This window comes from Lampetra fluviatilis, chromosome 39 (assembly GCF_964198595.1).
Source record: "Lampetra fluviatilis chromosome 39, kcLamFluv1.1, whole genome shotgun sequence".
Classification (NCBI taxonomy): domain Eukaryota; kingdom Metazoa; phylum Chordata; class Hyperoartia; order Petromyzontiformes; family Petromyzontidae; genus Lampetra; species Lampetra fluviatilis.
In genome coordinates, this window is record NC_136313.1 from 11,588,844 (window position 1) to 11,660,932 (window position 72,089).

General features: G+C 48.1%; 1 long non-coding RNA gene across 1 annotated transcript; it reads right to left on the bottom strand.

The window, feature by feature from the left end:
- Window positions 1-18,618: 18,618 nt before the first annotated feature.
- LOC144946056 (uncharacterized) lies at window positions 18,619-37,758 on the bottom strand. Its single transcript, XR_013639750.1, has 3 exons — window positions 37,732-37,758; window positions 37,406-37,473; window positions 18,619-18,668 (listed from the first exon to the last, which is right to left on the bottom strand). It is a non-coding gene; the product is annotated as an uncharacterized LOC144946056 (long non-coding RNA).
- Window positions 37,759-72,089: the final 34,331 nt, after the last annotated feature.

Here is a 72,089-nt window from a genome sequence, read left to right on the forward strand (position 1 = left end):
AGGGTCTCACATATTTTGAGGAGCAAAGGGTCTCACATATTTTGAGGAGCAGAGGGTCTCACATATTTTGAGGAGCAAAGGGTCTCACATATTTTGAGGAGCAGAGGGTCTCACTTATTTTGAGGAGCAGAGGGCCTCCCTGATTTTTTGGAAGAGGGACTCACTGATTTTGTGGAACAGAGGGCCTCACTGATTTTGTCAAGCAGATGTCCTTACTGATTTTGTGGAACAGAGGGCCTCACTGGTTTTGTGGAACAGAGGGACTCACTGGTTTTGTGGAACAGAGGGACTCACAAATTTTGTGGAAGATTGCATCGCTGATTTTGTGGAACAGATAGTCTCACAGATTTTGTGGAGCAGATGGCTTCATTGATTTTGTGGAACAGAGGACATCACTTTTTTTTTGGAACAGAGGGCCTCGCATATGTTGTGGAACAAAGGGCTTCACTTATGTTGTGGAATGGAGGGGCTCACAGATTTTGTGGAGCAGAGGGCCAGGCAAATTTTGTGGAACAGAGGGCCTCACTGATTTTGTGGAACAGAGGGTCTCACTGATTTTATGGAGCAGACGGCCTCAGATTTTGTGCAACAGAGGGCCTCACTGATTTTGTGGAGCAAAGGGCTTCACAGATTTTGTCGCGCAAAGGGCCTTACTGATTTTGTAGATCAGATGTCCTCACTGATTTTGTGGAACAGAGGGCTTCGCTGGTTTTGTGGAACAGAGGGCCGCACTGATTGCGCGGAGCAGAGGGTCTCACATATTTTGAGGAGAAAAGGGTCTCACATATTTTGAGGATCAGAGGGTCTCACTTATTTTGAGGAGCAGAGGGCCTTACTGATTTTGTAGAGCAAAGGGCCTCACAGATTTTGTGGAACAGATGGCCTCACTGATTTTGTGGAACAGAGGGTCCCACTAATTATGTGTGAGGAGAGGGTCGCACATTTTGTGGAGCAGAGGGCCTTCCTGATTTTTTGGAAGAGTGACTCACTAATTTTGTGGAACAGAGGGCCTCGCTGGTTTTGTGAAACAGAGGGCCGCACTGATTGCGAGGAGCAGAGGGTCTCACATGTTTTGAGGAGCAGAGGGTCTCACATATTTTGAGGAGCAGAGGGTCTCACTGATTTTGTGGAACAGAGGGCCCCACTAATTATGTGTGAGGAGAGGGTCGAAGATTTTGTGGAGCAGAGGGCCTTCCTGATTTTTTGGAAGAGTGACTCACTAATTTTGCGAAACAGACGGCCTCTCTGATTTTGTCAAACAGATGTCCTTACTGATTTTGTGGATCAGATGGCCTCACTAATTTTGTGGAACAGAGGGCCTCACTGGTTTTGTGGAACAGAAGGCCTCACAAATTTTGTGGAAGAGGGCCTCGCTGATTTTGTGGAACAGATGGTCTCACAGATTTTGTGGAGCAGATGGCTTCATTGATTTTGTGGAACAGAGGACATCACTTATTTTGTGGAACAGAGGTCCTTGCATATGTTGTGGAACAAAGGGCTTCACTTATGTTGTGGAATGGAGGGGCTCACAGATTTTTTGGAGCAGAGGTCCAGGCAAATTGTTTGGAACAGAGGGCCTCATTAGATAATGTGGAACAGAGGGCCTGACTGATTTTGTGGAACAGAGGGTCTCATTGATTTTATGGAGCAGACGGCCTCAGATTTTGTGCAACAGATGGTCTCACTGATTTTGTGGAGCAGAGGGCTTCACAGATTTTGTCGCGCAAAGGGCCTTACTGATTTTTTGGAAGAGGGACTCACTATTTTTGTGGAACAGAGGGCCTCGCTGGTTTTGTGGAACAGAGGGCCGCACTGATTGCGCGGAGTAGAGGGTCTCACATATTTTGAGGAGCAGAGGGTCTCACATATTTTGACGAGCAGAGGGTCTCACATATTTTGAGGAGCAGAGGGCCTTACTGATTTTGTGGAGCAAAGGGCCTCCCAGATTTTGTGGAACAGATGGCCTCACTGATTTTGTGGAACAGAGGGCCTCACTGGTTTTGTGGAACAGAGGGCATCACAAATTTTGTGGAAGAGGGCCTCGCTGATTTTGTGGAACAGATGGCCTCACAGATATTGTGAAACAGATGGCTTCATTGATTTTGTGGAACAGAGGACATCACTTATTTTGTGAAACAGAGGTCCTCGCATATTTTGTGGAACAAATGGCTTTACTTTTGTTGTGGAATGGAGGGACTCACAGATTTTGTGGAGCAGAGGGCCAGGCAAATTGTGTGGAACAGAGGGCCTCATTAGATAATGTGTAACAGAGGGCCTGACTGATTTTGTGGAACAGAGGGTCTCACTGATTTTATGGAGCAGACGGCCTCAGATTGTGTGCAACAGAGGGTCTCACTAATTTTGTGGAGCAGAGGGCTTCACAGATTTTGTCGCGCAAAGGGCCTTACTGATTTTGTAGATCAAATGTCCTCACTGATTTTGTGGAACAGAGGGCCTCACTGGTTTTGTGGAACTGAGAGCCTCACAAATTTTGTGGAAGAGGGCCTCGCATATTTTGTGGAACAAAGGGCTTCACTTATGTTGTGGAATGGAGGGGCTCACAGATTTTTTGGAGCAGAGGGCCAGACAAATTTTGTAGAACAGAGGGCCTCATTAGATTATGTGGAACAGAGGGCCTCACTGATTTTGTGGAACAGAGGGTCTCACTGATTTTATGGAGCAGACGGCCTCAGATTGTGTGCAACAGAGGACCACACTGATTTTGTGGAGCAGAGGGCTTCACAGATTTTGTCGCGCAAAGGGCCTTACTGATTTTGTAGATCAAATGTCCTCACTGATTTTGTGGAACAAAGGGCCTCGCTGGTTTTGTGGAACAGAGGGCCGCACTGATTGCGCGGAGCAGAGGGTCTCACATTTTTTGAGGAGCAGAGGGTCTCACATATTTTGAGGAGCAGAGGGTCTCACACATTTTGAGGAGCAGAGGGCCTTACTGATTTTGTGGAGCAAAGGGCCTCGCTGATTTTGTGGAACAGAGGGCCTCACTGATTTTGTGGAACAGAGGGCCTCGCTGGTTTTGTGAAACAAAGGGCCGCACTGATTGCGCGGAGCAGAGGGTCTCACATATTTTGAGGAGCAGAGGGTCGCACATATTTTGAGGAGCAGAGGGTCTCACATATTTTGAGGAGCAGAGGGCCTTACTGATTTTGTGGAGCAAAGAGCCTCACATATTTTGTGGAACAGATGGCCTCACTGATTTTGTGGAACAGAGGGCCCCACTAATTATGTGTGAGGAGAGCGTCGCACATTTTGTGGAGCAGAGGGCCTTCCTGATTTTTTGGAAGAGGGACTCACTGATTTTGTGGAACAGAGGGCCTCACTGATTTTGTCAAGCAGATGTCCTTACTGATTTTGTGGATCAGATGGCCTCACTGATTTTGTGGATCAGATGGCCTCACTGATTTTGTGGAACAAAGGGCTTAACTTATGTTGTGGAATGGAGGGGCTCACAGATTTTGTGGAGCAGAGGGCCAGACACATTTTGTAGAACAGAGGGCCTCATTAGATTATGTGGAACAGAGGGCCTCACTGATTTTGTGGAACAGAGGGTCTCACTGATTTTATGGAGCAGACGGCCTCAGATTGTGTGCAAAAGAGGGCCACACTGATTTTGTGGAGCAGAGGGCTTCACAGATTTTGTCGCGCAAAGGGCCTTACTGATTTTGTAGATCAAATGTCCTCACTGATTTTGTGGAACAAAGGGCCTCGCTGGTTTTGTGGAACAAAGGGCCTCACTGATTTTGTGGATCAGATGGCCTCACTGATTTTGTGGAACAGAGGGCCTCGCTGGTTTTGTGGAACAGAGGGCCGCACTGATTGCGCGAAGCAGAGGGTCTCACATATTTTGAGGAGCAGAGGGTCTCACATATTTTGAGGAGCAGAGGGTCTCACACATTTTGAGGAGCAGAGGGCCTTACTGATTTTGTGGAGCAAAGGGCCTCGCTGATTTTGTGGAACAGAGGGCCTCACTGATTTTGTGGAACAGAGGGCCTCGCTGGTTTTGTGAAACAAAGGGCCGCACTGATTGCGCGGAGCAGAGGGTCTCACATATTTTGAGGAGCAGAGGGTCGCACATATTTTGAGGAGCAGAGGGTCTCACATATTTTGAGGAGCAGAGGGCCTTACTGATTTTGTGGAGCAAAGAGCCTCACATATTTTGTGGAACAGATGGCCTCACTGATTTTGTGGAACCGAGGGCCCCACTAATTATGTGTGAGGAGAGGGTCGCACATTTTGTGGAGCAGAGGGCCTTCCTGATTTTTTGGAAGAGGGACTCACTGATTTTGTGGAACAGAGGGCCTCACTGATTTTGTCAAGCAGATGTCCTTACTGATTTTGTGGATCAGATGGCCTCACTGATTTTGTGGATCAGATGGCCTCACTGATTTTGTGGAACAAAGGGCTTAACTTATGTTGTGGAATGGAGGGGCTCACAGATTTTGTGGAGCAGAGGGCCAGACAAATTTTGTAGAACAGAGGGCCTCATTAGATTATGTGGAACAGAGGGCCTCACTGATTTTGTGGAACAGAGGGTCTCACTGATTTTATGGAGCAGACGGCCTCAGATTGTGTGCAACAGAGGGCCACACTGATTTTGTGGAGCAGAGGGCTTCACAGATTTTGTCGCGCAAAGGGCCTTACTGATTTTGTAGATCAAATGTCCTCACTGATTTTGTGGAACAAAGGGCCTCGCTGGTTTTGTGGAACAGAGGGCCTCACTGATTTTGTGGATCAGATGGCCTCACTGATTTTGTGGAACAGAGGGCCTCGCTGGTTTTGTGGAACAGAGGGCCGCACTGATTGTGGGGAGCAGAGGGTTTCACATATTTTGAGGAGCAGAGGGCCAGGCAAATTTTGAGGAGCAGAGGGTCTCACATATTTTGATGAGCAGAGGGCCTTACTGATTTTGTGGATCAGATGGCCTCACTGATTTTGTGGAACAGAGGGCCTCACTGGTTTTGTGCAACAGAGGGCCTCACAAATTTTGTGGAAGAAGGCCTCGCTGATTTTGTGGAACAGATGGCCTCACAGATATTGTGGAGCAGATGGCTTCATTGATTTTGTGGAACAGAGGACATCACTTATTTTGTGGAACAGAGGTCCTCGCATATTTTGTGGAACAAAGGGCTTCACTTATGTTGTGGAATTGAGGGGCTCACAGATTTTGTGGAGCAGATGGCCTCACTGATTTTGTGGAGCAGAGGGCCCCACTAATTATGTGTGAGGAGAGGGTCGCACATTTTGTGGAGCAGAGGGCCTTCCTGATTTTTTGGAAGAGGGACTCACTGATTTTGTGGAACAGAGGGCCTCACTGATTTTGTTAAGCAGATGTCCTTACTGATTTTGTGGATCAGATGGCCTCACTGATTTTGTGGAACAGAGGGCCTCACTGGTTTTGTGGAACAGAGGGACTCACAAATTTTGTGGAAGATTGCCTCGCTGATTTTGTGGAACAGATAGTCTCACAGATTTTGTGGAGCAGATGGCTTCATTGATTTTGTGGAACAGAGGACATCACTTGTTTTGTGGAACAGAGGGCCTCGCATATTTTGTGGAACAAAGGGCTTCACTTATGTTGTGGAAAGGAGGGGCTCACAGATTTTGTGGAGCAGAGGGCCAGGCAAATTTTGTGGAACAGAGGGCCTCATTAGATTATGTGGAACAGAGGGCCTCACTGATTTTGTGGAGCAGACGGCCTCAGATTTTGTGCAACAGAGGGCCTCACTGATTTTGTGGAGCAGAGGGCTTCACAGATTTTGTCGCGCAAAGGGCCTTACTGATTTTGTAGATCAAATGTCCTCACTGATTTTGTGGAACAAAGGGCCTCGCTGGTTTTGTGGAACAGAGGGCCTCACTGATTTTGTGGATCAGATGGCCTCACTGATTTTGTGGAACAGAGGGCCTCGCTGGTTTTGTGGAACAGAGGGCCGCACTGATTGTGGGGAGCAGAGGGTTTCACATATTTTGAGGAGCAGAGGGCCAGGCAAATTTTGAGGAGCAGAGGGTCTCACATATTTTGATGAGCAAAGGGCCTTACTGATTTTGTGGATCAGATGGCCTCACTGATTTTGTGGAACAGAGGGCCTCACTGGTTTTGTGCAACAGAGGGCCTCACAAATTTTGTGGAAGAAGGCCTCGCTGATTTTGTGGAACAGATGGCCTCACAGATATTGTGGAGCAGATGGCTTCATTGATTTTGTGGAACAGAGGACATCACTTATTTTGTGGAACAGAGGTCCTCGCATATTTTGTGGAACAAAGGGCTTCACTTATGTTGTGGAATGGAGGGGCTCACAGATTTTGTGGAGCAGAGGGCCAGGCAAATTTTGTGGAACAGAGGGCCTCATTAGATTATGTGGAACAGAGGGCCTGACTGATTTTGTGGAACAGAGGGTGTCACTGATTTTATGGAGCAGACGGCCTCAGATTTTGTGCAACAGAGGGCCTCATTGATTTTGTGGAGCAGAGGGCCTCACTGATTTTGTGGAACAGAGGGCCTCGCTGGTTTTTTGAAACAGAGGGCCGCACTGATTGCGCGGAGCAGAGGGTCTCACATATTTTGAGGAGCAGAGGGTCTCACATATTTTGAGGAGCAGAGGGTCTCACATATTTTGAGGAGCAGAGGGCCTTACTGATTTTGTGGAGCAAAGGGCCTCACAGATTTTGTGGAACAGATGGCCTCACTGATTTTGTGGAGCAGAGGGCCCCACTAATTACGTGTGAGGAGAGGGTCGCACATTTTGTGGAGCAGAGGGCCTTCCTGATTTTTTGGAAGAGGGACTCACTGATTTTGTGGAACAGAGGGCCTCACTGATTTTGTTAAGCAGATGTCCTTACTGATTTTGTGGATCAGATGGCCTCACTGATTTTGTGGAACAGAGGGCCTCACTGGTTTTGTGGAACAGAGGGACTCACAAATTTTGTGGAAGATTGCCTCGCTGATTTTGTGGAACAGATAGTCTCACAGATTTTGTGGAGCAGATGGCTTCATTGATTTTGTGGAACAGAGGACATCACTTGTTTTGTGGAACAGAGGGCCTCGCATATTTTGTGGAACAAAGGGCTTCACTTATGTTGTGGAAAGGAGGGGCTCACAGATTTTGTGGAGCAGAGGGCCAGGCAAATTTTGTGGAACAGAGGGCCTCATTAGATTATGTGGAACAGAGGGCCTCACTGATTTTGTGGAGCAGACGGCCTCAGATTTTCTGCAACAGAGGGCCTCACTGATTTTGTGGAGCAGAGGGCTTCACAGATTTTGTCGCGCAAAGGGCCTTACTGATTTTGTAGATCAGATGTCCTCACTAATTTTGTGAAACAAAGGGCTTCGCTGGTTTTGTGGAACAGAGGGCCGCACTGGTTTTGTGGAACAGAAGGCCTCACAAATTTTGTGGAAGAGGGCCTCGCTGATTTTGTGGAACAGATGGTCTCACAGATTTTGTGGAGCAGATGGCTTCATTGATTTTGTGGAACAGAGGACATCACTTATTTTGTGGAACAGAGGTCCTCGCATAATTTGTGGAACAAAGGGCTTCACTTATGTTGTGGAATGGATGGGCTCACAGATTTTTTGGAGCAGAGGTTCAGGCAAATTGTGTGGAACAGAGGGCCTCATTAGATAATGTGGAACAGAGGGCCTCACTGATTTTGTGGAACAGAGGGTCTCATTGATTTTATGGAGCAGACGGCCTCAGATTTTGTGCAACAGAGGTTCTCACAGATTTTGTGGAGCAGAGGGCTTCACAGATTTTGTCGCGCAAAGGGCCTGACTGATTTTTTGGAAGAGGGACTCACTATTTTTGTGGAACAGAGGGCTTCGCTGGTTTTGTGGAACAGAGGGCCGCACTGATTGCGCGGAGCAGAGGGTCTCACATATTTTGAGGAGCAAAGGGTCTCACATATTTTGAGGAGCAGAGGGTCTCACTTATTTTGAGGAGCAGAGGGCCTTACTGATTTTGTGGAGCAAAGGGCCTCACAGATTTTGTGGAACAGATGGCCTCACTTATTTTGTGGAACAGAGGGCTCCACTAATTATGTGTGAGGAGAGAGTCGCACATTTTGTGGAGCAGAGGGCCTTCCTGAATTTTTTGGAAGAGGGACTCACTGATTTTGTGGAACAGAGGGCCTCGCTGATTTTGTCAAGCAGATGTCCTTACTGATTTTGTTGATCAGATGGCCTCACTGATTTTGTGGAACAAAGGGCCTCACTGGTTTTGTGGAACAGAGGGCCTCACAAATTTTGTGGAAGAGTGCCTCGCTAATTTTGTGGAACAGATGGCCTCACAGATATTGTGAAACAGATGGCTTCATTGATTTTGTGGAACAGAGGACGTAACTTATTTTGTGGAACAGAGGTCCTCGCATATTTTGTGGAACAAATGGCTTTACTTTTGTTGTAGAATGGAGGGACTCACAGATTTTGTGGAGCAAAGGGCCAGGCAAATTGTGTGGAACAGAGGGCCTCATTAGATAATGTGTAACAGAGGGCCTGACTGATTTTGTGGAACAGAGGGTCTCACTGATTTTATGGAGCAGACGGCCTCAGATTTTGTGCAACAGAGGTCCTCACTAATTTTGTGGAACAGAGGGCTTCGCTGGTTTTGAGGAACAGAGGGCCGCACTGATTGCGCGGAGCAGAGGGTCTCACATATTTTGAGGAGCAAAGGGTCTCACATATTTTGAGGAGCAGAGGGTCTCACTTATTTTGAGGAGCAGAGGGCCTTACTGATTTTGTAGAGCAAAGGGCCTCACAGATTTTGTGGAACAGATGGTCTCACTGATTTTGTGGAACAGAGGGTCCCACTAATTATGTGTGAGGAGAGGGTCGCACATTTTGTGGAGCAGAGGGCCTTCCTGATTTTTTGGAAGAGTGACTCACTAATTTTGTGGAACAGAGGGCCTCACTGATTTTGTCAAACAGATGTCCTTACTGATTTTGTGGATCAGATGGCCTCATTGATTTTGTGGAACAGAGGGCCTCACTGATTTTGTGGAACAGAGGGCCTCGCTGGTTTTGTGAAACAGAGGGCCGCACTGATTGCGCAGAGCAGAGGGTCTCACATATTTTGAGGAGCAGAGGGTCTCACATATTTTGAGGAGCAGAGGGTCTCACATATATTGAGGAGCAGAGGGCCTTACTGATTTTGTGGAGCAAAGGGACTCACAGATTTTGTGGAACAGATGGCCTCACTAATTTTGTGGAACAAAGAGTCCCACTAATTATGTGTGAGGAGAGAGTCGCACATTTTGTGGAGCAGAGGTCCTTCCTGATTTTTTGGAAGAGGGACTCACTGATTTTGTGGAACAGAGGGCCTCACTGATTTTGTCAAGCAGATGTCCTTACGGATTTTGTGGATCAGATGGCCTCACTGATTTTGTGGAACAGAGGGCTTCACTGGTTTTGTGGAACAGAGGGACTCACAAATTTCGTGGAAGATTGCCTCGCTGATTTTGTGGAACAGATAGTCTCACAGATTTTGTGGTGCAGATGGCTTCATTGATTTTGTGGAACAGAGGACATCACTTATTTTGTGGAACAGAGGGCCTCGCATATTTTGTGGAACAAAGGTCTTCACTTATGTTGTGGAATGGAGGGGCTCACAGATTTTGTGGAGCAGAGGGCCAGGCAAATTGTGTGGAACAGAGGGCCTCATTAGATAATGTGGAACAGAGGGCCTGACTGATTTTGTGGAACAGAGGGTCTCACTGATTTTATGGAGCAGACGGCCTCAGATTTTGTGCAACAGAGGGCCTCACTGATTTTGTGGAGCAGAGGGCTTCACAGATTTTGTCGCGCAAAGGGCCCTACTGATTTTGTAGATCAGATGGCCTCACAGATTTTGTGGAACAGAGGGCCTCGCTGGTTTTGTGGAACAGAGGGCCGCACTGATTGTGGGGAGCAGAGGGTCTCACATATTTTGAGGAGCAGAGGGCCAGGCAAATTTTGAGGAGCAGAGGGTCTCACATATTTTGATGAGCAGAGGGCCTTACTGATTTTGTGGATCAGATGGCCTCACTGATTTTGTGGAACAGAGGGCCTCACTGGTTTTGTGGAACAGAGGGCCTCACAAATTTTGTGGAAGAAGGCCTCGCTGATTTTGTGGAACAGATGGCCTCACATATATTGTGGAGCAGATGGCTTCATTGATTTTGTGGAACAGAGGACATCACTTATTTTGTGGAACAGAGGTCCTCGCATATTTTGTGGAACAAAGGGCGTCACTTATGTTGTGGAATGGAGGGGCTCACAGATTTTGTGGAGCAGAGGGCCAGGCAAATTTTGTGGAACAGAGGGCCTCATTAGATTATGTGGAACAGAGGGCCTGACTGATTTTGTGGAACAGAGGGTCTCACTGATTTTATGGAGCAGACGGCCTCAGATTTTGTGCAACAGAGGGCCTCACTGATTTTGTGGAGCAGAGGGCCTCACTGATTTTGTGGAACAGAGGGCCTCGCTGGTTTTGTGAAACAGAGGGCCGCACTGATTGCGCGGAGCAAAGGGTCTCACATATTTTGAGGAGTAGAGGGTCTCACATATTTTGAGGAGCAGAGGGCCTTACTGATTTTGTGGAGCAAAGGGCCTCACAGATTTTGTGGAACAGAGGGCCCCACTAATTATGTGTGAGGAGAGGGTCGCACATTTTGTGGAGCATAGGGCCTTCCTGATTTTTTGGAAGAGGGACTCACTGATTTTGTGGAAGATTGCCTCGCTGATTTTGTGGAACAGATAGTCTCACAGATTTTGTGGAGCAGATGGCTTCATTGATTTTGTGGAACAGAGGACATCACTTGTTTTGTGGAACAGAGGGCCTCGCATATTTTGTGGAACAAAGGGCTTCACTTATGTTGTGGAATGGAGGGGCTCACAGATTTTGTGGAGCAGAGGGCCAGGCAAATTTTGTGGAACAGAGGGCCTCATTAGATTATGTGGAACAGAGGGCCTCACTGATTTTATGGAGCAGACGGCCTCAGATTTTGTGCAACAGAGGGCCTCACTGATTTTGTGGAGCAGAGGGCTTCACAGATTTTGTCGCGCAAAGGGCCTTACTGATTTTGTAGATCAGATGTCCTCACTAATTTTGTGAAACAAAGGGCTTCGCTGGTTTTCTGGAACAGAGGGCCGCACTGATTGCGCGGAGCAGAGGGTCTCACATATTTTGAGGAGCAGAGGGTCTCACATATTTTGAGGAGCAGAGGGTCTCACATATTTTGAAGAGCAAAGGGCCTCAGATTTTGTGCAACAGAGGGCCTCACTGATTTTGTGGAGCAGAGGGCTTCACAGATTTTGTCGCGCAAAGGGCCTTACTGATTTTGTAGATCAGATGGCCTCACTGATTTGTGGAAAAGAGGGCCTCGTTGGTTTTGTGGAACAGAGGGCCGCACTGATTGCGCGGAGCAGAGGGTATCACATATTTTGAGGAGCAGAGGGTCTCACATATTTTGAGCAGCAGAGGGCCTTACTGATTTTGTGGAGCAAAGGGCCTTACAGATTTTGTGGAACAGATGGCCTCACTGATTTTGTGGAACAGAGGGCCCCACTAATTATGTGTGAGGAGAGGGTCGCACATTTTGTGGAGCAGAGGGCCTTCCTGATGTTTTGGAAGAGGGACTCACTGATATTGTGGAACAGAGAGCCTCGCTGATTTTGTCAAGCAGATGTCCTTACTGATTTTGTGGATCAGATGGCCTCACTGATTTTGTGGAACAGAGGGACTCACTGGTTTTGTGGAACAGAGGGCCTCACAAATTTTGTGGAAGAGGGCCTCGCTGATTTTGTGGAACAGATGGCCTCACAGATTTTGTGGAGCAGATGGCTTCATTGATTTTGTGGAACAGAGGACATCACTTATTTCGTGGAACATAGGGCCTCGCATATTTTGTGGAACAAAGGGCTTCACTTATGTTGTGGAATGGAGGGGCTCACAGATTTTGTGGAGCAGAGTGCCAGGCAAATTTTGTGGAACAGAGGGCCTAATTAGATTATGTGGAACAGAGGGCCTCACTGATTTTGTGGAACAGAGGGACTCACAGATTTTGTGGAACAGAGAACATCACTGATTTTATGGAGCAGAGGGCCTTCCTGAGTTTTTGGAACGGAGGGACTCACAGATTTTGTGGAACAAAGTGCCTTGCTGCACAGGGTTTCACTAATTCAGTGGAACAGATGGCCTCACTGATTTTGTGCAATAGAGGGCCCCACTAATTATGTGGAGGAGAGGGTCGCACATATTTTGTGGAGCAAAGGGCCTTCCTGATTTTTTAAAACGGGGCCTCGCTGATTTTGTGGAACAGATGGCCTCACAGATTTTGTGGAACAGAGGGCCTCACAGATTTTGTGGAGCAGAGGGCTTCATTGATTTTGTGAAACAGAGCACATCACTGATTTTGTGGAACAGAAGGTCTCACTGATTTTATGGAGCAGAGGGCCTTCCTGAGTTTTTGGAACAGAGAGACTCACAGATTTTGTGGAACAGAGTGCCTTGCTGCGTAGGGCTTCACTAATTCAGTGGAACAGATGGCCTCACTGATTTTGTGCAATAGAGGGCCCCACTAACTATGTGGAGGAGAGGGTCGCACATATTTTGTGGAGCAAAGGCCCTTCCTGATTTTTTAAAACAGGGCCTCGCTGATTTTGTGGAACAGATGGCCTCACAGATTTTGTGGAACAGAGGGCCTCACAGATCTTGTGGAGCAGAGGGCTTCATTGATTTTGTGAAACAGAGAACATCACTGATTTTGTGAAACAGAGGGCCTCACATATTTTGTGTAACAAAGGGCTTCACTTATGTTATTGAATGGAGGGGCTCACTCATTTTGTTGAGCAGAGGGACTCACCGATTTTTTTGGAACAGAGTGCCTCCCTGATTCTGTGGAGCAGAGGGCTTCACTAATTCAGTGGAACAGATGGCCTCACAGAGTTTGTGGAACAGAGGGCCTCACTGATTTTGTGGAGCAGAGGGCTTCATTGATTTTGTGGAACAGAGGACATCACTGATTTTGTGGAACAGAGGGACTCACAGATTTTGTGGAACAGAGTGCCTCACTGATTTTGTGGAACAGATGGCCTCACTGATTTTGTGGAGCAGAGGGCTTCATTGATTTTGTGGAACAGAGGACATCACTGCTTTTGTGGAACAGAGGGACTCACAGACTTTGTGGAACAGAGGGCTTCACAAATGTTTTGGAGCGCAGGGCTTCACTAATTCAGTGGAACAGATGGCCTCACTGATTTTGTGGAACAGAGGGCGTCACTAATTATGTGGAGGAGAGGGTCGCACATATTTTGTGGAGCAGAGGGCCTTCCTGATTGTTTAGAAGAGGTCCTCGCTGATTTTGTGGAACAGAAGGCCTCAGAGATTTTGTGGAACAGTGGACCTCACTGATTTTGTGGAGCAGTGGTCCTTCCTGATTTTTTGGAACAGAGGGACTCACAGACTTTGTGGAACAGAGGGACTCACAGACTTTGTGGAACAGAGGGCCTCACATATTTTGTGGAACAAAGAGCTTCACTTGTGTTATTGAATGGAGGGGCTCACTCATTTTGTTGAGCAGAGGGACTCACAGATTTTTTGGAACAGTGCCTCCTTGATTCTGTGGAGCAGTGGGCTTCACAGATTTTGTCGCGCAAAGGTCCTTACTGATTTTGTGGATCAGATGGCCTCACTGATTTTGTGGAACAGAGGGCCTCACTAATTTTGCGGAGCAAAGGGCCTCACTGATGTTGTGGAGCAGAGGGCTTCATTGATTTTGTGGAACATAGGACATCACTGATTTTTCTTCTTGGTTCTTTCGGTAAAGTCACGTAGAAGGGAAGTAATAAAATAATAAAAATAAAACATAATAAAATAATTCTCAAGACGTTTCGGCCACAACACAAGCAGCCGTCTTCAGGTGGAGAACAGGTCTGTCAAGTAGACAGAGTCTGAATGGCACGCTCCAGGCTTGGAGCGACTATTTATGCTGGGATGGAGGGGTGAAGAGCGTCTTGACAAATAATTTGCATATCAAGAGGAATCTTCTTGGTTCTTTCGGTAAAGTCACGTAGAAGGGAAGTAATAAAATAATAAAAATAAAACACAATTAAATAATTCTCACGACGTTTCGGCTACAACGCAAGCAGCCGTCTTCAGGTGAAGAATGAGACACTGCCAAGCTAGGAGCTTATATATAAGCTGGGTTGGGGGTGGAAGAAGAGCACCTTAACAAAAGAATGTGCATATCAAGAGGAATTTAGCATATTCATGGGAAATGCGTAGGAGGTGGGCGGGGGGGTTTCAAAGTCATATTATGCCCATGCATTATGCAGGATCAGCAGCACCAAAGGGAGGGGGCAGGGGGTAGCATTAACAAAGGGAGGGAATGTTAACAGTATGTAGAAGCAATGAAACATGTGAATGGGAGAGCGGTGGGAGGAGACCCGCAGCGGAGAAAATAATGCATTCCCTGTGGAGAACACAAGATACAGTTAAGGCCAGTGAGTGGACTGTGGTCTGAAAGTCACCGTAAACGTGAACAACAATCAGTTAAGATCCGAAATGGTTTATTACGTCCTTCCAATGATTGCAGAGCCAGAATCCAATGGATTCTTTGCTCCGCTGCAAGCTTCCTACCACCACTCTCCCATTGACATATTTCGTTGCTTCCTCTTAGTACCTTTCACGCCACGGTTTATGGTATAGTGTATAGCATATTTTATAATAATAAATAGTATTAAAGTGTAATGTTTAATACAATGTATAAGGTAATATATAGTATTGTAATTTTATAGTGAATAAATAGCAGTGTGCTATACAGTTGAGTGGGTATAATGAAACATAGTGTAATATGACAAGGTATAGTCAATCAGCATATTAGTTGCTGCGGCGCCATATTATTAACATTCCTTCCCTTTATTAATTCTAACCTTACTCCCTCCCTTTGATACTGCTAATCCTGCATAATGCATGGGCATAATGACTTTAAACCCCTCGCCAAACCTCCTACGCATTTCACAAGTAGTACTAATCGCATATCTGCATTTCCCATAAATATGCTAAATTCCTCTTGATATGCAAATTATTTTGTCAAGACGCTCTTCACCCCTCCATTCCAGCATAAATAGTCGCTCCAAGCCTGGAGCGTGCCATTCAGACTCTGTCTACTTGACAGACCTGTTCTCCACCTAAAGACGGCTGCTTGCGTTGTGGGCGAAACGTCGTGAGAATTATTTTATTGTGTTTTATTTTTATTATTTTATTACTTCCCTTCTACGTGACTTTACCGAAAGAACCAAGAAGATGAATCCCTGCAGTCACGAAAGCTTTAAATCGAAATCCATTCCCTGTGGAGAATACAAGATATATAGTCAATGCCAGTGAGTGGACTGCGGTCTGAAAGTCACCGTAAACGTGAACACAATCAGTTGAGATCCGAAATGGTTTATTACGTCCTTCCAATGATTGCTGAGCCAAAATCCATCTTCTCAGTTGAAATTGTCTCTGTGTTTGTATATGTGGATCGCCTCATGAACGAATCTCCCATGGTAGCCAGATGGCTTGCAGAGAACCTCTGTCTTGGAGAAGTCAATGTCATGTGAGCCCACGGAATTGTAACAGTGATCTGCCACGGCTGAGGTGTTTGTCCTACCGTGTTTCAGGTCTGCTTTATGTTCACGGATGCGGTCCAAGACATGTCGTTTGGTTTCTCCAATGTAACTGCTACCACAGAGGCAACTTAGTTTGTAGACGCCAGGGTACTGTATGTCTGGAACCACATCTTTTACAGACGGGACCAGATCACGGATTTTATGTACTGTGTTGAATCGGACCTGGATCTTGTGTTTAATCAGGATTTTGGAGATATTTTTGTGACCCCAGCAATGTAGGGTAAGGTGATGGTTTTGAAAGGCTCCTCAACAGGATCCTTCTTGATGGTTAGAGTGATGGCTTTGCGGATTGTGTATTCGGAATAACCATTAGCCTTAAGATCTTGGCGTACGTGTTTGAGTTCACTGGCAATGTGTTCCTAGTCGGAGATGCATTGGGCTCTATGATATAGAGTCTTGATGAGAGAGTTCTTCTGGGATGGATGGTGGTGGGAATCCGGTTTTAGGTAAGCATCCGTATGGGTGGCTTTCCTGTAGACAGAATGGCTCATTGAACCATCAGGTCTCCTTTCAATTAGGACATCCAAAAAGGGTAGCTTTCCATCTTTTTCGACTTCCATGGTGAATCTGATGGTTGGGTGTATGGAATTGATGTGGTCGAGGAATTGGTCTAGAGCAGGCCGGCCATGTGGCCAGATGACAAAAGTGTCATCTACGTACCTCTTCCATAAGGTCGGGCGTAGAGTGGCAGTCTGGATGGCGTCAGTCTCAAATTTCTCCATGAAAACGTTGGCTACAACCGGAGATAGGGGGGGAGCCCATTGGGGTGCCCTCAGTTTGTTTGTAGAAAGATCCATTCCAGGTGAAGTATGTATTTGTTAAGCAGTGTCTCCCCAGGAGGGATACCCCAGTATTCAGTCCTTGATGAACCAAGTCTTCAATGATTGCGATGGTGTCAGGTACAGGAACTTTGGTGAATAAGAAAACCACGTGAAAACTGACAAGCAGGTCGTCTGGGGACAGGGAAATTCCCTTGATTGTCTATACCAGGTCAGTATAGTTTAGTACCACAGAGGTGGTTTTTCCAGTGAAAGGCCGCAGGATTTCAGACAAAAAACGTGCCAGTCTGTAGGTGAGGGAGTTGATAGTAGAGACAATGGGACGAAGAGGTGTATCTTATTTATGTATCTTTGGAAGGCCATATAACCTTGGTGGCCTGGCTGCAGAAGATTTTAAGACAGAGGTTCTCTGCAAGTCATTTGGCGTACCATGAGAGATTCGTTCATGAGGTGATCCACATATACAAACACCGATACAATTTCAACCGAGAAGATGGATTCTGGCTCAGCAATCATTGGAAGGACGTAACAAACCATTTAGGATCTTAACTGATTGTGTTCACTTTTACGGTGACTTTCAGACTGCAGTCCACTCACTGGCATTGACTATATATCTTGTATTCTCCACAGGGAATGGATTCTTTGCTCCGCTGCATGTCTCCTTCACCACTCTCCCATTGACATATTTCGTTGCTTCCTCTTAGTATCTATCACGCGACGCTCAATGGTATAGTGTATAGCAGATTGTATAAATAGTATAAAATTGTAATGTTTAATACAATGTATAAGGTAATATACAGTATCGTAATTGTATAGTGAATATACAGCAGTGTGGTATACAGTAGGGTGGGTAGAATAATACTTAGGGTAATATTATAGACGAAGGTATAGAGTGGTGTATAGTAATACAATATATAATTTAATGTTGGGTTTGTCTATGGTAGTATACCGTACGGGGTAGACCCGTGTGATGTAAGAGAAAAAAGTTTAGCTGGAAGCATATTAGATTTTGTTGCGACGTAGAATTGTAATGTATTACTTACTGTTAGTAGATCAGCTTATTGGACAGTATATTTAGTATACTGATGATACTATGTAGTTTATACTTTAGTTTGTACGTGGTTGTTTAGTAACTGCAGCTACATACTATTAACATTCCTTCCCTTTGTTAATGCTACCCCCATCCCCTACCTTTGATGCTGCTAGTCCTGCATAATGCACGGGCATAATATGACTTTGAAACCCCCCGCACACCTCCTACGCATTTTCCATAAATATGCTAAATTCCTCTTGATATGCAAATTATTTTGTCAAGGGGCTCTTCTTCCCCCCTCCAACCCAGCTTAAATATACGCTCCAAGCCTGGTGGTGTTTCATTCTTCACCTGAGGACGGCTGCTTGCGTTGTGGCCGAAACGTCGTGAGAATTATTTTATTATGTTTTCTTTTTATTATTTTATTACTTCCCTTCTACGTGACTTTACCGAAAGAACCAAGAAGATGAATCCCTGCAGTCACGAAAGCTTTAAATCGAAAAATCATTGATTTTGTGGAACAGAGGGACTCACAGATTTTGTGGAACAGAGTGCCTCACTAATTTTGTGGAACAGAAGGTCTCACTGATTTCATGGAGCAGAGGGCCTTCCTGATTTTGTCGAACAAAGGGCCTCGCTGATTTTTTGGAGCAGAAGGTTTCACACATTTTGTGGAAAAGAGTGCACCACTGATGTTGTGGAACAGATGGCCTCACTGGTTTTGTGGAACAGATGACCTCACTGATTTTGTGGAGCAAAGGGGCTCACTGACTTTGAACAGAGTGCCTCACTAATGTTGTGGAATGGAGGGCCTCGCTGATTTTGGCAAGCAGATATCCTCACAGATTTTGTGTAACAGAGGGCCTAATTGATTTTGTGGAACAGAGAGCCTCACTTATTTTGTGGAACAGATGGCCTCACCGAGTTTGAGGAGCAGAGGGCCTCACTGATTTTGTGGAACAGAGGGTCTCGCTGATTTTGTGGAACAGAGGGCCTCACATATTTTATGGAACAGATAGCCTTACTGATTTTTCGGAACGGAGGGCCTCACTGATTTTGTGGAGCATGCCGTCACCAGTGAAGCTGTAGGAGATGTGCGACATGAAGGCGCAGAAGCACCAATAGGCATCCACCTCCGAGTCAAACACCTCCAGGAAGCGGCTCAGCAGGTCGTTCATGCCTTGTGCGTAGCTCACGTCTGTCAGGGCGGCACGGTCAGGCGTCCACGTTGAGCAGCAAAAAACTAAACACGGCGACACGTCTGGAGGACTAACTCTCATGGGACGTCACGCTTCCCCTGTCCCCCCACCCTGCCACACCCTCCCAGCACTCCTCCGTGAACTTCACGCAAATTTGAAGGAACTGCGTTGTCGGTGGTGTGAAAGCAGGAATTTTATTTGAAATAATTACAACTGTAACACAGTTGTCTTTGGTCTGATTTCCATTTGCTTCATCATTTTACTTGTTATTTAGTATGTTTTTCCTTTTGAATTTTGGCGATCTGGTTCACTCTTACAAATAAGACGATCCTCGTCTCTTGACTCAAACAAAATTAACTTGAAACTTGTACGGGTGCGATCCGTCTATCAGTACACCAGCAGGTTTGTGAAGGTCACAGTCCTTTATGATCCACCAACCCTTGGCTCCAAAGCACTGGATCACAATTACGTACCTACCTACCCTCATCAACACGCACCACCTATTCAGTGGAAATACCTGACAGCTGTAAAGTGGCATTTCAAGCCCTGGTCCTCATTCACTCCACTCACAAAAGGCCGTTACCTAACCCAACGTGTGATTTGTTTTCGCTGTCGTGCAGTTTCGTTGGGAAAGGCGGCAGTAAAAGCACTTAACCCCTGCCCCACGCACTCGGTAAAAGTCTTGAGAAAAGCGTCACAGACACGCGTGTTTTGTCCAATGCCTCAACTCCAGGGCTAAAACGACGATCGGCCACTGTGCACCCCCCCCCCCGCTGCCGCCCTGTGGCAGCACGTCGTTGACGGCGTGGTGAATCACAAGGGTTTAATTTAGCACTGGATGGGGTGAAGGGTAGCATGGAGGATGGGGTAGCGGTATTCTAGCGGTTCGCACACTGCGCTACGAACCCTAGGACTTGAATTCGATACTTGCTCAGGGCCAACTCCAGTGACAATTATGTGAACTGGTTCTGGGCCTCCCCTTGGTCGACTCATCCCCAAATGAGCACCTGGTGTGGTGTGTAAACATCGCCACGAGGGAGAAAAAGGCGGCAGGGTGTGGTGCTGGCCACCCACCTACTCGTGTGCCGTGCCAGTCTTCATAGGTGCTCGCTAACAGCACTTGCCACAACAGTCTGTGAAAGCTATATGGAGGGTTTTGTCTTTGGAGGATGGGATGGAGAGTGGATGGAGTTGGTGGAGTGGTGGTGGGAAATGATTTGTGTTGTTTGGCCGCCAAGAGTTGTAGAAGATAGAGTGGGTGCGTGCGTCACAATAGCCCTGCGCTGTTGTTTTTACACATTTGTATTGAACTTGCCGTGTTGTCTGTTTATATTCTTTAAAATATTTGACGCTTAATATCGTCGGATCTATGGAGCCTAACGAGCTGACATTTTCTACAAAAACTCGTCTCGCGTGACAATTCAAGATTGCATTATAAAACCAGTCCAGGTCCCGCCAATCATGGGCCTATTCGTGTTTTGACTTCATTTTAATATCTAATACGCCTACATTCTACTCCCCATTTTTGAAATCACGAATGGTCTTGGCCAGTTACGCGGGGAAACGACTTGGCCAATCAGAGCGGCTTTTATTGGTGAGTCTCTGACCAATGAAAGGCGTGCTTACATCACCACTCGTCATGGCGCCGGAGCAGCCGCTGTGCTTCCCTCTTCCTTAGTGCGAAACCAACAATTACAATTATAACAATTACTACTATTCCTATTGTTAAAATAATTACAGTTATAAGTCATAAATAATGTGTTTGTTTGCTTTGTCACTCCCGTTCCGACGTGCGGAGGGCAACATTTGTTATGCTCAAGTTGAGTGAGCAGGTGAAACCCGTGATCATGTTTTCCAATGAAATGCCGTAATGTTATCCATATTTTCATTGCCACAATGTTCTAATTATGGTTGTTGATATAAATGGTTTACATTAAAGTGCAAAATCTGTGCACGTTGAGTACGGTGTCGCGATATGCACTACTATGCATGTGTGCATTGTTATAGCATTGCAGCCTATATGTGTCTTACCGGCTGTCATACAGTACATTACTTAATGATCGCAAATACGGCAATTAACCGCGTTATACGTATCGTGTTCTATATGTAATTTCACTACTTTTCAATCGAGGTGATCGTTATTCTACTTGTAATAGCTGTGTTGCATGCTATTAACCTTTCATAACGTTGACTGTTGTCGAGGAATGCACATGCTTTCATTTATTGTAGGGTCAAGGATTGACATAGGCAAACCATCACTGTCATCTCTACAGGGTCATAAAATAGCTACCACTTTGTGCGAAGTCGTCAGTGCTTATTAAATATGGTCCCTGCCACGGGATTCTGGAATTTCCACTGGTGGGGATGAGCGCTGCACAATGTTAATCCACTGCTGGATGAGGGCCTCCTGACGCCGTGCTGGTTGTGGAGGCCGTTTGACCATACTTCACCCTGACTGGTCAATGCGGATTGATAAAGGCAAGCAGCATAATCTTAGGTTTTTTCGGTAAAGTCACGTAGGTAAAAAATAAAATTAAAATTAATAAAAGTAATGATAGTAATAGAATAAAATAATAAATCACGACGTTTCGGAGGCAACACAAGTCTCCGTCATCAGGTGGGACCGTCACAGCTAGATTTACTGTATCAAGTGAGGCAAAAATTCCAAGATACAAGTTCTTAAATACAAGTTAAGGGGGGAGGAGGGGGGGAGGAGCTTATCTGAGTATGGTAGCCAATGAATGGAACGTATGGCGAGGGCGGGCTTAAAGAGAACAACAGGTGCACATGCTAGAAGAGAACGACACTGCGCATGTTGTTTAACCCAGTGTTGGTGACAACCCAAATACAAAAAAGGAGAGTACTGTTAAACGCGGGGGATGTTAACACTCGGTAAAGTATAATAGTACCTGTCAAATAAGATGGTCCAAAAATGTGTAGTTAAATATTTTTTGCATGGTTAATAACATCTTTCCAATGATTACTCAGTTTGTACCCATCATCACGGTTGAAATTATGTCCGTGTTTGTATATCTGGATGGCTTCGTGTACAAACCTTTGATGGTAGCCAGAGGGTTTGCAGAGCACCTTGGTCTCGGAAAAAACAATATCATGAGAGCCCACAGTGTTGTAACAATGATTGGCTTACAGAGTCGCCTGCAGGAAAACTAACAAACTGATCCTAGTCTCACGTTCCTCCTACATTGAGGAACGCATCAAAAAAGCAACCGGAAAACCGCGCATTCTATGGAAAACCCTCAAAGATCTTCTACATCCTGGTAGCACCATGGTCCCTCACCTTAGTGATTCCCTTTCCTCACTGAAACTTGCCACCTCTTTTAATACTTACTTCACCAACAAGCTAATCACCATCGCAAACTCGTGCACGTCTACCGACACATCGCACCATTGTACCCTGCTCATGGTACCTAAAATTGTAAGCACTAACCCAGACACTCTTCTAATTACGCTAAAGCCGGTGTCTACAAAAGACGTTTTCTCTTTAATTGAATCACTTCATTTGAAGTAATTTCCACTCGACGTGCTCCCAGGTTCCGTGTTCAAGCAATGTGCTCCGGAACTCGCCATCATGATCAGGAACATCGCAAATGCCTCCTTCTCTTCGGGGCGTTTTCTGTCCAACCTCAAACCTGGCCTGGTTTCTCCCTTGTTAAAGAAACCAAGTCTAGACCCGGATGACCCATCTAGTTATCGTCCCATCACTAACCTCTCGAACCTCTCTAAACTCCTTGAACGACTAGCCCTCGCCCAGCTAAAACCACACATCACCTCCTCCGCAAACTACTGCTGCTTCCAGTCAGCTTACCGTCAAAACTATTCCACAGAAACAGCACTCCCTAGAGTGCTCGATTACATTTTGACGATCATTGATTCCGGCTCAACTGTTGCACTTGTAAGTCTGGACATTTCGTCAGCCTTCGACACCATCATCCAACTTCGACTTCAAGTGGATAGTTTCGTACTTTTCTGACCGGCAATCTTCAGTCAGGGTGGGCATGTCCACATCGCCTGAAACAACAGCATTATGCGGGGTTCCCCAGGGCTCTGTACTAGGTCCCCTGCTCTTCACAGCCTACACTTCCCCGATCGGCCGGCTCATCGCTAGCTTCGGTGTTAAGCATCACTCATACGCGGATGACACGATTCTATTCACCGCCATCGATTCTAGCAATGTATCTGGATTCGAGAGGCTCTCGGAATGTACCACCGCCGTGCAACAGTGGTTCACTGCACACAACCTAGCTCTTAATCCGAAAAAGTCAGTGGCCATCATGGTAGGTACCAAGCAACATCTCAATTCAGCAGCACTCCCCACACACATACACATCTTCGGTCACAGCATCAAGTTCACCGACCACTTCAGCTACCTCGGTGTCATCCTAGATTAAACTTTATCCTTCGACCGTCAAACCATCCATATCATCAGCTCATGTAACTTTCACCTGCAAGTGTCTCAGACACATACGTCCTCTCATCTCTACTGAAATTGCCAACACATTGGCATGTTGCATAGTTGGGTCTCGCCTTGACTATTGCAACTCCGTCCTAGTCCGGACCTCCGCTGGCAACCTAAAGAAACTTCAAAGACTACAAAATAACCTAGCACGCGTCGTCATTGCCCACACTCATCCCCATCTCGACTCACTAGCTTGTCTCCATGCTCTGAACTGGCTACCCGTCGCCAGTAGGGTCACATACAAGACCGCCTGCTTCTGCCACAATGCCTTCATATCCGCCTGCCCGCCGGACCTTTCTTCATTATTGACAACTTGCAGCTCAGCACACGGCAGATGCCTGCACAGCGCGACTCACGACCTCCTCTTGATACCAAGATTCAGGATGGTCATGTCTATGCGCCGCTTCTCGGTGGCAGCCCCAACAGTCTGGAACGATATCCCTCTGCACATTCGCAGCATCACCTCAATCGACTCCTTCAAGAGAGACTTAAAAACTCACCTCTACAATCATGCTTTTGAACGACTCTGAGCTTGGCTCCGCGCCTGTGAGTTGCGGCCACTACGTCTGCAAATTTGCGCGCGTTACAAATTTTACTATTATTATTATTAAGACTCAATTTTGCCGTGTTTCAGATCTGACTTGTGCTCGCGGACACGATCAGAGACATGACGTTTCGTTTCCCCAATCTAACAATCACCACAGCTGCAACTCGGTTTATAGACTCCAGGGTATTGGAAGTCAGGGATGACATCCTTCACAGATGGAATTAGATCACGGATTTTATGTACTGTACTGAATCGGACTTGGATCGGACTCAGTACAGTACGTAAAATCCGTGATCTAATTCCATCTGTGAAGGATGTCATCTGTGACTTGCAATACTCTGGAGTCTATAAACTGAGTTGCAGCTGTGGTGATTGTTACATTGGGGAAACGAAACGTCATGTCTCTGATCGTGTCCGCGAGCACAAGTGAGATCTGAAACACGGCAAAATTGAGTCTTCCGCCATTGCCGATCATTGCTACAACGCTGTGGGCTCTCATGATATTGTTTTTTCCGAGACCAAGGTGCTCTGCAAACCCTCTGGTTACCAGCAAAGGTTTGTACATGAAGCCATCCAGATATACAAACACAGACATAATTTCAACCGTGATGATGGGTACAAACTGAGTAATCATTGGAAAGATGTTATTAACCATGCAAAAAAGATTTAACTACGCATTTTTGGACCATCTTATTTGACAGGTACTATTCTACTTCACCGAGTGTTAACATCCCCAGCGTTTAACAGTACTCTCCTTTTTTGTATTTGGGTTGTCACCAACACTGGGTTAAACAACATGCGCAGTGTCGTTCTCTTCTAGCATGTGCACCTTTAGCATGTGCACCTGTTGTTCTTTTAGCCCCCCCCCCCCCCCCCAATACGTTCCATTCATTGGCTACCACACTCAGATAAGCTCCTCCCCCCCTCCTCCCCCCCTTAACTTGTATTTAAGAACTTGTATCTTGGAATTTTTTGCCTCACTTGATACAGTAAATCTAGCTGTGATGGTCCCACCTGATGACGGAGACTTGTGTTGCCTCCGAAACGTCGTGATTTATTATTTTATTTTATTTCAATTATTACTTTTATTAATTTTACGTGACTTTACCGAAAAAAACTAAGATTATGAATCCTTGCAGTCACGAAAGCTTAAAATCTAGAAGCAAGCAGCATAGACGTACAGTACAACTCGATATACATACGTCGCCTCGCAGCTCTATGACAACCTGTTTGTGCATGGTGGCAACCCATTCCAGCCATCCATTCCAGCCACCCATTCCAGCCACTGTCCAAGCTGAGATCTGCTTGGCTTTCGAGGTTTGACCAGATTGGGCACATTCTAAGTCCGGGTGTTTTATTCATAGTCGTAGAGCAGGGGTGTCCAAACTTTTTGCAAAGAGGGCCAAATTTGATAAAGTGAAGATGCCCGGGGGCCAATAGTTCCTTCTGACATTTTTTTAACCACAAAAGTTACATGAAAATACACACTGTTATAAACAATTGTCATTGTCACAATTACCTTTATTTTTCAAATGACAATGTAACTAAATATAAGCCACTCAGGCAGATGTGAACAACTGTAAAAACACAATTCTGCCTTTCATTCAGTCAGATAACATTGAACAAACTGTATAGAATACCTTAAATTTCCATGAGTTAAATATATTTGCCTCATGAACATTTTAAACAGGAGTTAGAAGTAATGCAAAGTGGTCTGTTATCATTAAACTTTAAAACAAGTGAATTTTGCCCTTGTCTTTTACAAGATCTTTAAGAAAGCAATAGTTTGTGTCACATCTACAGGTACATAACATCAACAGTTATAACCAAATCTTATTCAAGAGTTTAATAAAAACAAGTGCCATAAGTTCAAGTGCATTAGTGTGCTTTAGGCTTTTCACTGTTAATAGTGACATATGTTACCGTTCAGAACACTCAATTTCAGATTGATCAAGGAACAGATAACTTTCTGACACTAATGAGAAGGGTGATACTGAGATCTAGATTTCAGTAAAGAGACCAGGTCTGGCTTGAGGGCAGTGGTTGAGATGCGTAAAATGTCACGCAAGTGGGAGTCACTCATCCTTGACCTCAAACGGTTCTTGTTTAAGTTCATGACTGAGAATGTTTGCTCAGACAAATATGTGGAGCCGAATAAGCTCAGTATTTTCTTAGTGAATGATCGCATTTCTGGAAACCTGCTTTTGTCCAGCTGCCAGTAAAAGTCAACAAGAGAACTAATCGTCACACTGCAGTTCAATGAGCTCCAGCTGCAGCTGTGAAGGAGCATCATCAGGGTCCACGGAAAAGGAAGAAGAGAAAAGCAACATGTCCTTTTCAATAACTGTAAAGTCCGGAAAGCGTTTTTTAAATTCCACAGAAAGAGATGCGATAGCTGTTACATAACTCTTCATTTGCGCACCGATGTCCTGTGGGAAACTGTCAATGACCTCTTTCAAAGCTGGGAAGTGCGCGGTGCAGGGCTCTGTTTGGGACAAGTGTCTTTGGAAAAGTTGCAGTTTGGTTCCAAAGGCCTTGATGTGAGCGTATAGCTGGCTCACCATTGCATCTTTTCCTTGAAGATTAACATTCAGCGCATTCAGATGCTTTGTTATGTCAACCAAAAAATCCAGATTTGCCAGCCATACAGGATCGGACAGTTCTTCCATTGGTTGTCCCTTCTCACCCAAAAAATGTCCAATTTCCTCTTTGAGAGAGAAAAATCGCTGCAGTGCGGACCCCCGACTTAGCCACCGCACATCGTTGTGATATATTACGTCACCGTATTCAGCCTGGATGTCACGCAAGAACTGCTGAAACTGTCGGTGGTTTAGAGCTTTAGAGCGAATATAATTGATTGCCTTTGCCACTGGTTTCATAACATCGTCAAATTTGAGATGTTTGGTGCAGAGAGCCTGCTGGTGATTGATAAAGTGAAGTTTAATAGCGTTACCTGCTTCTTCGCTGACTTTATTGCAGATCAGTGTGGACAATCCACTTCGCTCACCAGACATGGCAGGCGCACCATCGGTAATGATCCCAGAAACTTTACTCCATATCATCAACAGCTTCACAAACAGAAACGAATAAATCTGTTCCTCTGGTTTGCCCTTTAAGGCTTTTGAGGTCAAGCAGCTCCTCTGTCACGTTCATGTTGTCATCAACTCCTCTTAAAAAACAAGTAGTTGTGCAGTGTCAGATGCATCGGTGCTTTCATCGCAGGCTAATGAGAAATAATCAAAAGCCACTCCCTGTCCCCCAGTTGTCTCTGAATATCTGACGATATGTTCGCGGCACGGATGCAGAGCCAGATAGCATTAGAATGGTGCTGCCACCATGTGGAGAAAGGAGGAATTACATATTTAAAGTTTTATGATTTATTTATTCTGACAGAGCTAGCGAGCCATAAATAACACATAAGACCGAAGCTGCGGGCCGTATGAAATCTGACCGCGGGCCGTGATTGGCCCGCGGGCCGGACTTTTGACATGCCTGGCATAGAGGGTTATAGTGATGCTGATGTTAACTACCTCGCCTGGTATACAGGAGGTCGTGGGTTCGATTTGGGTTGTGTGGATTTCTCTCCGGATCCGCCTGTTTTTCCCTCCACATTTAGAAACATGTCCTTTGAGTATTTGGCTGCTATACATTTTTGCTATCATTTGTGGCCAGGTCACTTCTAAAAAAGAGATATATAGCTTCAGTGGACCTTACTTGGTAAAATTAATAGTTAAAAGTTTTCACGGTAAAACAATGGGGTAAAAAAACAATTTTTTCAATGCACACACTAGAGGCTGACCGAAACTGAATTTCTGGTTTCGACCGAAACCGAAACCAGACCGAAAGTTAAATATTGACTTTCGGCCGAAACCAAAGACGAAACCGAAAGTTTAATTACACTTTCGGCCGAGACCGAAACAGAAAGGTATATAACCGAAGTTACCCAACACAAGATTTATTAAATATGTCATGATGCAATTCTACTTTAATAAAAAATAAATCTAGAACTAATCATTCAGAGTCTGCAGTAAGAGTAGCTAAATATCAAATCTTTAGGTGTTACTTACTTAGTAATTATATTCAAACAAACGAGTGTTGTAGTTAAGAAATACCAGTTTTTCCGCATTCTCGCCCAGCAGGTTGCTGCGCCTTGCTTTGATCAGAATTGACTTTAGTGAAGTAATCCCGCACCGCATGTTTCGACATTCTTCACGGTGATTAACGCCTCCGTTTATTAACTTTAATTTTCTACTTCACTCAAATTCGTAATTTCGTTATCACTAATTCGCTACAGAACTATTAAATAACTGAATATCAATATTGTCAGACTTCGAATCTCGGTATTAACACGCGTGTAGACTTAAGCGAGCGCAACACATAAGCCAAGGCGGGCAGGCGGCTGGGAACAGACAACAGAGGCACTTTGTTGTCGTCCCGCCAAAGAGACTCCACCCACGGATGGAGATGCAGGCTGCCGTCTGTTGACATTAGCATACCATCGATGCAGCTGTAACCTCGCTCCCAAGCTGCTGACGTGTGTGTTTGCAGCCTATCACATAGGATTGCCTAGCGCCGACTGACCGGCCGATAGGCAGAGAGATGGACGTAGCACTAGCGTTATATTCTAAAAATAGATCTTCGGTTGACGACCGAAAGTCATTATCAGTATCGGCCGAAAACGAAAGTAAACCGAAAGTAAAACATTTACTTGCGGCCGTGAAACCGAAAGTATGCCGAAAGTGGCCATTTGCCAACTTTCGGCACCGAAACCGAATTTCGTTCGGCCTTTATCACACACAAATTTGCACTCAAAATGAAAAATATGTAATTCGAGTGTAAATGGGGTTGTTGCTGGGCTCTGGTCCAATCACACGGCCCGGGGTATTGGGGGGCGGAGCCTGGTCTGCGGGGCGTGTGGGAGGGGCCACCGTTCACCTCGGCTCCAATGGGAGGCGAGGTGAATGGGGGCGGAGCCAGCGGGGTAGTATGGGAAGGCCGGATCTGAGATCCGGAAGGGGAGGAGTCAGGGTCACGTGGGGGGAATGTATATAAGTGGGAGCCCGGAAGAGATCGGGGCAGTCGGGGAAGTTAAGAGGCTGAGCCACGTTGGGTGGTGAGGAAAGATCCGCGCCATCGGCCACGTGGCCGAAGGATCTCTGCACGCCACAGCCAGCGGAGTGCTGGAATAGAGGAGCTAACGGAGGAGCGTGCGGGGCACGCGAGAGAGAGCATGCGTGGCACGCGAGAGAGAGAGAGCGTGCGTGGCACGCGAGAGGGAGTGTGCGCGGGGCGCACGTGAGACGACACTGGTCCGAGAGGAGGCCAGTGGGGGGTGCGGAGAAGAACCTGAATAAAAGACAAACGGAGACCAGCATCGCCTGACGGAGTCTTTTATTACACTGGGGTCAGAAGTGGAACGAGATGTCGAAACATCTCAAGAAAAAAAATATACCTGCACCATCTTCAGAAGAGGAAGAGGACCTTCCTCTGGCGGTCCCGACCATGGAAGGCGTGGGCGAAGTGGCGGAAAGCGACACGACAGGAGTACAAGATGTCGTCGGGGCGGCCAGGCCGTCTGTGTCGACGGGCGCCGAGGATGGCTGGCGACACGTGGCAGTCCAGCTTGATTCGCTGTGGGCCGTTCTGCTGGATTTAGTCACCCTGGTCACGCCAGCGACGATGCCGGATCGGCCACGCGGCGGGCCTTCAAGCGGGGAGCCTTCGGGTGGGGCCGAGCCGTCCGCCATTGGGGCCTCTGCGACGCTTCCCGCCCTCTCCGACACGCGGCAGGACGCCGCCATCTTGGGTGTGGTCACGGACGAACGGCGGGAAGCCGCCATCTTGTCGCCGCCACGGCGGGAAGCCGCCATCTTGTCGCTGCCACGGTGGGAAGACGCCATCTTGTCGCCGCCGCAGGAGACGCCTGCATCAGAAGACAGCAGCTCGGGGACTCGCAGCCATCGCCTGACGACGATTAAATAATTCTCAATTGGAGGAGATTGGAGTGCATTTGCGTGGCGTTTTGAGTCGGCCGTCCAATCCGCCAAGTGGACGGATGCGGAGGCCTTGGAAGTTCTGCCGACGCTTCTGGACGACAAGTCTTTGAAATTCTTCCGCTCCATCAAGGCCGCGAAGAAAGCAACGCTGAAAGGGGCGTTCGAAGAGATGGCGGAAGCGTACGAGCCTCCGGACGACGCACACCGCAGATTCGTCCAGAGGCAACGGGCACCCGAGGAATCTTCTGTGGCTTTCCGGAGAGCTGTGCTTGAGCTGGCCATGGCCGTGTATCCAGTGACGGAGCCCGACTTGTTGGAGCCCTTGATACTGGGTAAGATGTTGGAGCTGTCCAAGGACTTGGGCATTCCGATGCCGATATGCAGCCATGAGCAGCTGACCTCCCGGATGGCAGCCAAGTGCCTCGACGTGCAGTTCAACTTGCGCCGTTGGGCACAGGTGACCGCCTGGACGGGGAGCCCGACCGTGGAGGGAGGTGCCGCCGGGTGGACTCCGTCAAAGGCCGTCTTTGTGCCGGACGAGAGGGGGCCTGGCGATCTCTCTGCAGCGGCGGCCCAGTGGGTTCCTCAAGGGGGAGCGGAGTCGCGCTCCGGCCCGCCGCTGAGGGATCGTCGAGACGGGGGGGGGGGGGGGGGGGGGGGAGTCGGGCGGCGGGCCGACTCGTCGTGTTACCGCTGCGGGCGTCTTGGACACTTCGCGCTGGACTGTCGGAGTCGCCCTCACCCGCCTCTTCAGCCGGAGTCCCCGGCCAAGGACACGACGTCAACGCCAGAGAGTCAACCGTGTCAGGCAAGTCGGAACGCATCAGACACCCGGCAAGGCCTGTCATCTCATGCATCACTGTCGGTATGCGTTCCGGGGGCCTGTTCTAATGGGGGGGACTCTAAGGGATCCGCATCGCTCGCTGACACAGTGGCGGAAATTGGCACGGAGGGTGGTTGCAGCCGTTACTGGGTCGTCGACCGTGCCGGGTTCGATACAGGGGGTCGACGTGCAAATTTTGGTAGATTCGGGCGCGTCCGCAACTATCATCTCGGACATGATATTCCATCTCCTGTCCATTCCACCGTCGCGGGTACGACCGGTTTACGATTCATGTGTTGCGGCGAACGGAGGGAGTATGGGCATCGTTGGTCAGGTGGAGGCACGTATTTCGGTTGTGGGTGTGTCAGCTTCGGGGACGGTGTTAATCTCCAGGTCCCTCGCTGTACCGTGTTTGTTGGGGACCAATTTTCTGGCAAAGATGCTCATTCAGATAAGGGTTGATCAGAATTGTATTGAGTTACCGGCGGGCCAGAAGATTTTCTTTTTGCCGTCGCCGTGGGGACAGTCCGCTCCGGACCGTCAGGTGCAGGCGCTATCCGATGTTTCGGTCGACATTCCACCTGGCTAGCAGATGCTTATCCCACTGCATTATCGGAAGCCCATGCCTGGGGTCGAGGGGGCGGCGGGGGTGTTGTTGTCGCCGTCCAACGCGGTTTCGGATGGCCTGGCGCTGGTCGCGGCACGAACGATTGTTCGGCCGGGTCAGCCTCCATTTTTGCAAGTGTTGAATGGAGGCGCGGACAATGTCGTCGTGCCGGCCGGAACGGTTTTGGCACATGCTACGACCGCCTTCACGGCCCATGACGATCCGGCCCACCGGGGCCTCGTTGGGGGGGTTTCGTCCTCGATGGCGCAGGACGATCGATGGATCGCCGAGTTGTGCCAAGAAATGCGTCCTTGACTATGGACCAGCGGTCCGCGCTTCGCGCGCTGTTGGAGAAATATTCTGATGTCTTTACTAAAGACGATTTCGATCTGGGACACACCTCGTTGCTCTCCCACCATATTGATACTGGGGATGCTGCTCCCATTCGGATGAATTCACATCGGTTGAGTCCGGCGGAGAGGGATCATGTACGCGGCGCGGTGGATGATATGCTAGCCGCTGACATTATGTCTCCGTCCAACAGCCCGTGGGGCGCTCTGGTGGTCCTGGTAAAGAAAAAGGATGGTAAATTACGGTTTTGTGTCGATTTTCGGAAGTTGAACAAGGTGTCGGTTGCGGATGCTTACCCCCTGCTGCGTATGGATGATTCCCTCAATGCCTTGTCTGGGGCGAATTTTTTTTCCGCTCTTGACCTCTCTTCGGGGTTCTGGCAGCTCCCCCTGGACGAGTCCTCGAGGGAAAAGACAGCTTTCCGTACGCCGCAGGACCTGTTTCAGTTCCAGAGGTTGATGGAACTCGTGTTGACCGGTCTGCAGTGGGACACGTGCTTGATATATTTGGATGATGTTATTGTGTTCAGCCGTACGTTTGAGGAGCATCTTCAGAGATTGGATGCTGTTTTTGCTAGGGTGCGTTCCGCCAATTTGAAATTTAAGCCCAAGAAGTGTCACTTTTTGCAATGATCCGTGCGCTGTTTGGGCCACATAGTCAGCTCTGACGGTGTGGCCACGGACCCGGAGAAAACGGCGTGCGTCCGGGACTGGCCGATTCCGGCCACGGTGGGTGACGTGCGTCGTTTTGTCGGGTTCGCTTCCTATTATCGCAGGTTCGTTACAAATTTTGCCACTATCGCTAGGCCATTGCACCTCCTTACGGCAAAGAACCGGAGGTTCGGCAGAGGAGGCGGCGTTTCATGGCCTACGCAATCGCTTGGCGTCAGCGCCGACGCTGGACTACCCTGATTTCACTCTGCCTTTTATTCTGGAAACTGACGCTAGTGACACGGGGATTGGGGCCATCCTATCGCAATTTAAGGGTGGCGTCGAGCGCGTGGTGGCTTATGGGAGCCGTGTTTTATCTCCGGCGGAGACCCGCTACTGCGTTACCCGCCGGGAACTGTTGGCTATAGTGCATTTTGTCCGTCAATACCGGCCGTATTTATATGGCCGCAAATTTATTGGACCACACGGCTCTAAAATATTCCCTGAAAGTTGACCAATCGTCTGGCCAATTGGCGCGATGGTTGGAAACTTTGCAGGAATTTTCGTTTGAGATTCAATATCGTAAGGGGTCGCGTCACGCAAATGCGGACGCGCTCTCCCGATTGCCGCAGGGATCCCCTTGCGCCTGTGCCTCTGGCACGAATAGGTGCACGCGGGTTCCACAGCCCCCGCGTCCTGTCGTGTCCGCTGTGGAGATGCCCGGGGCTTGCACGTGTCCGGAACCGGGCCGACGGGGTTTTGAATTTTCCGCGTTCCGTGTGGATTCGAGAGCAATTGCTCGATGATTCGCTGGGGGCCTTACGGAGTCAGGCTGCAAAGCAAAGAAGAGGGGATATCCGTCGTCCGATGGGACGCCGGGAGCGGCTCTTCGTGATGGCTTGTTGATGTGGAGGGAAGGCTTGCACGATCGCTGGCGTCTTGTTGTGCCATCGTCGTTGCGATATGAGTTGATTCGGATTCTGCACGCTGAGAAGTTGTTACATCTCGGGGTGCAGAAAACATTGTTGATGTTACAGCGGGATTATTTTTGGCACGGCATGATGACTGATGTCGTCGGGCATGTTCGGGCGTGCTCCGACTGTGCCCAGCGGAAGCCGCCTAAACAACCGTATGTTCCCCCAGTGCAGTCGATACAAGTGTCGCGGGTTAACGAGTTGGTGGCGTTGGATATTCTGGGGCCCTTTCCCCCGTCCGCTCGGGGGAATGAATTTTTGTTGGTCGGGGTTGAATATCTTTCCCGTTGGCCGATGGCCTGGCCCCTGCCCGACCAGTCAGCGGCGTCTATCACGGAGGCATTTCTGTTCGGATATGTGATGGACAAGGGGGGCGCCGGAAAGGTTTCTTACAGACCAAGGGCGAAATTTTTCTTCCAACCTATTGCGGGATGTGTGCGACGCACTGGGGACTAAGAAGGTTCGGACGTCTCCCTACCATCCACAAACTGATCGCATGGTTGAACGGTTGAACCGGACCCTGTCGGCCATGCTCTGTCATACGGTTAGCGAGAAGCAGGCCGATTGGGATTTGCATATCCCTGGGGTGCTCTCCGCTTACCGGATGGTGCTGCATGCGTCAACAGGGTACTCACCCTTCTTTTTAATGTACAGCCGCAAGAATGTGCCGCCGGTGGAAGTGCAACTTGGCACGCAGGCGAGGGGTCCTGTTAAGCCCCTCACCGAGTATATTCGTGATGCCGCTCGATGCGTGGCGGAGGCACGGGAGGCAGCCCGATTGGCTATGGCCAGGACCCAGGCCCGGAATGAACGTTGCGCCCGGCGCTCTCATTATGGGTCCCCCTGGCGAGTGGGGGACATGGCCTGGCTCCACTGCCCATAGGTACTGGTGGGGACCTCCCCTAAGTTGCACAAACCCTGGCAGGGGCCAGTTGTGCTTATTGAGGTCCCTAGCCCGCAGTCCGCACACGTTCGGGTCGGATCGTGGCATTGGTACGTTCACACGTCCCGATTGAAACCCTACGTGGCCCCGCGAGTGGATGCGTCATCTCCTAACGTTGCCTTGCCGGTGTCTGTCGCGTCCGGTGCGCCACTGACTTTGCCTGTTCACCCTGCAAGCGCGCCTGTCATACCTCCTGTAGACGGGCCGGCTGTGATCCTGCCGGACACAGGGATTCCTGCACCAAGTGGGCCTACCACAGCGACGGGGACACTTGGCCCCGCTGCCCCTCCAACCCCGCCGCGGTTGCAGTTGCAGGGGGCCCCGACTACGGACCTTTCTGGGAAACGGGGTGCTGGGATGGACAGGCCTCCACCAGCGGCGGATGGTTCAGGTTCCGCCGCTCCTAAAACCCTGTCGGGACTGCGACCTTTGAGGGCGCCGCCTCTCGTGAAGGACGGGCCGGCGACCCGCACTCATTCAAGATCCCTTCCCTTTCGTTAATTGTGTTGTTGTTATACTCTCCGTTGTGTCTGGTGATTCCTGATTGTGATGCTGTCGCTCGGATTATGTTGTCCTATTGCAGCCGGGACGGCTGGCTTTTCATCAGGTGGGGGGGGGTCATGTAATGCGAGCGTAAATGGGGTTGTTGCTGGGCTCTGGTCCAATCACATGGCCCGGGGTATTGGGGGGCAGAGCCTGGTCTGCGGGGCGTGTGGGAGGGGCCACCGTTCACCTCGGCTCCAATGGGAGGCGAGGTGAATGGGGGCGGAGCCAGCGGGGTAGTATGGGAAGGCCGGATCTGAGATCCGGAAGGGGAGGAGTCAGGGTCACGTGGGGGGAATGTATATAAGTGGGAGCCCGGAAGAGATCGGGGCAGTCGGGGAAGTTAAGAGGCTGAGCCACGTTGGGTGGTGAGGAAAGATCCGCGCCATTGGCCACGTGGCCGAAGGACCTCTGCACGCCACGGGCAGCGGAGTGCGGGAATAGAGGAGCTAACGGAGGAGCATGCGGGGCATGCGAGAGCTAGCATGCGTGGTACGTGAGAGAGAGAGAGAGCGTGCGTGGCACGCGAGAGGGAGCGTGCGCGGGTCGCGCGCGAGACGACACTGGTCCGAGAGGAGGCCAGTGGGGAGTGCGGAGAAGAACCTGAATAAAAGACAAACGGAGACCAGCATCGCCTGACGGAGTCTTTTATTACAAATACATCATTTTCCCCCCAGAATCAATCCATTTGATGTGTTGAATGAAAGTGGATGGCTTCCTTTCGATGTTTAATTATTTTAATGCAAGCCACCCACTTTTATTCAGCACATTAAATGATTCATTCCGGGGGCAAAAATAATTTATTTTCTACTTTTGAGTGCAAATAAAAATGTGTGCATTTAAAAACTAGTTTTTTCACCTAAATATTTTACTTTGTGTGTGAGAGGAAAACGTAATACATTTTTAAATGTAAAGTTGCATCTCCAGTGAATTGATGGAATCGTAGGAGGTTAATTAAATATAACAATATTTTTGTTTTGAAATTAAGTATTTAGAAGAATCTAATAAAATAATGAAAGAACAGCAAATTACTCATCCAGGAAAACCTGGACTGGTTTCGACATTCAGTTTCTCATCAGCAGAGTAGGGTATCTGATGATGCAATCTGTAAATGTGTTTTTTAACGTGGAGAGACACATATGGGAACGTGTATTGTGCTCATTTATTGTATTATTGATACTCTTGTAGTAACGCTCACGACTCGTTCACACCGGATAGTTGGAGGCACACTGGTTTATTAACACCATACGTTGTGACATACACACTTGAGGGGGTATCGGCCCCCTCACCCGTCTATCTGAGGACACACCTCCTAGCTAACCCTAGCCTGCCTCAGAGTCCTCCTCTCGTGGACTAGGGGAGGCTATCTTGGCCCGACACTGGTCAGTCGGGCCCGGTAATCAGAGTCCAGACCAGCACTGGCTCTGGCTCTGGTACCACGCCACTGGCTCGAGCCTGCGCGGTCCTGACAAGGACGGCGTACCAGGGGGAGACCAGGGCTCTATCTAGGACGTCTTCCGTCTTCTCTTCTTAGCTCACACATCACTCCCGAGCCCCCCGATACATTCCCCTTTTATACACCCCCCTCCCTGAGGGGTGGGGCCCCGGGGGATCGTAACGTCCGAAGCGCGGACGTCGTAGAGGCCACCTGCCCGTGCACTGATGTAACCCCGCCCACTGTGCTTGTTTACCATAGGCTGCCATGCATAACGGGCTCTCTGTAACACCCCTACACTCTCAACAAAGACGCGCACTAAATGTGAACAGGTCTATTGAAATCGCAAAATACAATAGGGCCACGTATTAGGTGTTACCTGCATTCCTGCACGGGTAGGCGAGGCTCAATGGGTTAGTTACCTGCTTCGCTGAAACTATGCTCACAATTGACTTCCGCTCAAAATAACTGAATGTGTGGCCGTTTTGTGTTTAGACTACCAACTTAAGAGAGTCGATAAAATGTGGCCATCCCAACAGGCAGCCAGTGAAGCAAAGATACAACTGTTGACTACTTCCGTCCGCATTATGACTCATATCAGTAAAGTAAAATCATCGACGTTTACTGCTGCCACGTGCCTCTGGGAGAGGGTTGTAAACTTCACAAGGAGAGGGCTGTAACCTTCACACGATGGAGACCCATTATCACTGCCTAAAGGCAACGGTCATTCAGGAGCACTGCCTAAAGGCAACGGTCATTCAGGAGCACTGCCTAAAGGGAACGGTCATTTACATCTGTAAATTTACATCTGTAAATGACCAGAAAACCCGCCACGAGGGAAACAGTGCAGGCTGGGAAAAAAATGATTTAACCACACGCACAAAGGTTGCATTGTGTGTGTAGAAGCTCTCAGCTTTATTCAAACCACTAGCTCCAAAAGAACTGAATATGTGGCCATTTATTAAATATACACCACAAACTCAAAGAGTTGAGAAAATGTTCCATCCCAATGGCCTGAAACACAACTAATAAAAAAACACATTTGTCAATAACGCTGGTGATCTTCTCAAAAGCGTCGCCTATTATATGTTCATAATTGAGGCTCAAAATTACTCAATTGGGACGACGCATAGCAATCATCTCCCCCTACTGGCAAGAATAATGCCCCCGTTCAAACTTGCATAACTCCATACTAGACTCTTGTTGTTCTCGCCCTGTTAAACAAAATCAACTTGACACTTTCATTTATTTAGTTTCATTTCAAGGCGGTGTTTTTGACGAATGCGTTGAGTTTTCTCCATCTAAAAAATTAGGACAATCAGAATCAGAATCATTATTTAGATTGGAGGAATCCAATCATGCACGAATGCGTATGCATACCTGCACTCACCTGGGTGAAAGGCTGCGAAGGTGATGAGTACATCACGCAGGACCAGCAGATTTGAAATACCCTCCTTCCTGGAGAATGGCAGAACAAGTTGAGGGAGTAAGAATTAGCGGGGCATCTAACTGCTTGTTAAAAAAGACGGGGAAGAAAAACTGATTGGCCTACAACTAAAGATAGCTTCTTTTATGGTTTTGTCTCACCAGTGCGATAGATCTATGAACACCAAAAAGGTGAATGGTACAAGGACAATGCAAACTCCTAAGCCGTTGAAAATTATGAAACAAAAAAATAAGGGAGACAGCGTGGATTAGCCGTCTGGCGGGACTCACTGGAAGTAAGCGAGGTCCCGGTTTGTGCGTGGGACGTCTTTATCGATGATGCGGATCGCTTTCTGCAGCTCCTCCAGATGGAAGGGCTGGCGGTCGGCAAACACCTGGCACATGGGGCACAGAGGTCACCCTCATTGGTTGAACGTCATCGCCTCTGCAGGAGGTGCCGGTGTCCTGTCGCTTGACACGGTCTCACCATCATCGCTTGCCCTGCTCATCCTTCTCTCCTTGTACGCAAAGGTGGGGTGTGTCTTTTTTTTCTCAAGGTTTAGATACTTTCTTTCACAAATTTACTAGAATTTTTTTACCGGCAACGTGTCAAGAGATGGAGAAACATGGGAATGTGTACGTGTGTGTGTGTGAATGTGGGAAGCGGTGGCGCAGAAGTCAGCACACTGCGCTACGAACCCAGTGACCTGAGCTCGATTCCCACTCACGGCCAACACCAGTGACAATTATCTGAACCGGTTCTGGGCCTCCTCGAGATCGACTCAGCCTTAAATGAGTGCCTGTGAAAACATCGCCACTGGGGAGCCAAAGGTGGCTGGACTTGGTGCTGGCCACCTACCCCTTTGTGTGACGTGCCGGCCTTCGTAGGTGCTTGCTAACATCACTTGTCCCTACAGTCTGTTGAGGCCATATAGGGGATCTTTGTATTTGTCTTTGTATGGAATTAACAACACTGTGCCCAGCCAGCATGGTTAATTCACACTGTGGAACAGCTATACCCAGATGAATAGGAATTCTGCCAAACTTGGTGGGGTTATTTTTTGCAGTTATTCGTGAGTGGGTTCAGACAATCAATTTGCTGCACTTGAGAACCCAGTCTAATCACTGATGACTGAAGCACAGAGTTGACCAAGGATTGTAAATGATCACAGCTCAGCGCTCTTGACACGGTAAACGCTCTGTGTGTGGCCATGTCTAGGAGGGGAATGGGGCCCGACGGGATGGGCGCGTTACCCGGGCCTGGATGTCAAGGAACGTGAGCTGCTGCTTCTGCGTTTGCTCGGAGGCAAGCGACGCCGGGCCTGGCGTGTGGGCTTGGGCCTGCCTCTCGCCTGCCTGTTGAGCGGCCACCACCGCCACCAGCCTCTCTGTGGAGGTGACACCCAATGTGACCATTTAGGAGAAGGAATGCATTTCACGTGGGATAAACGTTACGCCGCAGTTCAAGTGACTCGGAGATCATAAAATATAAATGTTAGTCGCAGGTTTAAAGGTCGTCAACACAATTTTAAACATCTTTAACAAACTATTAAAATACATGTGATACTACTGTATTACTGTTCACCAAATGTTAAGAAGTTTAGAGGGTCTCAAAACAGATTCTTCAGATGTCATCGAGGTTCAAGATGCTGATTGTTATTCACATCTTGGCTTAAAAGGAAATGTCTGCTGATATTACTTCATATCCATCATCACCAATGTGCAATTATCAGCTATGTGCAATCCACTGCTAGATGGTCTCCCCAAGACGCCACCATCACCTCTCACAATCCCGCGATGTAATTATCCGCCCGTCACATGGACGTAATCTGATGTTTAGCAAAAATACTGTCATTACTTTCCCATCACTATTTTCTTTTCAACTAAAAATTATGGCTGGGTGGCGGTGGTGGCTACGTACGTGGCTGCCTGCAATCCAGCACCATGGAGGCAGCAGCGAGGGTTGGTGAAACTCCATTCCCGTGGATATCAAGGAGGAGCAATACCCTGGCTCACTAGGAGAAGGCAGTACAGCAGAGTGTGGACTAATTTACATCTGTTTCCAACTGTATGGGGATAGAGTGTTGCCCCCCCCATGTGCCTGGATTTTTTTACGAGTCCTGTGGTTTCCTCCCACATGCATCAACACTCACTGATTGGTTAAAAACGTCTAAAGAGAAAACCCCAATGCAGTAGGACCCTCGTCAAAAAGAGGTCTTGGACTCAAGTGTGGCTCTCGTCACTAAATAAGTAACTTATCCTTACAGATCAGGGGTGGCCAACCTGTAAAAGACCAAGAGCCAAAAAGTACCCATGAGTTCTACAAATAGCCAATTGTATATATGTGTAGTGTCTTGTAAAATCACTCAGACGGACACGTAACAAGTTACCTGCTTTAACTTTATTTATTGCATCAGTTGTAGGCACTCCTAGAACTATCTACACGGTCACTTAGATCTAACTTCTTCCACTCTTCTCTATGTTACACCTCACCTATCCTGTCCTCGGCAGCTCTGCTCCCGGCGACTCCGCACACAGCTTAGTCGCACTCACAGTGTCCTCACACACACAGGCTTCACACACAGTGCCTCAGCACACAGCTTCTTCTCCACACAGAGGGTTCTCACACTCCACCGTTGCCCTCGCCTATGCTCCCTCAGACCCACTTACTCGTCTGTCCTGGGCGGGGGGATCAACCATCACCCGCCCGACGACTCGTGAGGGTTGAGGTCCATTGATGGCTTGAGTGGCATTTATCCGAGAGCTCTCGTGTGTCTCTTTAAGGCTAGCCAGGCTGGCGCCTGTCAGCCCATTAATCAACCCTTATTTCCCGTCTCCCTGGCAACACCTCCGGTGTCAGCGTGCACAACCGGTCGACCCGGTTTGCACCCGCTTAGCCCCTAAATTAGGTGGTGGTTTGTTCGTGCAACCCCATGTTGCACACGCGCACCTGCTTGCCCTCAGTTGCCCTCGGTCAACTGTGTGCACCGCGTATTTCACTACACTACATTTTTCTTCTTATATATAGAAGTCTCTGTACGCGCGTGCTTGTGAGGGATTTGGCTCTCAAACGGTGGGCTTTACGTAGAAAATAATTTGCCAGCCAGCACGCCCTAAGCCCCGCGGTGGGAATAGGCTATTCAGTTTTCCCATCCATAAACTTTGAAGTTGTTAATTAACACATTTGTAGCATTTCAAATGTTATTTATTTATTTATTGCGGGCCATCAACCGTACCAACTGACGCCAATTGCGTGGGGGGGGGGGCGGACCCTGCCAAGTGATGCGCATTCGGTCGAGCTCACGGGGGACATTTTCTTTTACGCGTTTAACATGCAATAAATACACACATAACGCTGTGGCTATTTTTTCACAGTGTGATGTCCTCTTCGCCCCCCCCAAACACGATGCGTGCGGTTACTGCTATAAAGTCCGTAGATATTAATATTATTACAGCGCTTAGATAGCATTCTTGTAGTCTTATTGTCGATTTGCGCGTGTAACTACGTGTGTCTCTAAAATCGATGTCTGTGTGTGAGTCCATATGTGTTTGTGTGCGTGTAAGTCGATGGGTTTCTATGTGTGTGGGTCGATGTCTGCGTGTAAGTCCATGTGTGTGTCTGCCTTTTTCGCCCGGGCAACTCCGGGTACTTACCGCTAGTATGTATATAAGTGTGTATATATTGGCAGTTGTTGGCACAGCATGGGAGACATTCATTATTTGCTACTGTGATTGTATGTTCTACGTTATGCCCCTTCGATAGAGTTGCATGTGGTGGATGAAACAGCCGCTCGGAAGACGCCAGTTGGTCAATCAATGGATGTTATAGATCCATTGATTTTTTTTTTATATGGCCCCAGTAAACGTGGCACATTGGGCAAACGTCAGCCTACGGCTGGATCTATTGCACCAGCATTAACACAAAGTGGCCCAATGTTAGGTCAACATTGGCCCAACGTTGGGTCATCGTTGGGTCAACTTTGGGTCAACGTTGACCCAACATTGGCCCAGCATTTCTCCAGCATTCCACGTATACTACATCGGTGTCACGTGCACCATACGCAAAGGGTGGGTGGCGGGCGACGGTGGCCGTGGGGGGGGGGTGCGGGGGTGCATCTCTGACCGTCCATGCCGTCGGGACGCAGGTGCACGTTGCCGGGCAGCAGTTGCTGCCAGCGGTACTTAAGCACGCGGTACTTGACGCGCTGCTCCTCACGGAGGGCGCTGCGCTCGCGCGCCGTGGACGAACAGGAGTACATCCCGAACAGGAACTTCCACGCCTCGCGCCGCACCACTGCCTCCAGCCCGCCTTGCACCACCAGGTAGTGCCGTCGCGGGACAAGGGAAGGGATGGTGTGGGGGGGGGGGGTGTGCAGGAGAATTAGCACCTGCGATTAGTACAGTTGGCTATGTACGGTGCGAAAGAAGGTCAACGTACAATCATTGTTGGGGTGGTTAGAAAGGTGGGGAAGAATTCGTGGTCGGTGTTGTGTCAGGCTGACGAGAAGCCTATAAGCAGCAGGCCTTGTGGCAGTGCTGCTGCTATTAACTCAAAGCACATAGCTCATCCACTCAACATGCAACGTTGGGCAAAAGTTGTTCCACGTTTACTGCGAGGCTCAGGTGAGGTCTAGCATCGCTTAGATCAATAATTTAATGAACCAGACTAAATGCGGTATTAATTTCCCGCACCTCCGATTAGCAGTTGACTACGTCCGGTGTGAAAGAATACATCTCACTGTTGTGGTGTGCGTGCAGTACATGTACGCTACCAGCCCCCTTCTCAATCCACTGCTAGATGACGGCCTACACCACGTCGCATACAGGTCGTGTGGGAGTTATTTGACCGCCCTTCACCGCCCTGGCTGCTCAGTGCCGGTTTTGGTGAAGGTTGGGGAACGTAGATGTGCAGTGCAATGATGGGTTTTTGTTTGCACTGTCTGATACTGATGGACTGGAGCCCAGAGCACCTGTCATGCACATCTCCAAACTGTAAGTCAGAGTGGTCGCAATTGGAATGTTGCGGTCAATTCCTGGTCGGGGTGGTTGTTGACTTGGCCCATCATTATTCTGTGGTCGATAAAAACGAGTACCGCTTTGTGGGGACGTTAACGGTGATTGTCCTGCAGATAGATCGGCCTACGTCAAAGCAATGAGGCATTGTCCCACCGACAGATTTTCATGGCCTGTAAACGGGAGATGAGCATCAATGGACCAATGCTCTTTGAGCCACGGGAAATCACGTTCACCTTTTGACCAATCTAAGTAGTACACCCAGGCGGGTCAACCTGTAGGATAAGCTTGCCGAGACGTAAGTAGCCTGGGCGCATTACGGCTGGGTGGTTCACAGGCAGTGTGTGTGCGTGAAGTACAGTCTTCAATTCCTTTGCTGGCGGAATGAATGCATTGCGTACATTTCTGACACTTGAGGAATGTGACTGGGCCACTTTGGACGCAAGCCAAGGCCTTCAGATGCACAATATGCCATTCTCCCCTCCCGTTATAATTATAATATAATTGGCGACGCTGCACGGACATCAGTGCAGTGCCGACGGATTAAGAAAATGTCCTCGGGGAGAGAGCGGTTCAGGGTCAAATACCTCTAACCAGTGACATGGCTGGTGTTGCAGGGGACGCGGGAGTGTGGAGGGAAGAGCGCTTGGGTACAGCGAGTGTAGCAAAAGTAGCAAATGCTCCGGGTCCCACACTTTCAAGGGCCCCGCGCGAATTGCTTTTGTGTACTTACCTGCGTAGCAGTATTGTATGGGTCACGTACACTCAGCTCTAGTGGCGCCCTCAGTGTGTAGGGGGCGCAGACAAGCCAAGGAGGCTGTTGAGTGACAGGTGTACGACCCATGACTATAATAACCGTTGACCCGAGGTGAGGGGGCCAGAGCCCACTGAGGGAGGGGGCTGGGGGGGGGATAACGGTCAGACCCAGACCCTCTCGAGAGAAGGAGGTTGGGAGAGAGGAGTATATAAAGGGCAGCTCTCCCAGCGTGAGTCAGTCCGCACTCACCTCAAGACCTGAATACATCTAGATAGCGCCCTGGGACTTCCGACCCCCGGCCCTTGTCAGGGTCAGGGCCAGGTCCGAACGGCCAAGTGGCGGCACCCGTTACCCTGGCAAGGTCGGGTGAGCATAGCCTCCCCTAGGTCCCTTAGCGGAGGAATTCCCGATCGCAGAATATAGTTTGAGGGCACACTAAGTGTGAGGACGTATCCTCTAGGCTATCGGGTGGGAGAGGCCGTTACCTCTCCGTGTTAGGGACGCTCTTAGTCGTTAGAGCGAATAAACGGTGTTGCCTACAAAGGGAAGTCTCTGCCTACTTTGTCAACACTACACTTTCAAGCTATCAATTCCGCTTCAGTGATTCTGCACTTACTCTATTACTATAGTACTATACTGCCTTCAACTTTTATGAACGACTGGGTGTTTAAGGTTAGCGATTTGTCATATAATCTGGCTGTATAGCAAATGAAAAAATACAATTACTTTACTATGCAAGTTAAAATGTGTTTTAATATTTGTTTTTTTATATTTCGGGCCCCTTTATAACATATGCTACAGGCCCCGCACTAGCTTAATCTGGCACTGGAGACATTAATCCACTGTACTCTACTGTACTGCTGCAGGAATGGTCCACGAGGACAGTAAATAATTCTGAGGGCCAGGATAGCAAATTGTATGTACAGTATGTTGAACTTTTATCGCACCCTACGTAGCCAACCGTGCTCATGGAGGTGCGGGAAAAATTAATAGCGCATTTGGTCTGGCTCATTAAATTATTGATCTAAGCGACGTCGGACCTCACCCGAACCTCTCAGTAAACGTGGAACTTTGGCCCAACGTGTTGAGTGGCCGAGCCGCGTGCTTTGAGTTAACAGCAGCAGCAGCACCACAAGGTGTGCTGCTTTACAGGCTTCTCGTGAGCCTGACACAACACCGACCAAGAATTCCTCCCCACCTTTCTAACCATCTCACAAATTCTTGTGTATGCACTTTGAACTTCATGGGACCTCATTTGCCAGTACGAAAATATGAGAATAGGTTTTCCCCTTTTTTATGGCAACAAAACAGGTTGTTAAAACACCTAACTGAAACATACTCTTTGGTTCTTTCGGTTAAGTCACGTAGGTAGAAAAATAAATCTTTACGAGGAATCATGTCTGCATTAACCACAATACTTGTGGTCAGAATGCAAACAAAAAACGTACTCTGATAACATATGCATTGTCTTTACAACTGATTGGTTTACACCAGAGACAGCTTTCTTTTGAGCCTCGTCTCAAAACAGTGTTCGACCAGGAGGTCCCATGATGTAGATGTTCACCCCAAGCCCTCATTACTCTAATGCTTGTCTTTGTGCTGTATGCCTTTTGGCGTCCTTTGGTCTAATATCGTTTTGAGACTAGGCTCAAAAGAAAGCTGTCTCTGGTGTGGACCAATCCGTTTCAAAGACAATGCATATATTATTAGAGTACGTTTTTTGTTTGCATTCTGTCCACAAGTATTGTGGTTAATGCAGACATGATTCCTCGTAAAAAGTTAATTTTTCTACCTACGTGACTTTACCGAAAGAACCAAAGAGTATGTTTCAGTTTGGTGTTTTAACATCTTAAGACCTGTTTTGTTGCCAGAAAAAAGAGGAAAACCTATTCTCACACTTTTAACTTATTTCGCACCGTACGTGGCCAACCACGCTAATCCGAGGTGCGGGGGAAGGACAAGAAACTAGACACAACAAGCAGTTCTAAATAAATGATATCTATGGGCCCATTTTTCCAGTATCCAAAATAAAAAAGGCCGTCTCTGGTGTAGGCCAATCAATTTCAAAGACAATGCAAATATTATCAGAAGATGTTTCTTTGCATGCTTTTCCACAAGTACGTGTGGTTAATGCAGACTTCATGCCTTGCAAAAGGTATCTATTTGGTGTTTGAACATCTTAACACATCCTGTTTTATTGTCAGAAAGGGTAAAACATGTTATTTTTTATCACATTAGTTTTCAATCGAGATTTCAAAGTGCATAGCTCCAGTGGCTTCCTAATATTGGAAAGAAGAGCGTTCCAGATGGCCGCAGAAGCGCATTTGAAAGCGCGCGATGCGGTGACTGTCTTTGTTCGATGAGACTCGGCGTACCTTTGAAAATGAGTTTTCTGAAGAGGGACTCGTCCACCAGACGTCCGTCCTCGTCAAACAAGGAGGAAAACTGAGCAGTGCTCACGGCCAGGAGACGGTCACCTCCTTCATCTCCTCCATCGGTGTGTCCACCACGGTCACAACTACCTCCTCCAGCAACGCCGCCCCCATCGTGATGTACACCACCGTTATTAGTAGCAGCATCAACAGCAGCCCCACTACCATCGCCAGTCTCACCGTTGAGACCATCAGCAACCAAACGACGAGCGTTGTCTCCAGGTGTCCCACGGTAATCAACATCTCCACTGACACCACCTTCTTCACCGCGTTCATCTATGCCACCATTATTATTTACACAGACCCCATCACCATCATCATCACCACCACTGCCCTCACCACAACCATCACGACCATCGCCGTCAGCATCTCCACCGCCAACGCCATCACGTCCTGCAGACACGTGGTCTTCATCAATGCCATTGACTCCACCGCTACCCGACTTGTCGATCATCACGAACGTGCTGCCCCTCATCTCCTCTTCCACCTCATCAGTTTTGCTGACCGCCCCGTCACGGGCTGAAGCGTTGCCCATGGGTATCTTATCCCATTAAAATCCCGACCGTGACATCAGCAAGCAGAAGAAAAGCAATACGGCTTTCTTTCGGCTCTAAGAAGTCCCGAGCAGAGCTGAGAAAAACATCTGAGACTACATCTCATACGCACGCAGTGGAGCCGTGATTGGTTTTGCGGTGTCAGCTGCGTATGCGGGCGCCCACAGGCGTTGTCGCAACGCTGCCTACCAATTCCTTGCATCTTCTCTGCCTCATCTCAACATCTCCCGATCTATCGTCATCTTTTGGACGGGAGATCACTCCTCTAAACCTGCACCCCCCAGCCCTGCGCCAGAATGTTGTGAATCCGCTTCGCTTCCTTGTCTGCGTCGCGAGAGAGCAGAGACGGCGAAGTTCGCGTGGATCCCAACCTGGGGCGGGGGTCGGCGACGCTGTGCGGGTATCACGAGTGCACACAGCCATAAATAACAACGTGGCCAAGCCGCCCCAGCCAGTCCACTAAGTGTGCCTCTGGCTAATAGATCCGTGCGGCAGCGACTGCAATGGGATCGGTGCCGAGCTGTGTAGAGGAAATGCAACGACGGTGCTAATCGTTTAAATGACTACTGCATATATTATCAGAGCATGTATGTTTGCATGTTTGTTTGCATATTCACCACAACAACATGTGGTTAATGCAGACTTGATTCCTTGCAAAAGGTATGTATTTGGTGTTTGAAAATCTTTACACCTGTTTTATTGCCAGAAAGGGTAAAATATATTTTTCTCTCAGTATGTTTGCACTCTCCCCGCCACCCCCCCCCCTCCCCACTGTGTTACATGTTTTTACGTCCCTATTCGACGAAATGACAAAATGTCCAGTGGATATCTGCGGGGCTATGCTCATGGATCGTAATAATGATCATAATTAGACTAAATAGAGAGCGTACTTGTACCCTTTGGTTCTTATACCTACGTGACTTTACCGAAAGAACCAAAGAGTATGGATCCCTGCAGTCACGAAAACTTCAAATCTAGATCGTGCTTGTACCTTTAACCTAAATCTAAATCTTTTTTCTGGCGCCTCTTACTGTCACACTATGTTTGCACTATTTTTTTTATGTGTGTTTTATTTACGACTGTAAAATACCGCGTTTGTCAGTTGTGCAATATGCTTTAAGGACCCTGTGTGCACGCGTTCTCTGCGATATGAATGTACCATATTTGTTTGTGTTGTTGTTGCTGTGCTCACGACACCACGGATCTCCCGTGTAAAATAGCCGGGCAACTGGCTAAACGGGTCCACTATCCGTGTAACAAATCAAATACTGTAAATACAAACTCTGGTGTGCCATGAAGAAGGGGCATTTCCCGAAATGTCGCCTATACAGGAAACAGTTATAATTGTAAGGTCATAGTGTTATTGACGGATGTTGTGAGTGTGTTTGTGTGTGTAACCGTGCTTCTGCACCACTGCCAACGCAGCAGCGTCGTCACCAAATACTGATGTGTTTATGACGTTGCCCTTCCTAAGTACCTACAAATACCCAGCGCCTGCGCATGGCTCTTGACTGACGTTGCTTGGCTTGTGAGGAGCGGTGGCGCAACGGGAAGTGCGCGGCGCTACGGCCAACACCAGTGACGATTATTTGAACCGGTCCTGGACCTCTCCTAGGTCAACTCAGCCACAAATGAGTACCGTACCTGGTGGGATGTGTAAACATCGCAACTAGGGAGATAAAGGCGACCGGGCGTGGTGCAGGCCACCCACCCCTTCGTATGCGGTACCGACCTTCATCGGTGCTCTCTAACACCGTGTTCTTTCATTACAAAGCCCGTGGGTCACTGGCGGCCCCTGGTGGCCTTTTGTGCGGCATCTGACCATGCACAACATGAAAACAACCCTTGAAGGCGGTGTGGCGGGCCCTCACACTTATATCTTATCGGCGAAAGTGATCCCCCTCTGGAAATGAGTGAACAACACTCCTCTAACAATACTTGCCCCAACATTCTGTTCAGGTTATACGGGGATCGTTATCCTTAAGTTTGATTCCCGGCCAGTTTTCGTTAGGGGCCGTCCATAAATGACGTCACGCACCTAGGGGGGGAGGGGGGTCAGACATTTGTGACGATGTGTGACGAGGGGGGGGGGGGTTGAGAAATGTGACGTCACATAAAAATGCCCAACTTTAAATAAATATAGACAACACGTTCTACTTAATTAAATTGACGTTTTTATTATTGTTTTCTCCTACAACATCAGAGTGAACCGCCACATTAAATACGCACTACAACGACAATAGTTTAAAGCGATTTGAAGCATGTTTTATTTTTTGGGGGGGAGGGCATAGCTTTGTGTCGTCATATTTGAGGGGGGGGTCTGACTTTTTGTGACGCCGCGTGACGAGGGGGGGTCAAAAATCGTCCAAAATCGCGTGACGTCATTTATGGACGGCCCCTTATCTGTTAAAATATTTCAACTGGGTAATCCCTTAACAACGGAACATCTCGTTTCGAAGGGTGTCCAGGATGTAAAATTACACGTCTATAACCACATTGTGCATCCACGGCTAACGTCAGTGGTGACTGATTATTTTAAACCGATTCTAGACCCCCCCTATCCCACTCCATCAACGCGCACTGACCATCGTGGTGAAGTATGGTCAAACAATTCCAATAGCCGACATGGCGTCCTTCTAGCAGAATTTGCTTGTACAGTATTGTATAGAACCAGTGTTGCTGATACTGTATAAGATGCACTCCCAGAAGGCAGAGTGGCCGAAGGCATCTGTAACAATGTTTATATTTATGTGGAGATACAAATATGGCAATTAGATAATATTCATTTTGTTACGCGCATATAATACGGCCATTGGTATATCCACTGCCGGTCGTGTGAGGGTTATATGTCCATACTTCACCACTTTGGCCAGTAAGGGTTGGTGGATTGGGGAACAGACGTGAGTGCGCGCTACTATCGCGGTAGCGTACTGCTCAGTCCTGCTTAGCCACTGCTATCTGACTCGGTTTGGTCATAGGCCATATCAGAATCAGAATTTTTCCTGAAGAAATCCGATGAGATATGAAGCTATTTTTCTCACTTTCAGTATGAGCGGGTCAGAAGGTTACAACAACAACAAACAATACACGCAAACGATATAGTATAAAGTAAAGTAAATGCGAGCAAATCACGAAAATGTGACATTTTTATAGAATATATAAGTTTAAATTTGCATAAGTACATCAATTCCCAAGCTTGGGCAAGGCAGCAAAACCGATACATACCTTCTAAATTGTAATTCCAAGTATAACCTGTATTATTTTATACATTCACGTCAGACGGCTCTGTGTGTGTTAAGTGGGCTGGGATTAAGTGGTTCAGGACTTGAGGTACTCAGCTGGCAAAAGCAGTACTGAGACGTAGCCACTAGTGGGCGCTGTGAAACCACACTTTGAATGAGACGCGTGGATAAGCGAACTGGCCAAGCCACTCCACGAGGCGAGCCTCACCAAAGAGACCATTGGAGGCAATCCTTTGACAAAATGAATACACGTCGCAACGTTCATCTGCAACTCTGCATTACAACATTGAGTGGCATTGCCGATCATTAAAGCAATGGGTAGTGCCTTCAATTGTCAGCGCCAGGATTTGGCCAAATAGGCTGCCAAATTTGTGTGCGCATTGAAAGAGCCCCAATGATGGTGCTTCAATTAAGTGGGCTATTGTGAAAGAGTCTCACAGCCGAATACATAATCCACGCGTTACAATAACTAGACCATCACATTCGGAGACTCATGTTTATTGGCACGCAATCATGAGATGTTTGTATAATGCTGCACGGACGTTAAGATTGCTTCCTCCAGCCTCCGGAACTTTTATTGCACCGGCAAAGTTGACTGCCCGCGAGATTTGCCGCGGTGAAGTATGTTTCTCTTTAACCTCTCGAAAATGTGATTTTGTTTTGTTTAACAGGGCTCGGTTTAAAAGACGAATAAATAATTTTCGTTAAACCGTTTGTATTTCGCCGCATTTGGCGACCACCTGCGATTGCTGAAGTCGCTCCGGCAATTACAACCCTCCCTTTCCACCCACCCACCCGTGGCACGTGAAACCAATTAGTGACGGTGGAATGAACCGTTACAGAGAGGTGCCTTGGCGCGCCTGGACTTCGAACAAAACAGTGGCACTTGTTTTCATCGCGCTACCTGACCCTAGCTAAGGGGCCGTCGGTACCTGGTGGGTATCGGAGGAGATGTTGTCTGGACGACGGCGCTTTTAGTGGGGATGTTGTTCGTCATTAGTCTCGGGCACACAGCAGTGCCGAATTATCCTAGTAACAAAAGTAGTATATGCTACGGGTCACGCACTTTCAAGGTCCCCGCGCTAAATGCTTTCAAGCTATCAATTCCGGTTCAGTGATTCTGCACTTACTCTATTACTATAGTACTATACTGTCTTCAACTATTATGAACGACTGGGTGCTTATGGTTAGCGATTTGTCGTGGCTGTATAGCAAATGAAAAAATACAATTACTTTACTATGCAAGTTAAAAATGTGTGTGTTTTTATTTAGGGCCCCTTTATAACATATACTACAGGCCCCGCACTAGCTTAATCCGGCACCGGCACACAGGTGTGCCGGAGGATGAACGAAGCAGTAGGGGGGGAGAGCGGGCGCCAGCCCCGCGCCTGCGCTTCGTCTGCCAGTTCTGTCGCGTAAACGGTAAGTTTTGCGCGTCTGGACTGGTGCCTCGAGAAATTTAAAAGTTACAACCTGGATTTAAAAGCTGAAAAAATGTAAATGCCACCACTAAAAATTGCACGTGTTGCGACTTAGGGCTGTGGTACAAGGCTCCTGCCAAAGGAGACATCGTCTTTCGAACTAAATATGTCCTCAAGTTTTAAAGAAACTCATAGCCAAAGCAGTGACGCGCCTTTCAGGTTTCTGTATAAAACATTGCCACAAAGGAAAGTTAGAAATTCACAGATCATAGATCATTTAATTAAATCCGCTTTGGAAGTTAGGGCCAAAGATAAGGGAGGGTTAGGTGGGTAGGCAGGTGGGTAAGCAGATTTATCTTCGCCTCGGATCTGAGGAGATCTGAGATCTCAGACGAGGCCTCACCTGGCATCTGGAATTATTCCCGCTGGCCTCCGCAGAACCTTTCAGCGGCTTTGTTGGCAGTATTGGCAATGGCTGTCCTGGTATCTCAGAAGCTTCACGCCACTCACTTCGCTGTGCTGTACATTCCAACGGGGAGATCTCTCGCGAAAACTTGATCTACACAATCGCACACTTCAACCAGGGTGAGGGGAATGGGCACGTACTTCTCGTAAAACCACGAGTAGAAATATACAATATTAATAACACGCGCAAACAAACAATTGCGGGCAACCACTGCAAGTGCTGAATTTTACGCGTCTTTCACAGAGACTGTGGCGCCCTTGAATGCCAATCTGTCTGAATTCAGTGCGAATTCCTCGAGCTGATTTACATAAAACTGCACATTCCGTGACAGCTTTGATTAATAAGCCCACGCTGGCTGCGTGCAGCAAACCGGTGGCGCTTAAACAGGCGATGCGGTCACGCTGGTTCAACTCCGCTCGGTCACTCGGGAGAGCCGCATCGTCGTCGTCGTCTCCCCGTTGCCCACTAGGAGGGCGGATCGCGCACGACGGCAGCGCGCACCCCGAGCGCATTTCGGCATTGGTGCGCCTCGGTGGCTCGGAGATGTTAACTACCTAGCCCGGTATGCAGGAGAGATAATGGGTTCGATCTCGACCCTGACACCTGCAGTATATTTGGAGTTTACATGTCTCTCTCTCTCTCTCCCCGTGGTCGTGTGGATTTTTCTCCGGGTCCTCCAGTTTTGTCCCTCCACGTTTAGAATCAACGTGCGTTTAGAGTATTCGGCTGATATAAATTCCCACACAATAAGCCAGTTCGTTGAGCTATTATTTGTGGCCAGGTAACTTTTAAAAGGAGCTATGTAGCCTAGTGGGCCTTACCTGGTAAAAAAAAAAAACATATTGGTGAAGCATAGGGTTTTCAATCCTCCCGGATTGTCCGGGAGTCTTCCGGAATTGACATCGATCTTCTCCTGGTGACTGTTGAAAGCGATCAGCTAGATTAAAAAAATAGGATATTTTAAGAAAAAAATTAACAAAACCAGCATCTCCCGGAATAGCTTCGGTCAGAGTTGGCAACCCTCGTGACGCACAGCGTCTAACTCTGCGCCTTCAACACCGCAGGTCATACAAACGAATGGCGCCCGCGCTCGGATATTTATGGTCCTGTCTCGTTGCATCTCGTCTTGCCGGTGCGACCGAGCATTCGAATACATTTCCTGAACGCAAGCGCCTGCCTCTCACAGTGGCCTCTTTGCCTTTTCACCACCCCTGTTTGTCAACGCGAACTCAGGTCGCTTTGCCACGAAATCCCCTGGCGGGATGGTTGAACGGCCTCGCCTCCCAAGAGGGAATCAAGGGTTTTATTTTGCCAACAGCAGTACCGCGAACAATACTGAGTCAGTGCCGAGGCTTTGGTTTAAATCTACAGTTTGTGTTTTTTTTTAAAGAGCGGAACATGCTGACCCTGAGGTCGGCCCCGAATGTTCCGTTCGGCGTCGATGAACGTTGGCTCGCTAATTTAAGGCTCCTTCGCTAATGGAGACGTTTACTTTTACCGCGACCGCAAAAGACGTGTCTCTATTTGTTAGCGAAATAATTGGATGGTTGGGCCTTCGGTTTGAGCTCTCACAAGAGCCCATCTAGTGATCTGCCGCTGTCGTTATGGTCGCTGGGTACATGTGTGGTGGGCTTGAAGGGTGTGAAGTTCGATGATGCAGAGGATGTTATGACGATATACTGAAGAAAGCAAAATGTATTTTGGTTTTTGTTGTTCAATTTACAATTGTGCTCTCACATTGTCGTGTCGTGGGCCCGAAGATGGGATTTGCATTTTTATATCTAAGAGCGCACAATGCATGACCCCGTGTCAGAGAACGGCCTCAACAGATGTCACGGAACTCCTGTGCTTGTTACACAATTCACTTTGGATTGACCGTAGAGCGTCCAAATGCACACACGTGGCACATGTTGTTTACGATGTATGTATGACCTTCTATCGTACCGTACATAGCCAACTGTGATAATCGAGGGTGCGGGGGAAGGACAACAAACTGAACATAAAAATCAGTTCTAAAGAAATTAGTTTTCAATCTAGATGTAATTCAGTGTAGATGTAATGCCTTGCTACGTAATCCCACGTGTCGAAAAAAAACACGTGTTCATCCTCATAGTTGATGGAAGCCACATCGAAGGAAACACCAAATATAGCGTGGTTATTTCTGTGCAATCATTTATAGCCGTAACTGAGACCACGTCAACTCACTGTAGTTTGTTAGCCAGTTTAATTATAAGGCGGCTGAAATCCAAATTCGAACCTAGGAACGCAGCGGAGCCGGCTCAGTGCACTGACACTGCCGCGATGGCTGGGTGGCCTGCGCCACTCAGCCATCGCTCGGAACAAACTAATAAAAGTTTACTCTTTGTCATCTCTTCAACTAATGGCCTTCTACACTCCTTCTGGAGGCTGTCAATTATCAATAATGTCAAACACGCGTTTACTCTTCTCGGTCTCCATTTCCTGTTATTGGAATTCGTAACCATAGCCCGCTCTGGCTACAACACGGTCACCACTGTCAGTTCAAATCGCAAAAGTCCCCTTCACTCGCTCAGTGGCCCGAGTCGCTGAGTTGCTTACCTTATTCGTTTTACTCAAAGTTGCTCAGTTGATAACATAAAACGTTGCTCTCTGTCGTTTACGTTTTTCAGTGGCGTAAGTTGCTCAACCCGTTCACTTGCTCAACTTGCTAAGTCACTGAGTTTGCTTTCCTCCCTCTGTCTTGAGTTGCTGACTTTATCACGTTGTTCAGTTGCTCTAGTTGCTCAACAAGTGTGGTGTCAGTGTGTTGTTCGCTGCGCGTGGCAGCGTGCGCACAGAGCCCACAATGCAATCCGATTCATCGTTAAATCCGCTCGTGCACTCCTCTGCGTGTATCATCGAATTAATACATTATAAGGTAGCATTCGTTACACACAACGTGATTGCCAAAAAAACAAATTAACCACAATACCTTGCTGATCTCGTCAAGCAGCATGAATCAGCACGCCAACTCCGGTCATCGCAACAGCGGCTTTTGACCAGCCATTGAACACATATCGCTGCATCGCGTGCTTTCAGATGCGCTTCTGGGGCCGTCTGGAATGCTCTTCCTTCCGATATTAGAAAGCCATTGTACTGTACATGTGTTGTTCTTCCCCCACACCTCCCATTAGCAATGTTAGCTACTTACAGTTCAACATACATATACTCGCAGATAAACTACGATGGCGCAGGGGAGGTCATTTAGGTTTAGCAGTACTACCACACGGGGATGGGGTTTAGGCGGGAGGGCGTGGGGGGGGGGGCACGATCGGGATTTGGGATCCGGGGCGAGAGGGGGTTTCATGCTGGAGGGGGAATGGTACGATGGGTGGAGGTGACGCGATGTTTTGTGCTCAACTCTTGCTCGGCGGGGAGCGGAGCGGCGTGGGGTCTCTTCCTAAAAACCCAGCGGCTCGGTTCCACCATTTTCTCAGCCAAGGAGCCTGAGCAACAACACGCAAAGAGAAGCGCCGCGCTGTCGGTATTTACTGGAGTCGTCACTTTGTTTTTGCGCGGGATTCCAGGTGTTCGGCTATCGTGGTGGATTTTTTTTCCCTTCAGAATTCTGGGATGCGTCAGCCGTGGCCCTTTATCGCCACGTTCATGACAGCCCCGGCTTAAACAATCGCAGGACAATTTAAGGACGGAATTCGGCAAAGTTGTCGGGGTTTTTTTTCTCTCTTCTTGCTCCTTGCAATTCAACAATATTTAATTGCGGGCTAAAGAATAAAATATCAAATGGGATTTTGTTCAGCTTGAAAGGAAACTTTTTGTAATGTGTGATCTCTGGGCGGAGAAGAATTAACCACCCCGCCCTCCTTCCCGCCCGCCCGGCACTCCCCACTCCGAAACGATTGCAGAGGCGGCGGTGGTGGCTGTGGTTGCGGCAGAGGAATTTTTTCTTATGCAGAAATTTCGCGAACGCCATAATGCGGCAGACGGCACCGCCAGCCTAATGAGCCTTGCGAACGGAATTGGGAATGTTCTCATCCGTGATATTTCTCCAAGGCTCCGCTTCCACATAATAGAGCTGCTGGGTGCTGGGCAGAGGGTGGGGCGGGAGGGGGGTTGGAGGGGGGGGGACCCAGAGGGGGGACCCACCCAGCCAAGTCATGTTCATTTTACCCAAATGTATTCTCAAGAGTTCCTTTATGCCGCACAGGAAACACAAAGTGTCGCTTCGATTTTCTCCGGCATACCAAAGTTAGTTAGGTTTAGGTTTTTAAGCAGCCACGGTGGCGGTGAGTTTGTCACGAATGTCCACTCCGCTCCGCAAGCCTCGAGCTGGTGCCGCTTGCTTTGCTCGCTGGCTTCAACATTCCGGAGGGCTCGCGAAACAACAACAAAAACGCGCGACGTAAAATTTTGCTCAGAGGAAATTTGTTGAGATTTTATTTTAATTCTCCTCCTTGCCCTTCCCGCCTCGTTCACGTGCCCAGGATGCAAAATAAAAATAAATGCTTTGTTGACGCATAAAGGTGAATTAATTATCCACATGCCTTGCTGCGGGAAAGGAAAAGCCTTTAGGGGATAAAATGCCGGTGTTTGTAGGGGCATGCCTCAGATTTGCTCAATCACTTGTTGTTAAGCTCTCTGCGCAGCAAGATCAGACCCTGGTGTGAATTTAAGCAGACAAAACACCGCCCCGCTGCTGAACTCCTTCCAGACGTCTCGACCGCGCTGTTTTTCCCAAGCTCGCTCCCCCAGTCGTTACCCCCGTGTCCCCTCTCCCCGGCCGTCCGTGTTTACTCCACACCACCACTTCCCACAACCCCGCAGCCTCCGCCCTCCCAACCGCTGGTCTCCCTCCCTCCACACTCCACCACCACCGCCGCCGTTGCCCCGAACCCAACCCTGCCATGCCACGAGCATCAGATCAGAGGGATGCACACGTGAATGTGCAGCAGCCCGGGGTCACGCACGGATGATCGCCTTCTTCTCATACGCTGTTTTCGTCTCCAGGGCGGCGCTGTCTACAGGACCAGTACAAATTAATTAACTGGTTAAAGTTAAGACGTTAAAAAAACATAAAAACTAAACCGCACGAAATTAAATACAAATAGTCGACCGTGCCAAGAAGCGCTGGAGCAGATCTCCACAGAGTGGTTGCCCTCCTTGTGCCAAAGCTTGCCCACGTTTTTTGGGGTAGAAGCCTGTGGACCCCCCTCCCCGTGCCCTGCTGCCCCCAAACCCAAAGCCAACGAACTTCCCTGGCTGGTGCCCTGAGAATAATGCAATAAAGGGGTTACCAGCGGCAGTTGTGGTGCTTGGCGGGCCTGGGTGGGAAGTTCAGAACCGCGGTCATTCTGAGCTGCCGGACCTCCCGGCTCTACCACGACCCGGCGGGGTGACGCAAAGGGGTTCACCCCGTCGAGCTGAATTGAGTTCAAATGAACCTACAAGCACATTGCTGTGATAGACCCAACGCAGATTCCTGGTTTTAATCTTCCACGAAGCTCATGGTCCACCTTGAATCGCATCCGCACAAACCATGGCAGATGCGGATACCTGAAGCACAAATGGAAAATGCAACTCTCCAGTGTGTGACTGGTCATCCAGAACGGACTGTACAACATAACTACGCAATGCCCTATATAAAAATACGGAGACATCAAAGTGATACACTCCGCTGCTCCTGACGCGGTTGCCTGGTTTGACCACCTGATTATGAAATTGTAGTTGTTGCTCTGCATCTACATCAGTCATAGGAAATAAGAAACCAAGGCACGAAGCATGTGCCCCCTTCCCCTTACCCCGCTGCCCCCCCCACCCCAAACCGTCGAGTCTCACCGCGTTTCCCACAACCCACCTTACCGGGTGGGCCCCCAGATGGTAGCCCCGCAGATTTCAAACGATGGCGGGGGAGGGCGCTGGACGAGAGCGGGGGCAGCAGCAGTTACGCCATGCAGCCATGTGACTCTCAAATCAGTTGCAGATGCCCGCGTGAGTGCGCGGCGCGCGGGAGGATCAGGTGCTGCACAGACCTTAAAACACCACTTTTATTGTTGAAGGATTTGGCGGGGAATGGGGAGTTTGTTTGTTTGAACATTTTCAGCGCGAGCGTTACGTTTGAGCTCACCGTGCAAGGTTCAGATGGCCGCTGGAGAACTTGGAGATGTAATATTTGCACCATGTAGATCTTTTCTCATTCGACTAAACCGATGACAAGAAAAATTGTTGTAATAAAAAGTCTCACGTCTCTGTTCGACATGTGCCGCTAGACGGGAGGTTATGACTGAAGCTTTGTTGAAGTGATAGGCATCATTATTATCAGTGTCACGCTAGGATTGGTTTGCAGGAGTTTCCCACCTTCAGGAGGCAGGGTGGTTACAATATTTAAAAGAGACCGCAAGAAAATGAGTTTAATTGCTTGGTGGTCCATTAACCAACTTAATCGACTGATCGTCTCAGCTCCGCTTTTGTCACCGCGTTAAGACTCACAGCTGAGGTCATGAATTAAAATCCTGGTCGGTCTGGTGTCGACGCGGCCAATTATACCTGCCAGCCAATGAGAAATAGCGACGTGGGAATGTGGAATTTCCACCCCTGGCTCAAGGTCACCAATAATGGAGATGAACACAACCCCTGTGTTTCTTTGGGGAGAAGAGAACCTCTCACTTTGGACCGCTTCACCTCTCGTCGGCAGCCGGCCTCTCTCACAGCTGCGGGATGGAGTATGAAATTGGGCCCCCGTGACCCCACCGCTAGCCCTGTGTGCAAGCGGAGCCCCCCCTACCCCCCACAGCTTTCCGTGGGGCCGCTGAAAGAGTCGGGGTCTGGGAACATCTGTCATGATCACACCGCTCACCCGGGGTAGCCTCTGCCTCCAAAACAATTTCTAAACTAAAAGTTGTTTGTGTCGAGTGTGTATTAGGGCATGCACACCCACGTAGGATAGTCGTTAAATGTTTTGCGTGCAAAGAATCATAATCGGAAAATGTATTTTCACTGGAAGAATCCAATGAGCTATAAAGCTCTTCTTCACAGATGTCCAGGAGCTGAAGGCCTCGTCCAAATCATGTGATAATGTGACGGACCTTTTGCCAATCCACTGCTGGATGAAGACAACCCCATGTCGTGTCAGTCATGTTTTTTTACCATACTTCGCCACGCTGGACAATGCGGATTGGTGTATGTGAGGATCAATGACCTGGCATTATTATTTTATTATCATTACATTTGTTTACTCACGAAAGTGTCAAGAATGTATTGCAGGAGGCTCCTGCTACGTGTTCGAATTAAGGGGCAAGATGTTGCTGATGTGTGTAATCCCAATTGAGTACATCTGGACATTTGTGATAAAGATCTTTGAAGCTAATCGGATTCCTCCGGTGTTAATACATATTCTGGTTCTGATATCATGAGTAATTTACGAGTTACATTTCAGAACTGGGGATGTTTTGGTCTACACCAATTACATAGCACAGTGTGGATTTTTTTAGATTGGAGGAAACTGGAGAATCCGGAGGAAACCCATGCAGAATAGGGGGAGAAAATGAAAACTATACCCAAAAAGGACTATTGGTGATACATTTAACAAACTTAAAAGAACCTGGGCAAGCCAGTCTGGAAAGAGCCTTTCTATTTTTTTGCCCTTAACGTATCTCTCATGACTGTTGCTCTGTGCATATGTAGTGGTGGTGTTGACGTGCGCCGACAGTGATGGATTACGGGGCGGCGCGGGGTGCGGGGTTGGGCACGCATGTGGGCGTGGTGTGGACGCGCGCGCCGGGAGTGAGTGAGTACGGGGCGGCGCGGCGTAGGGGATTGTGCGCGCTGACACGAGGTGAGAAAAGGGGATCGTGGGCAGCGCGCAGTGATTGGTCAAATGGGATGGGTGCTCTCAGCGACGTCCGCAGGATGGACATAAAAGAGGACGCGCGGGAGCACTCGGGGTTGTTGTTAACCAGTTGAAGATTGAAGACGGAGTTGAAGAAGTAGTGCCCTGAGACCCCTAGTCCCGCTGTCCTTGTCAGGACCGGGGCCCTGTGTGGCTCGGAGGGGAGACTGTGGGACCCGTGGTCCGACGCCCATGTGGGTCGGGACTGTGGGACCCAGAGTCGAGACGGACATCCCGGCTGGGTGTGTTCCGAGAGGCTACGGGGCGTAAGAGCCCGTGTTGGTGTAGCCAGGAGAACCGTGTGGGTTAGGCTGGTGTTAGCCACCCGTGTAACTAAGTGGGTGTTGGTCACCCGAGTAACTTTAGCTGGTGTTAGTCACCCGTGTAACTATAGTTGGTGAAATAAAGAGTGTGCTACCCGTGAAGTCGTCTCCCGCCGAGTTACTACATTACACATACAGCAATCATACAATTACAATGATGTAAACTTGCAACGGGCACCGTTATCGCTCACTCGCAAAGCAGGAAGGCAGCAGCAGCCATGCAATGAGTCTATGCCAACAACTGGCCAGCTCTGGGGTCCTCTCGAGATGAAGATGTTATCACCCTTGCTCTCGAAGAAATGAAGGAATTCACAATTTCACCTCCAAAAAGGTGTTATTACGATCATGTGAATGTCACTATTCTTTGGTTATTTCGGTAAAGTCACGTAGATAGAAAAATAAAAATAAAGTGAATAAAATTTAACTCGTAAAAACAAAGTTTTTCACTATAAATCCTTTATATGCGTGTTCAATGGGCCACAACCCAGCCCACATTGGTATTTGAAACGGGCGGCTAGAGTCCTCTCGTCCTCTGGCTTGAGATGGCTGCCACCTATGAGTCAGATGATTCCCTGCCACCATTAAGCAATTGGTAATTAAATATTTTAAAAAAATTACCTAAAAAGTGTAACATTTTGGGAAAATTTTTTAACGAAAAGAAATTGTCACGCACAACGAGTCTGTGTGCAAAATGTCAGCTCGATTGGATCACGCGAAGTGGGTTAAAAAACGACCGAAAGATTTGCATGGTCGTAAGCGCGCAAGCAAGCAAGCAAGGGAACTTAATATAAAGGATTTTTAAAAAACACGAATGTAGACTGTAGCCTGGTTCTTAATCTGATTGAGTGTACTGGCAATCTATTACAGTATGTAGATTGTAGCCTGGTTATTAACCTCGGTGAGCGTACTGGCAGTCTATAATGTAGACTGTAGCCTTCTTTTCGATTTAAAGCCTTCGTGACTGCAGGGATTCATCTTCTTGGTTCTTTCGGTAAAGTCACGTAGAAGGGAAGTAATAAAATAACAAAAATAAAACATAATAAAATAATTCTCACGACGTTTCTGCCACAACGCAAGCATCCGTCCTCAGGTGAAGACCAGGTCTGTCGGGGAGACAGCGTCTGAATGAAACACCACAACGCTTGGAGCGTATATTTAAGCTGGGTTGGAAGGGGGGAAGGGCGCCTTTACAAAATAATTTGCATATCAAGAGGAATTTAGCATATTTATGGGAAATGCAGGTATGTGATTAGTACTACTTGTGAAATGCGTAGGAGGTGGGCGGGGGGTTTCAAAGTCAGATTATGCCCGTGCATTATGCAGGATTAGCAGAATAAAAGGAAGGGGATAGGGGTAGCATTAATAAAGGGAAGGAATGTTAATAGTATGTAGCTGCAGTGACTAAACAACTACGTAAAAAACTAAAGTATAAACTACATAGTATCATCAGTATACTAAATGTACTCTCCAATAATCTGAGCTACTAACAGTAAGTAATACATTACAATTCTACGTCGCAACAAAATCTAATATGCTTCCAGCTAAACTTTTTTCCCCTTACATCACACGGGTCTACCCCGTACTATATGCTGCCATAGACAAACCCAACATTAAATTATATACTGTATTACTATACACCACCCTATTCCTTAGAATAATACATAGTGTAATATTACACTATGTATTATTCTATCCACCCTACTGTATATTACACTGCTGTATATTCACTATACAATTACGATACTATATATTGCCTTATACATTGTATTAAACATTACAATTTTATACTATTTATTATTATACAATCTGCTATACACTATACCATTGACCGTCGAGTGAAATATACTAAGAGGAAGCAACGAAATATGTCAATGGAAGAGTGGTAGTAGGAGACTTGCAGCGGAGCAAAGAATCCATTCCCTGCGGATAACACAAGATATATAGTCATGCCAGTGAGTGGACTGCGGTCTGAAAGTCACCGTAAACGTGAACACAATCAGTTAAGATCCGAAATGGTTTATTACGTCCTTCCAATGATTGCTGAGCCAGAATCCATCTTCTCGGTTGAAATTGTCTCTGTGTTTGTATATGTGGATCGCCTCATGAACGAATCTCTCATGGTAGCCAGATGGCTTGCAGAGAACCTCTGTCTTGGAAAAGTCAATGTCATGTGAGCCCACTGAATTTTACCAGTGATCTGCCACGGCTGAGGTGTTTGTCCTACCGTGTTTCAGGTCTGCTTTATTTTCACGGATGACGTCCGAGACATGTCGTTTGGTTTCTCCAATGTAACTGCTACCACAGAGGCAACTTAGTTTGTAGACGCCAGGGTACTGTATGTCTGGAACCACATCTTTTAAAGACGGGACCAGATCACGGATTGTATGTACTGTGTTGAATTGGACCTGGATCTTGTGTTTTATCAGGATTTTGGAGATATTTTTTGTGACCCCAGCAATGTAGGGTAAGGTGATGGTTTTGAAAGGCTCCTCTACAGGATCCTTCTTGATGGTTGGAGCGATGGCTTTGCGGATTGTATAGTCGGAGTAACCATTAGCCTTAAGAGCATGGCGTACGTGTTTGAGTTCACTGGCAATGTGTTCCTGGTCGGAGATGCATTGGGCTCTATGGTATAGAGTCTTGATGAGGGAATTCTTCTGGGATGGATGGTGGTGGGAATCCGGTTTTAGGTAAGCATCCGTATGGGTGGCTTTCCTATAGACAGAGTGCCTCATTGAACCATCAGGTCTCCTTTTAATTAGGACATCCAAAAAGGGTAGCTTGCCATATTTTTCGACTTCCATGCTGCTGTAACTTCTTCTAATGCTAAACGAATTCTGTCTAGAACTAGCTTAGCTCTTATCTCAGAGAAAATCAGACGTACGCGCACCAAACTAGATCAGTTAGACAAGAAACTCTACAAATCACACTTATCTTTGACTGCAACAATGTCCACATCGGATTGGGAACATGTATACAATATGACTGCCTCTTCAGCTGCCGCTATGTCGACCAAATGTAAGGACAACTTGATTTCCAAATTCAACTGCCTCTCAAATAAGAGACCGGACCCACACACTGAAAAGCTAGACGTTAGCAAAGTCGTAATTAATCGCAGTAACAGTTCTATTTCTGATGGTCTGAAATCCGTTTTAGCTAAAGGACTAAACTTTGCAGTCACACCTAGACACATACCAGTTAATGATATCATTGCCCAGGTAGATGTGGCTCTCAAGGGCCTGGGTCACATCGCTGCAGACAAGGCAAAAGATCTGATATCGCTGCAATCCTCAAAAACGATAAGATGCCAGCTAGTAACATCAGCAACGATGAGCGTTTTGAATTAGCTCAATTTAAAAAAGAGGGATGACATTATCATCCTCTCAGCCGACAAAGGCAATGCCACTGTCATCATGGACAAAATAGAATACAACAACAAAAATCAAAAACTACTCAACCTATGACAGCTATACAAAAATAAAAAGACCCCACCAACAGCCTCGTCATTAAAACCAACAAAATCATTTCTGATTCAACCGCATTAATTGATCAAACCAAACAGTTCTCGTTGAAACCTTCTGCAGCCAGGCCACCAAGATTATATGGCCTTCCAAAGATACATGAAGAAGATACGCCTCTTCGTCCCATTGTCTCTACTATCAACTCCCCCACCTATGAACTGGCTCGTTTTTTGTCTGAAATCCTGCGGCCTTTCACTGGAAAAACCACCTCTGCGGTACTAAACTCTACGGACCTGGTATCGACAATCAAGGGAATTTCCCTGTCCCCAGACGACCTGCTTGTCAGTTTTGACGTGGTTTCCTTATTCACCAAAGTTCCTGTACCTGACACCATCGCAATCATTGAAGACTTGGTTCATCAAGGACTGAATACTGGGGTACCCCCCCTGGTGAGACACTGCTTAACCAATACATACTTCACCTGGAATGGAACTTTCTACAAACAAACTGAGGGCACCCCATTGGGCTCCCCCTATCTCCAGTTGTAGCCAACGTGTTCATGGAGAAATTTGAGACTGACTCCATCCAGACTGCCACACTACGCCCGACCTTATGGAAGAGGTACGGAGATGACACTTTTGTCATCTGGCCATATGGCCGGCCTGCTCTAGACCAATTCCTCGACCACATCAATTCCATACACCCAGCCATCAGATTCACCATGGAAGTCGAAAAATATGGCAAGCTACCCTTTTTGGATGTCCTAATTAAAAGGAGACCTGATGGTTCAATGAGTCACTCTGTCTATAGGAAAGCCACCCATACGGATGCTTACCTAAAACCGGATTTCTACCACCATCCATCCCAGAAGAATTCCCTCATCAAGACTCTATACCATAGAGCCCAATGCATCTCCGACCAGGAACACATTGCCAGTGAACTCAAACACGTACGCCATGCTCTTAAGGCTAATGGTTACTCCGACTATACAATCCGCAAAGCCATCGCTCCAACCATCAAGAAGGATCCTGTAGAGGAGCCTTTCAAAACCATCACCTTACCCTACATTGCTGGGGTCACAAAAAATATCTCCAAAATCCTAATTAAACACAAGATCCAGGTCCGATTCAACACAGTACATAAAATCCGTGATCTGGTCCCGTCTGTAAAAGATGTGGTTCCAGACATACAGTACCCTGGCGTCTACAAACTAAGTTGCCTCTGTGGTAGCAGTTACATTGGAGAAACCAAACGACATGTCTCGGACGTCATCCGTGAAAATAAAGCAGACCTGAAACACGGTAGGACAAACACCTCAGCCGTGGCAGATCACTGTTACAATTCAGTGGGCTCACATGACATTGACTTCTCCAAGACAGAGGTTCTCTGCAAGCCATCTGGCTACCATGAGAGATTTGTTCATGAGGCGATCCACATATACAAACACAGAAACAATTTCCACTGAGAAGATGGATTCTGGCTCAGCAATCATTGGAAGGACGTAATAAACCATTTCGGATCTTAACTGATTGTGTTCACGTTTACGGTGACTTTCAGACCGCAGTCCACTCACTGGCATGACTATATATCTTGTATTCTCCGCAGGGAATGGATTCTTTGCTCCGCTGCAAGTCTCCTACTACCACTCTTCCATTGACATATTTCGTTGCTTCCTCTTAGTATCTTTCACTCGACGGTCAATGGTATAGTGTATAGCAGATTGTATAATAATAAATAGTATAAAATTGTAATGTTTAATACAATGTATAAGGCAATATATTAGTGAATATACAGCAGTGTGATATACAGTAGGGTGGATAGAATAATACATAGTGTAATATTACACTATGTATTATTCTAAGGTATAGGGTGGTGTATAGTAATACAGTATATGTTGGGTTTGTCTATGGCAGCATATAGTACGGGGTAGACCCGTGTGATGTAAGGGGAAAAAAGTTTAGCTGGAAGCATATTATATTTTTTTGCGACGTAGAATTGTAATGTATTACTTACTGTTAGTAGCTCAGATTATTGGAGAGTATATTTAGTATATTGATGATACTATGTAGTTTATACTTTAGTTTTTTACGTAGTTGTTTAGTCACTGCAGCTACATACTATTAACATTCCTTCCCTTTATTAATGCTACCCCTATCCCCTCCCTTTGATTCTGCTTATCCTGCATAATGCACGGGCATAATATGACTTTAAAATCCCCCGCCCACCTCCTATGCATTTCACAAGTAGTACTAATCACATACCTGCATTTCCCATAAATATGCTAAATGCCTCTTGATATGCAAAGTCTTTTGTCAAGGCGCCCTTCCCCCCTTCCAACCCAGCTTAAATATACGCTCCAATCGTGGTGGTGTTTCATTGAGACGCTGTCTCCCTGACAGACCTGGTCTTCACCTGAGGACGGCTGCTTGCGTTGTGGCCGAAACGTCGTGAGAATTATTTTATTATGTTTTATTTTCATAATTGTATTACTTCCCTTCTACGTGACTTTACCGAAAGAATCAATAAGATGTAGCCTTCTTCTTAACCTCGGTGAGTGTACTGGCAGTCTATAATGTAGACTGTAGCAATGGTTATTGAACTGAGTGAGCGTACAGGCAGTCTATAATGTAGACTTATTCTTTGGTTCTTTTGGTAAAATAAGAAAAATTAAAAAAAATACAAAAAAAATAAAAACCACGATGTTTCGATCACAACACAAGCGATCGTCTTCAGGAGGAAAGAGGGGGAGGTCACCGAAGGCAACCGCTTTTAAAAGTTTTTTTTTAAAAGTGGGCGTGGCACAAGAGCTCCGGCAGTGGAAGCATGGAACATGCAGTGCCAACAAAACGTCTTGGTGTCAGAACGAAGTGGGCGTGGCATATGTGCCCTGGGGTAAGGTAACAAGAAAACACAAATCAGGTCATGACTTGACCTGTGCTCCCTTGACAAGAGAACGCAAATCAATTCATGACCCAACGTGGTTGATGACATCTTTCCAATGATTGCTGAGTTTGTACCCATCTTCTCGGTTGAAATTATGTCAGTGTCTGTATATATGGATGGCTTCATGAACGGATCTTTGTTGATAGCCAGTGGGCTTGCAAAGTACCATCGTCTTAGAGAAATCAATTTCGCGTGAGCCATCCGCATTAAAGTAATGATCAGCCACGGCAGAAGTTTTGGTCCTACAGTGTTTCAAATCTGCCTTATGCTCACGAATACGGTCCGAGACATGTCGCTTAGTTTCCACAATGTCACTGCTGCCACAGATACAGCTTAGTTTGTAGACGCCAGGATATTGTATATCAGGGATCTTGTCCTTTACAGATAGGATCAGATCACGGATTTTATGTACTGTGTTAAATCAGACCTGGATCATGTGTTTGTTCATGATTTTGGAAATCGTTTTGGTTACCCCTGCTATGTATGGCAAGGTGATGTTTTTGATTGGATCGTCAGATGGCTTCTTCCTCACGGTTGGGGTGATGGCGTTGCGGATTGTGTAGTCAGAGTATCCATTCGCCTTGAAATCTTGGCATACGTGTTTGAGTTCACTGGTAATAGTCCAATTTTCTATGGTCTAAAATCGGTTCCGGCTAAAGGGCTGAACTTCGCAGTCACCCCGAAACACATACCAGTGGATTACATCATTGCCCAGGTCGATGTAGCCCTTAAGGGTTTGGAACACATCGCTGCAGACGTGACAAGATCTGAAATCGCTGCAACCCTCAAAAGCGCTAAGATACCAGTCAGCAACATCAGTAAAGATTAGCTTTTGAGTTATCTCAATTGAAAAAGAGGGATGATATCGTCATCCTCTCAGCCGACAAGGGCAATGCCACGGTCATTATGGATAAAATCGTGTACAACAACATTCAGGACCTACTTAATGATGGTAGCTACACAAAAATGAAAAGAGATTCCACCAATAGCCTCATTACAAAAACGAACAGTATCATCACTGATTCAGCTTCATTAAAAAATCCATAAAGAAGGTACACCACTTTGTCCCATCGTCTCCACTATTGGCTCACTCACCTACAAACTGGCCCGATATCTGTCTGAGACCACCTTTTCTGTAATTAACTCAGCTCACCTGGTATCGTCAATTAAGGACATCTCACTGTCCACAGGTCATTTGCTCGTTCGTTTCGATGTAGTTTCTTTGTTCAAAGTTATTGTGCCCGATACCATTGCAATCATTGAAGATTTGGTCCAACAAAGATTGAATGCTGATGTACCGACACTGCCTCACCAATACATACTTCACCTGGAATGGGACATTCTACAAATTGAAGGCACCCCAATGGGTTCTCCCTTATCTCCGGTTGTAGCCAATGTTTTAATGGGGAAATTTGAGACAGACGCCATCCAGGCATCCAGTCTCTGCCCATCCTTGTGGAAGAGGTACGTGGATGACACGTTTGTCATCTGGCCACATGCCGACCGGCCCTGAACCAATTCCTCAACCACATCAATTCCATACACTCAGCCATCAAATTCACCATGGAGGTAGAAAATGATAGCAAGCTACCTTTCTTGGATGTCCTAATCAAAAAGAGACCAGATGGGTCAATGAGCCATTCTGTCTACAGGAAAGCAACCCATACTGATGCCTACCTAGAACCTGACTCCCACCAACATCTATCCCAAAAGAATTCCCTCATCAAAACTCTACACCTATGTATCTCCAACCATGAACACCTAACCAGCGAACTCAAACACATACACCAAGCTCTCAAGGCGAATGGATACTCTGACTACACAATCCGTAAAGCCATCAACCCAACCGTGAGGAAGCAGCCATCTGAGGATCCAATCAAAACCATCACCTTGCCATACATAGCAGGGGCAACCAAAAATATTTCTAAAATAATGAACAAACACAAGATCCAGGTCCGATTTAACATAGTACATGAAATTCGTGATTTGATCCCATCTGTGAAGGACAAGATCCCTGACTTGCAATATCCTGGCATCTACAAACTAAGCTGTATCTGCAGCAGCAGTTACATTGGGGAAACTAAGCGACATGGTACTTTGCAAGCCCACTGGCTATCAACAAAGATTTATTCATGAAGCCATCCATATATACAGACATAATTTCAACCGAGACGATGGGTACAAACTCAGTAATCATTGGAAAGATGTCATCAACCACTTTTGGTCATGACTTGATTTGCGTTCTCTTGTCAAGGGAGCACAGGTCAAGTCATGACATGATTTGTGTTTTCTTGTTACCTTACCCCAGGGCACGTATCCCCGCCCACTTCGTTCTGACACCAGAACGTTTTGTTGGCACTGCATGTTCTATGCTTCCACCGCCAGAGCTCTTGTGGAACGCCAACTTTTTTTGAAACCTTTAAAAACGGTTGCCTTCGGTGACCTCCCCCTCTTTCCTCCTAAAGACGATCACTTGTGTTGTGATTGAAACGTCGTGGTTTTTGTTTTTATTTAGATTTTTCTATTTGTATTTTATTTTTTATTATTTTACCGAAAGAACCAAAAAAGAAGTCGACATTATAGACTGCCAGTACACTCACTCAGATTAAGAACCAGGCTACATTCTATATTAGTGGTCTTCGTTTTTTATTAGTTTATCTTATTGAATTTTTTTCAAATTTTTTATTTTTATTCACTTTCTTTTGATTATTATTTTTCTATCTACGTGACTTTACCGAAAGAACTAAAGAATATGAATTCCTGCAGTCACGAAAGTTTTAAGTAAACATTGTCACTAATTAATCGAAGATACAATGCCCTACAAAAATAATCTCATCTTAGCTGACTACATTTCCACCGGATATCAAAACGTTTCATTGTACAAATATGGTAAGCTCGAATAATTTTACTACAACCGCAATTTGCGAATGGGCACAGTGAGACTCGTTTACTCTGAGCCGCACATGTATGCTTCAGGATGGATATGTAGTGGTGGTGTTGACGTGCGCCGACTGTGACAGTGATGGATCACGGGGCGGCGCGGGGTGCGGGGTTGGGCACGCGTTGTGGGCGTGGTGTGGACGCGTGCGCCGGGAGTGACAGATGACGGGGCGGCGCGGCGTGGGTGGTGAGGCACGATGAGATGTGGGAAAACAGGATCGTAGCCAGCGCCGAGTGATTGGTCGAATAAGATGGGTGCTCGCAGCGACGTCCGCAGGTGGGGTATAAAGGGGGACGCGCGAGAGCACTCGGGGAGAGTTACCCAGTTGAAGACCCGAAGACGGAGCTGAAGACCTAGTGCCCCGAGACCCCTAGTCCCGCCGTCCTTGTGGGGACCGGGGCCCTGTGTGGCTCGGAGGCGAGGCTGTGGGACCCGGGGTCCGACGCCCACGAGGGTCGGGCTGGGGACCCACAGTCAAGACGGATACCCCGGGCAGGGAGTGTCCCGAGTAGCTCAGTGGCGTTAGTCGCCGAGTAGCTAAGTGGGTGTTGGTCACCCGAGTAGCTCAGTGGCGTTAGTCGCCGAGTAGCTAAGTGGGTGTTGGTCACCCGAGTAGCTCAGTGGCGTTAGTCGCCGAGTAGCTAAGTGGGTGTTTGTCACCCGAGATACTAAGTGGGTGTTTGTCACCCGAGATACTAAGTGGGTGTTTGTCACCCGAGATGCAAAGTAGGTGTTAGTCACCTGTGAACGAGTTTGGTAAAATAAAGAGTGTGTTACCCGTGAAGTCGTCTCCCGCCGAGTTACTACATTACAACTGGCGTCAGAAGTAAACCTGTCTTCAAGAAGTATGGACACGAGGAAGACTACCCGTACCCACGAGCGAGGTCGGGACGACGACGGCGTACCGGGGACACCAACCTCGGGAGGAGAGGACGAGGAGTTGCCGCCGATGCAGCACTTCACGGTGATGGCCGACGCTCCGCTTGCCTCCGACACCAGCCTCCAAGACGCGCACTCCCGGTTGGCGGAGTTGCTACTCGCCGCCGCCGCTGTCTTGGCTGACATCTCCGTTCCGGCGAGCGGGAAAACGGCTGCGGGGTTGGTGGAGGAAGCGACGTTGGAGGAATCCCGCCAAAAGGCGCTTCGCGCCAAAAGTCTGGAAGTTGCCGCCGTTTTTGGGGGGCCGCCATCGATTGGCGGGAAACACGGACGCCACGTGGCCGGACACCTCCGCTCAGCGCAGCCCACGTCATCAGCGCGCGCCGGAGCTCTCCATTTTGCGCCTGACAACCGAGCCGACATTTTACACAACTACAGCGGAGCGCGGGAAAATCTCTCCGACGTCGACGACGATCGGGTCCTCCAGCAAAGATTGCCCGCGCTGTCGGCGTTCAAGGCGGATGGGGGCGACTGGGGAGCCTTCCAACGAAGGTTCCTCGCTCATCAGGAGATGTCGGGGTGGTCCGACACCACTGCCCTGCGTGCGTTGCCAGCGATGCTTGACGACGACGCGCTTGCAGCCTTCACATCTGCTGCAAGGTCGTCCCGCTCTACGCTCCAGGACGCACTACACCTGATGGCGAAGGTGTTCGGACCGCCCTCCACGTGTCGCCACCAGTTCTACGATCGGCGGAAGGTGGCTGGAGAAACGACGCTCGCCTATCGCACGGCACTGCTCGCCTTGGCGGGCGCAGCTTTTCCCCGCATGGATAAGGAGAAGAAGGACGCCATGGTGACGGAGCAGCTGCTGGCGTTGGCCCACGAGTTGGGGGTCCCCATCAATGTGGCGGACGAGATGGATATCTGCTCCCTGGCGATCGCCACGAGCATTCACGCGTACGAGGTCCTCAAACGCAAGCCGGGGGTCGTCTGCAAATGGGCGGGGAACGCGGCACTGGCCGCCACGATCGCCGAACCTCAGCCAGCTGCGGATCAGGAGCAGGCCTTCGCTGCATCGCGTCCGGGGGAGTGGAGAACGGGAGGTCGTTCGCCCACACGTTCACCCCGCAAGCTGGAGCAACCGAAACCTACGACGTCCGTCGTCTGCTACAACTGCGGCCTTCGGGGTCACGTCGCAGCCGGGTGCCGGGCCCCGCGTCAGCGCGCCACAGGACCACGTCGGGACGACGACCAGGGCCACAAGTCATCCCAACAAAACCCGGCAAGTCGCGGCACCTCACACGTTCGGTCCACAAACACGGCACATTCGGGTCGCCGCTTGGCGGTGGGGGGTTCGCGGCTGGGTGCCGGGGGTTCACTTCGGCGAGGGGGGTCCGTACGCGGCCCGCAAGCAGTCGAGTGGTCCGAATTGGCCCACAGGATCGTGGCTGCGTCGGCCGGGTCGTCCGTGGTAACGGGGTTTATTGACGGGGTTGAGGTCCGGGTGCTGGTGGACACGGGTGCGTCGGCCACCATCATCTCGGACCTTATTTATAACATTCTTCCCGTCCAAAGTAGACCCCTTCTGCCAGTAGACGTGCCATTTTATGCGGCGAATGGGGGATCCCTGGGGATCATCGGCCAGATTCGGGCGACTATTTGCATTGGTGACATCAAATTGGCGGGCCCTATTTTTGTATCATCATCGCTGGCCGTTCCCTGTTTGCTAGGTACGGACTTTTTGTCCAAAATGCCCATCAAAATTCTTATAGATCAGGCCTGCATAGAGCTTCCGTCAGGTCGGCGGGTTGCGTTCTTGACGAGCCCTACCAAAATGCGCACGGTTTGTGCGACGGTGCAGGCGCTGGCAACTCACACTGTACGGGTGCCCCCGGGATCGCAAATGTTAGTACCCCTTCGGTTGAGGAAGCCACTCGAGGTGGGTGCGGAGGCACAGGGGGTGCTGTTGGGGCCGTCTAACAGGGCCAGAAGGGGCCTCGACTTAGCGGTTGCTCAAACCATGGTGAGAGGGGACAGTGAGCCGTTCGTAATGGTCCTGAATACGGGGTCGCGGCCGGCCGTAATTGCGCAGGGAACGGTGCTGGCTCACGCCGCGCCGCTACCCGTTGAGGAACGGCTCGTGGCTCAAGCAGATTTCACTGTCAAGTCGCATCCTCCAAGTGATGAGGGGACTGAGTGGTTGGACTCGTTGTGTGCCGGTTCTGCTAACTTGTCCGAGGTGCAATTGGGAGCATTGAGGGGTTTGCTACTCGAGTTTGCTGACGTGTTCAGCAAACATAAGTACGATATCGGCTGCACTGACCTGTTGCGCCACCACATAGCTACAGGGGACGCG